At 42.8% G+C, this 67,500-nt stretch overlaps 1 protein-coding gene and 1 pseudogene across 2 annotated transcripts; one reads left to right on the top strand and one right to left on the bottom strand.

Annotated features, from left to right (window-relative positions):
- Positions 1 to 17,383: 17,383 nt before the first annotated feature.
- On the bottom strand, positions 17,384 to 41,944 carry LOC124021911 (growth hormone-inducible transmembrane protein-like). Of its 2 annotated transcripts, XM_046337043.1 has the most exons (10): positions 41,792 to 41,944; positions 39,683 to 39,795; positions 37,109 to 37,266; positions 29,517 to 29,619; positions 29,205 to 29,316; positions 27,366 to 27,507; positions 26,599 to 26,707; positions 26,011 to 26,199; positions 24,262 to 24,433; positions 17,384 to 18,139 (listed from the first exon to the last, which is right to left on the bottom strand). In XM_046337043.1, exons 3-10 carry the CDS (start codon positions 37,241 to 37,243, stop codon positions 18,058 to 18,060), a joined length of 1,044 nt encoding a protein of 347 aa, XP_046192999.1. In that variant the 5' UTR covers positions 37,244 to 37,266; positions 39,683 to 39,795; positions 41,792 to 41,944; the 3' UTR covers positions 17,384 to 18,057. The 2 variants fall into 2 exon arrangements, with proteins under 2 accessions (XP_046192999.1, XP_046193000.1); XM_046337044.1 differs by lacking the exon at positions 39,683 to 39,795 and having other exon boundaries at positions 41,792 to 41,900.
- Positions 41,945 to 61,563: 19,619 nt separating this feature from the next.
- On the top strand, positions 61,564 to 65,862 carry LOC124021913 (annotated as a pseudogene).
- The last annotated feature ends 1,638 nt before the right edge of the window (positions 65,863 to 67,500 follow it).

Raw genomic sequence — 67,500 nt, 5'->3', positions numbered from 1 at the left:
GCCTGGTCTGGCTGAGTGTGAAGTAGCAGCCTGGTCTGGCTGATTGTGAAGTAGCAGCCTGGTCTGGCTGATTGTGAAGTAGCAGCCTTGTCTGGCTGAGTGTGAAGTAGCAGCCTGGTCTGGCTGAGTGTGAAGTAGCAGCCTGGTCTGGCTGAGTGTGAAGTAGCAGATGTGGTCTGGCTGAGTGTGAAGTAGCGGCCTTGGTCTGGCTGATTTTGAAGTCACAGCCTGGTCTGGCTGATTGTGAAGTAGCGGCCTTGGTCCAGCTGAGTGTGAAGTAGCAGACTTAGTCTGACTGATTGTGAAAGTTAAGGCAGACTTGCTAGAACAGCATTAGCAGAAATCAAGCCGTAAAAGCACATTTGCTGCTGACCCTTAAGTACACCGGCCAAAGCAACTACTTATTTTTCAGCCAGGTCAACAGGCTCCCACGTTTGTTGATGTTTGTCTAAGGTTGTTGTAGATTTGTTTTCAATAGAGAAACTCAATTTGAGTGAAACGTGTGCTGTGATAACCTAGTGCTCTACTCCTATACCAAACAGACTGGCTAAATCATCTATTACCCAACCCTTCTCTCTGTCAGTACAGTGTAGCTAGCTGTATAGCTAGCCTAGCGCTCTTTTTTATTTTTATTTTATTTCACATTTATTTAACCAGGTAGGCTAGTTGAGAACACCTTTATTTAACCAGGTAGGCTAGTTGAGAACACCTTTATTTAACCAGGTAGGCTAGTTGAGAACAAGTTCTCATTTGCAACTGCGACCTGGCCAAGATAAAGCATAGCAGTGTGAACAGACAACACAGAGTTACACATGGAGTAAACAATTAACAAGTCAATAACACAGTAGAAAAAAAGGGGAGTCTATATACAATGTGTGCAAAAGGCATGAGGAGGTAGGGGAATAATTACAATATTGCAGATTAACACTGGAGTGATAAATGATCAGATGATCATGTACAGGTAGAGATATTGGTGTGCAAAAGAGCAGAAAAGTAAATAAATAAAAACTGTGGGGATGAGGTAGGTGAAAATGGGGGCTGATTATGTACAGCTGCAGCGATCGGTTAGCTGCTCAGATAGCTGATGTTTGAAGTTGGTGAGGGAGATAAAAGTCTCCAACTTCAGCGATTTTTGCAATTCGTTCCAGTCACAGGCAGCAGAGTACTGGAACGAAAGGCGGCCGAATGAGGTGTTGGCTTTAGGGATGATCAGTGAGATACACCTGCTGGAGCGCGTGCTACGGGTGGGTGTTGCCATCGTGACCAGTGAACTGAGATAAGGCGGAGCTTTACCTGGCATGGCCTTGTAGATGACCTGGAGCCAGTGGGTCTGGCGACGAATATGTAGCGAGGGCCAGCCGACTAGAGCATACAAGTCGCAGTGGTGGGTAGTATAAGGTGCTTTAGTGACAAAACGGATGGCACTGTGATAAACTGCATCCAGTTTGCTGAGTAGAGTATTGGAAGCGATTTTGTAGATGACATCGCCGAAGTCGAGGATCGGTAGGATAGTCAGTTTTACTAGGGTAAGCTTGGCAGCGTCAGTGAAGGAGGCTTTGTTGTGGAATAGAAAGCCGACTCTTGATTTGATTTTCGATTTGAGATGTTTGATATGGGTCTGGAAGGAGAGTTTGCAGTCTAGCCAGACACCTAGGTACTTATAGGTGTCCACATATTCAAGGTCGGAACCATCCAGTGTGGTGATGCTAGTCGGGCATGCGGGTGCAGGCAGCGATCGGTTGAAAAGCATGCATTTGGTTTTACTAGCGTTTAAGAGCAGTTGGAGGCCACAGAAGGAGTGTTGTATGGCATTGAAGCTCGTTTGGAGGTTAGATAGCACAGTGTCCAATGACGGGCCGAAAGTATATAGAATGGTGTCGTCTGCGTAGAGGTGGATCAGGGAATCGCCCGCAGCAAGACCAACATCATTGATATATACAGAGAAAAGAGTCGGCCCGAGAATTGAACCCTGTGGCACCCCCATAGAGACTTCCAGAGGACCGGACAGCATGCCCTCCGATTTGACACACTGAACTCTGTCTGCAAAGTAATTGGTGAACCAGGCAAGGCAGTCATCCGAAAAACCCGAGGCTACTGAGTCTGCCGATAAGAATCTGGTGATTGACAGAGTCGAAAGCCTTGGCAAGGTCGATGAAGACGGCTGCACAGTACTGTCTTGTAGCTTCCGGCGCCGACTGAGATGGCCGCCTCGCTTCGCGTTCCTAGGAAACTATGCAGTTTTTTGTTTTTTTACGTGTTATTTCTTACATTAGTACCCCAGGTCATCTTAGGTTTCATTACATACAGTCGAGAAGAACTACTGAATATAAGATCAGCGTCAACTCACCATCAGTACGACCAAGAATATGTTTTCCACGACGCGGATCCTGTGTTCTGCCTTACAAACAGGACAACGGAATGGATCGCATGCAGCGACCCAAGAAAACGACTCCGAAAAAGAGGGAAACGAGGCAGTCTTCTGGTCAGACTCCGAAAAAGGGCACATCGCGCACCACTTCCCAGCATTCTTCTTGCCAATGTCCAGTCTCTCGACAACAAGATTGACGAAATCCGAGCAAGGGTGTCATTCCAGAGGGACATCAGAGACTGCAACGTTCTCTGCTTCACGGAAACATGGCTTACTGGGAAGACGCTATCCAGGGCGGTGCAGCCAACGGGTTTCTCCACGCATCGCGCCGACAGAAACATACATCTCTCTGGTAAGAAGAGTGGCGGGGGCGTATGCCTCATGACTAACGGGACATGGTGTGATGAAGGAAACATACAGGAACTCAAATCCTTCTGTTCACCTGATTTAGAATTCCTCACAATCAAATGTAGACCGCATTATCTTCCAAGAGAATTCTCTTCGATTATAATCACAGCCGTATATATCCCCCCCAAGCAGACACATCGATGGCTCTGAACGAACTTTATTTAACTCTTTGCAAACTGGAAACCATTTATCCGGAGGCTGCATTCATTGTAGCTGGGGATTTTAACAAAGCTAATCTGAAAACAAGACTCCCTAAATTTTATCAGCATATCGATTGCGCAACCAGGGGTGGTAAAACCTTGGATCATTGTTACTCTAACTTCCGCGACGCATATAAGGCCCTGCCCCGCCCCCCTTTCGGGAAAGCTGACCACGACTCCATTTTGCTGATCCCTGCCTACAGGCAGAAGCTAAAACAAGAGGCCCCCACGCTGAGGTCTGTCCAACGCTGGTCAGACCAAGCTGACTCTACACTCCAAGACTGCTTCCATCACGTGGACTGGGATATGTTTCGTATTGCGTCAGATGGAAATATTGACGAATACGCTGATTCGGTGTGTGAGTTCATTAGAACGTGCGTCGAAGATGTCGTTCCCATAGCAACAATAAAAACATTCCCAAACCAGAAACCGTGGATTGATGGCAGCATTCGTGTGAAACTGAAAGCGCGAACCACTGCTTTTAATCAGGGCAAGGTGACTGGTAACATGTCCGAATATAAACAATGCAGCTATTCCCTCCGCAAGGCTATTAAACAAGCTAAGCCTCAGTACAGAGACAAAGTGGAATCTCAATTCAATGGCTCAGACACAAGAGGCATGTGGCAGGGTCTACAGTCAATCACGGACTACAAGAAGAAATCCAGCCCAGTCACGGACCAGGATGTCTTGCTCCCAGGCAGACTAAATAACTTTTTTGCCCGCTTTGAGGACAATACAGTGCCACTGACACGGCCTGCAACGAAAACATGCGGTCTCTCCTTCACTGCAGCCGAGGTGAGTAAGACATTTAAACGTGTTAACCCTCGCAAGGCTGCAGGCCCAGACGGCATCCCCAGCCGCGCCCTCAGAGCATGCGCAGACCAGCTGGCCGGTGTGTTTACGGACATATTCAATCAATCCCTATACCAGTCTGCTGTTCCCACATGCTTCAAGAGGGCCACCATTGTTCCTGTTCCCAAGAAAGTTAAGGTAACTGAGCTAAACGACTACCGCCCCGTAGCACTCACTTCCGTCATCATGAAGTGCTTTGAGAGACTAGACTAGTCAAGGACCATATCACCTCCACCCTACCTGACACCCTAGACCCACTCCAATTTGCTTACCGCCCAAATAGGTCCACAGACGATGCAATCTCAACCACACTGCACACTGCCCTAACCCACCTGGACAAGAGGAATACCTACGTGAGAATGCTGTTCATCGGCTACAGCTCGGCATTCAACACCATAGTACCCTCCGAGCTTGTCATCAAGCTCGAGACCCTGGGTCTCGACCCCGCCCTGTGCAACTGGGTACTGGACTTCCTGACGGGCCCCCCCCCAGGTGGTGAGGGTAGGCAACAACATCTCCTCCCCGCTGATCCTCAACACGGGGGCCCCACAAGGGTGCGTTCTGAGCCCTCTCCTGTACTCCCTGTTCACCCACGACTGCGTAGCCACGCACGCCTCCAACTCAATCATCAAGTTTGCGGACGACACAACAGTGGTAGGCTTGATTACCAACAACGACGAGACGGCCTACAGTGAGGAGGTGAGGGCCCTCGGAGTGTGGTGTCAGGAAAATGACCTCACACTCAACGTCAACAAAACTAAGGAGATGATTGTGGACTTCAGGAAACAGCAGAGGGAACACCCCCCCCTATCCACATCGATGGAACAGTAGTGGAGAGGGTAGCTAGTTTTAAGTTCCTCGGCATACACATCACAGACAAACTGAATTGGTCCACTCACACTGACAGCGTGGTGAAGAAGGCGCAGCAGCACCTCTTCAACCTCAGGAGGCTGAAGAAATTTGGCTTGTCACCAAAAGCACTCACAAACTTCTACAGATGCACAATCGAGAGCATCCTGGCGGGCTGTATCACCGCCTGGTACGGCAACTGCTCCGCCCTCAACCGTAAGGCTCTCCAGAGGGTAGTGAGGACTGCACAACGCATCACCGGGGGCAAACTACCTGCCCTCCAGGACACCTACACCACCCGATGTTACAGGAAGGCCATAAAGATCATCAAGGACATCAACCACCCAAACCACTGCCTGTTCACCCCGCTATCATCCAGAAGGCGAGGTCAGTACAGGTGCATCAAAGCTGGGACCGAGAGACTGAAAAACAGCTTCTATCTCAAGGCCATCAGACTGTTAAACAGCCACCACTAACATTGAGTGGCTGCTGCCAACACACTGTCATTGACACTGACCCAACTCCAGCCACTTTAATAATGGGAATTGATGGGAAATGATGTAAATATATCACTAGCCACTTTAAACAATGCTACCTTATATAATGTTACTTACCCTACATTATTCATCTCATATGCATATGTATATGAGGAGGAGGAGCTGCGGGGGGGCCGGAGCTGTTGGCCGAGGTAGGAGTGGCCAGGCATGAGGAAGTTACTCTTAAAGAATGACCAGGCATCCTCAACTGACGGGATGAGGTCAATGTCCTTCCAGGATACCCGGGCCAGGTCGATTAGAAAGGCCTGCTCACAGAAGTGTTTTAAGGAACGTTTGACAGTGATGAGGGGTGGTCGTTTGACTGCGGCACCGTAGCGGATACAGGCAATGAGGCAGTGGTCGCTGAGATCCTGGTTGAAGACAGCGGAGGTGTATTTGGAGGGCCAGTTGGTCAGGATGACGTCTATGAGGGTGCCCTTGCTTACAGAGTTAGGGTTGTATCTGGTGGGTTCCTTGATGATTTGTGTGAGATTGAGGGCATCTAGCTTAGATTGTAGGACTGCCGGGGTGTTAAGCATATCCCAGTTTAGGTCACCTAACAGAACAAACTCTGAAGCTAGATGGGGGGGCAATCAATTCACAAATGGTGTCCAGGGCACAGCTGGGAGCTGAGGGGGGGTCGGTAGCAGGCGGCAACAGTGAGAGACTTATTTCTGGAGAGAGTAATTTTCAGAATTAGTAGTTCGAACTGTTTGGGTATGGACCTGGAAAGTATGACATTACTTTGCAGGCTATCTCTGCAGTAGACTGCAACTCCTCCCCCTTTGGCAGTTCTATCTGGACGGAAGATGTTATAGTTGGGTATGGAAATCTGGTGGCCTTCCTGAGCCAGGATTCAGACACGGCAAGGACATCAGGGTTAGCAGAGTGTGCTAAAGCAGTGAGTAAAACAAACTTAGGGAGGAGGCTTCTGATGTTGACATGCATGAAACCAAGGCTTTTTCGATCACAGAAGTCAACAAATGAGGGTACCTGGGGACATGCAGGGCCTGGGTTTACCTCCACATCACCCGCAGAAGAGAGAAGGAGTAGTATGAGGGTGCGGCTAAAGGCTATCAAAACTGGTCGCCTAGAGCGTTGGGGGCAGAGAATAAGAGGAGCAGGTTTCTGGGCATGGTAGAATATATTCAGGGCATAATGCGCAGACAGGGGTATGGTGGGGTGCGGGTACGGCGGAGGTAAGCCCAGGCACTGGGTGATGATGAGAGAGGTTTTATCTCTGGACATGCTGGTTGTAATGGGTGAGGTCAACGCATATGTGGGAGGTGGGACAAAGGAGGTATCAGGGGTATGAGGAGTGGGACTAGGGGCTCCACTGTGAACTAAAACAATGATAACTAACCTGAGCAACAGTATACAAGGCATATTGACATTTGAGAGAGACATACAGCGAGGATACAGTAATCACAGGTGTTGCATTGGGAAAGCTAGCTAAAACAGTGGGTGAGACAACAGCTAGTCAGCTAGCATAACAACAGCAGGTAAAATGGCATTGACTAGGCAACGGGGCAACAGATAAATCAAACAAGCAGAATGGAGTACCGTGATTAATGGGCAGTCCAGCGTGCATCAGCTATGTAGCCAAGTGATCAGGGGTCCAGGGGCAGAGGTGGATGAGGCAGGGGCTGGACTAGCAGGGTGTTATCCAGGTTAAAAAATATAAAAAAACTAACAGTGACTAAGTAGCTTGTAGCTAGTTAGCTGATTCGCTTCTGGAGGTTCTTGAGTGTGTTCTAAAAATTAAAAATAATAGCGATTCCAATCTGCTCCTATACCAAACAGACTGGTTAAATAATATATTACCCAACCCTCCTCTCTGTCAGTACAGTGTAGCTAGCCGTATAGCTAGCCTAGCGCTCCACTCCTATACCAAACAGACTGGTTAAATAATATATTACCCAACCCTTCTCTCTGTCAGTACAGTGTAGCTAGCTGTATAGCTAGCCTAGCGCTCCACTCCTATACCAAACAGACTGGTTAAATAATATATTACCCAACCCTTCTCTCTGTCAGTACAGTATAGCTAGCTGTATAGCTAGCCTAGCACTCTGATCCTATACCAAACAGACTAGTTAAATAATATATTACCCAACCCTCCTCTCTGTCAGTACAGTGTAGCTAGCCGTATAGCTAGCCTAGCCCTCCACTCTATACCAAACAGACTGGTTAAATAATATATTACCCAACCCTTCTCTCTGTCAGTACAGTAGTAGCCGTATAGCTAGCCTAGCGCTCCACTCCTATACCAAACAGACTGGTTAAATAATATATTACCCAACCCTTCTCTCTGTCAGTACAGTGTAGCTAGCCGTATAGCTAGCTAGCCTAGCGCTCCACTCCTATACCAAACAGACTGGTTAAATAATATATTACCCAACCCTTCTAGTACAGTGTAGTTAGTATGCTAGTTGCGCTCCAATACCAAACAGACTGGTTAAATACAGACAGTCCAGTGTAGCTACCAAGGAACCCCTACAATCATCTCCTATACCAAACAGACTGGTTAAATAATATATTACCCAACCCTTCTCTCTGTCAGTACAGTATAGCTAGCTGTATAGCTAGCCTAGCGCTCTGCTCCTATACCAAACAGACTGGTTAAATCATCTATTACCTAACCCTTCATCTCTGTCAGTACAGTGTAGCTAGCCGTATAGCTAGCCTAGCACTCTGCTCCTATACCAAACAGACTGGTTAAATAAACACAGCAGAACCAGAGCGGAGCTTGTTACCTCATACCGTTTGACATGCAGTTTGTTTGTTTAAATGTGCTTCTACTGAAATGCCTGGTTAGTGACCTAATGCCTTCTACACTGAGCACATAGAGGAGTAGGAGGGATGGAGGAAGGAGGGACTTCAGAGGCAGAAAAATTACCTCCATATTTTTCCAATATGCTGGTATGACCGTAGGCCATATGAGCAGACTGGGGTATATCCCAAATGGATACCTATTTCTTATTGGTCCTCGTCAAATGTATACACTTCACAGGGAATAGGGTGATGTTTGATGTTCTGATCCTATTCCATTCGGATGAGGCGGACTGAAGGATGACATATTACTTTTTGAGTACTGATCAATGTATTCAGTGGAAAAGTAAGAGGTGAAGAAGGAAACTTAGCTCAACAAATGTCACCAGTAATCTGGGCGACAGACGGATGGTGATAGGAAAGTTCTGGAAAAGATTCTGATGTCATTCCTGGGGAACCAGCGTGTGATGTACATCACTACTTCCTGTTCTTGATTTAGAGTTCTGAAACTGATTTGTTGCTGAATGTATGTTCTATGATGTGAATTAAGACCAAGTCTACGTTCCAAATTGATGCCCTATTACCCATAGAGCTCTGTCAAAAGTAGTGCACTGATGTTCTGATGTTGTGAATAGGGTGTTCAGCCCTGGTCTAATAGTAGTGCACCATATGTAGGGAATAGGGTGCCAGCCCTGTCTAAAGTTGTGATGTATATATAGGGAATAGGGTGCCAGCCTTGGTCTAAAGTAGTGCACTGTATGTAGGGAATAGGGTGCCAGCCCTGGTCTAAAGTAGTGCACTATATATAGGGAATAGGGTGCCAGCCTTGGTCTAAAGTAGTGCACTATATGTAGGGAATAGGGTTCCATTTAGAATGCAATCAGAGACAAAGATCTCAACTACCCCAGAAGGAACTACAGAAGGAGAGAGCTATGTAGGATGCTACCAAATTAACTTCCAGGAAATTAGTACTGTACATCAATGGAGGCTTTAACAGTTGTTAGTTGAAGTTGACAGAAACAAGACGTATCCAATACAGACAGAGACAGTGATTACCAACCAGAACCCACACAATCATCTACTATCTAAACACGGTGACATGTCTGATCTGCATTGACATCACCAGCGTTGCCTAGAGACAGTTTTCAGAGTGGTTCATTACAGCAGGCCACGTAAACTACATGTTGATGTATAAAGACACATCAAAACTATCAATCCAGTTCATTATATATTATATAGTTGGCACTGGCAGAATATTAGGATGTTCTGATGTTGTGATGTTCTGATGTGTTGTGATGTTCTGATATTATGATGTTCTAATAATATGATGTTCTGATGTGATGTAATATCAGGATGTTGTGATGTTCTGATGTGATGTAATATCAGTATGTTTTGTGATGTGATATTATGATGTTTGATGTTCTGATATTACGATGTTCTAATAATATGATGTTCTGATGTTGTGATGTTTTGATGTTCTGATAATATGATGTTCTGATGTGATGTAATATCAGGATGTTGTGATGTGATATTATGATGTTGTGATGTTCTGATATTACGATGTTCTAATAATATGATGTTCTGGTGTTGTGATATTATGATGTTCTAATAATATGATGTTCTGATGTGATGTAATATCAGGATGTTGTGATGTTCTGATGTGATGTAATATCAGGATGTTGTGATGTGATATTATGATGTTGTGATGTTCTGATATTACGATGTTCTAATAATATGATGTTCTGGTGTTGTGATATTATGATGTTCTAATAATATGATGTTCTGATGTGATGTAATATCAGGATGTTGTGATGTTCTGATGTGATGTAATATCAGTATGTTGTGATGTGATATTATGATGTTGTGATGTTCTGATATTACGATGTTCTAATAATATGATGTTCTGATGTGATGTAATATCAGGATGTTGTGATGTTCTGATGTGATGTGATATTATGATGTTGTGATGTGATATTATGATGTTCTAACAATATGATGTTCTGATGTGATGTAATATCAGGATGTTGTGATGTTCTGATGTGATGTGATATTATGATGTTGTGATGTGATATTATGATGTTCTAACAATATGATGTTCTGATGTGATGTAATATTATGATGTTGTGATGTTCTGTTGTGATATTATGATGTTGTGATGTTGTGATATAATAATAATAATAATATATGCCATTTAGCAGACGCTTTTATCCAAAGCGACTTACAGTCATGTGTGCATACATTCTACGTATGGGTGGTCCCGGGGATCGAACCCACTACCTTGGCGTTACAAGCGCCATGCTCTACCAACTGAGCTACAGAAGGACCATGTTGTGATGTTCTGTTCTGATATTATGATGTTCTGATGTTGTGATATTATGATGTTCTGATGTGATGTGATATTATGATGTTGTGATAATATGATGTTCTGATGTGATGTAATATTAGGATGTTTTGATGTTCTGATGTAAGTGTATTTCCTGCTTTTCCTTCCATCTGATTGTATTCATGAAATCCAGACAGTAAAATTGATAAACTCCCATTTGTGCACAAAAAATGTGTGTGCATTACAAAACCTACAATGACTAATTAGTCAATTGCCCACCAGTAGTCCATAGTAATAAGGCTGTTCTTCCACCTATCCAGTCCTTTCAGATAGGAGGCCAAGGAAACGTGGTAGAGGCCAGCGAGCAACCAGCCCCTGGTGTTGCACCACCACCTCTAAGCTGAGTCTGGTTTTGACTGATGCATGCCCCGACCATGCTGTCCACGGCCTGCCGTGTGGTGTCCACGGCCTGGCGTGTGGTGTCCACGGCCTGCCGTGTGGTGTGGTGTGGTGTCCGCGGCCTGTCGTGTGGTGTGGTGTGGTGTCCACGGCCTGGCGTGTGGTGTGGTGTCCACAGCCTGGCGTGTGGTGTCCACGGTCTGGCGTGTGGTGTGGTGTCCATGGCCTGGCGTGTGGTGTGGTGTCCACAGCCTGGCGTGTGGTGTCCACATCCTGGCGTGTGGTGTCCACGGCCTGGCGTGTGGTGTCCACGGCCTGCCGTGTGGTGTGGTGTGGTGTCCGCGGCCTGTCGTGTGGTGTGGTGTGGTGTCCACGGCCTGGCGTGTGGTGTGGTGTCCACAGCCTGGCGTGTGGTGTCCACGGTCTGGCGTGTGGTGTGGTGTCCATGGCCTGGCGTGTGGTGTGGTGTCCACAGCCTGGCGTGTGGTGTCCATGGCCTGGCGTGTGGTGTCCACGGCCTGCCGTTTGGTGTCCATGGCCCGCCGTGTGGTGTTCACGGCCTGGCCTGGCGTGTGGTGTCCACGGCCTGGCGTGTAGTGTCCATGGCCTGGCGTGTGGTGTCCACGGCCTGCCGTTTGGTGTCCACGGCCCGCCATGTGGTGTTCACGGCCTGTCGTGTGGTGTCCACGGCCTGGCGTGTGGTGTCCACGGCCAGCAATTCACATTGTGGGATTTTTAATTAATTAATTTGCAAATTATGGTGGAAAATAGGTATTTGGTCAATAACAAAAGTTTATCTCAAAACTTTGTTATATACCCTTTGTTGGCAATGACAGAGGTCAAACATTTTCTGTAAGTCTTCACAAGGTTTTCACACACTGTTGCTGGTATTTTGGCCCATTCCTCCATGCAGATCTCCTCTAGAGCAGTGATGTTTTGGGGCTGTTGCTGGGCAACACAGACTTTCAACTCCCTCCAAAGATTTTCTATGGGGTTGAGATCTGGAGACTGGCTAGGCCACTCCAGGACCTTGAAATGCTTCTTACGAAGCCACTCCTACGTTGCCCGGGGCGGTGTGTTTGGGATCATTGTCATGCTGAAAGAACGAGCCACGTTTCATCTTCAATGCCCTTGCTGATGGAAGGAGGTTTTCACTCAAAATCTCACGATACATGGCCCCACTCATTTTTTCCTTTACACAGATCAGTCGTCCTGCTCCCTTTGCAGAAAAACAGCCCCAAAGCATGATGTTTCCACCCCCATGCTTCACAGTAGGTATGGTGTTCTTTGGATGCAACTCAGCATTCTTTGTCCTCCAAACACAACGAGTTGAGTTTTTACCAAAAAGTTGTATTTTGGTTTCATCTGATCATATGACATTCTCCCAATCTTCTTCTGGATCATCCACATGGATCATCGGGCCTGAACATGGACTGGCTTAAGCAGGGGGACACGTCTGGCACTGCAGGATTTGAGTCCCTGGTGGCGTAGTGTGTTACTGATGGCAGGCTTTGTTACTTTGGTCCCAGCTCTCTGCAGGTCATTCACTAGGTCCCCCAGTGTGGTTCTGGGATTTTTGCTCACCGTTCTTGTGATCATTTTGACCACACGGGGTGAGATCTTGCGTGGAGCCCCAGATCGAGGGAGATTATCAGTGGTCTTGTATGTCTTCCATTTCCTAATAATTGCTCCCACAGATGATTTCTTCAAACCAAGTTGCTTACCTATTGCAGATTCAGTCTTCCCAGCCTGGTGCAGGTCTACAATTTTGTTTCTGGTGTCCTTTGACAGCACTTTGGTCTTGGTCATAGTGGAGTTTGGAGTGTGACTGTTTGAGGTTGTGGACAGGTGTCTTTTATACAGATAACAAGTTCAAACAGGTGCCATTAATACAGGTAACGAGTGGAGGACAGAGGAGCCTCTTATAGAAGAAGTTACAGGTCTGTGAGAGCCAGAAATCTTGCTAGTTTGTAGGTGACCAAATACTTATTTTCCACCATAATTTGCAAATAAAGTCATTAAAAATCCTACAATATGATTTTCTGGATTTAAAAAAATAATTTTGTCTGTCATAGTTGAAGTGTACCTATGATGAACATTTCAGGCCTCTCTCATCTTTTTAAGTGGGAGAACTTGCACAATTGGTGGCTGACCAAATACTTTTTTGCCCCACTGTATCTACAACGAAACATACATTTACATTACATTACATTACATTTAAGTCATTTAGCAGACGCTCTTATCCAGAGCGACTTACAAATTGGTGCATTCACCTTATGACATCCATACGTGTACGTGTGTATGTTATCATGTGTGTGTGTGCATGTGCCTATGTTCGGGTTACTTACATTTACATTTAAGTCATTTAGCAGACGCTCTTATCCAGAGCGACTTACAAATTGGTGCATTCACCTTATGACATCCAGTGGAACAGTCACTTTACAATAGTGCATCTAAATCTTAAAGGGGGGGGGTGAGAAGGATTACTTATCCTATCCTAGGTATTCCTTAAAGAGGTGGGGTTTCAGGTGTCTCCTACTTCACAGTCCATAGGGTGTAGTGGTCCATAGGGTGTATTTTTACCTGCTTTTTAAATCTGATTCTACTATAATATATGATAACCCTACTACCCATCCCCTACCTGGAGGAAACGAATGGACAACAAGTCTACTTCCAGCTTGTACATACTATATACATACTATATACATACTATATACATTTTATGGACACAGTATATTTTATAATAGTTATCTGTTGATTGTTTTTAGTCCCATCCTTCAGCTCCCCTCAACCCTTCCCATCTATTTATTTATTTCACCTTTATTTAAACAGGTAGGCAAGTTGAGAACAAGCTCTCATTTACAATTGCGACCTAGCCAAGATAAAGCAAAGCAGTTCGACACATACAACGACACAGAGTTACACATGGAGTAAAACAAACATACAGTCAATAATACAGTATAAACAAGTCTATATACAATGTGAGCAAATGAGGTGAGAAGGGAGGTAAAGGCAAAAAAGGCCATGGTGGCAAAGTAAATACAATATAGCAAGTAAAACACTGGAATGGTAGTTTTGCAATGGAAGAATGTGCAAAGAAGAAATAAAAATAATGGGGTGCAAAGGAGCAAAATAAATAAATAAATTAAATACAGTTGGGAAAGAGGTAGTTGTTTGGGCTAAATTATAGGTGGGCTATGTACAGGTGCAGTAATCTGTAAGATGCTCTGACAGTTGGTGCTTAAAGCTAGTGAGGGAGATAAGTGTTTCCAGTTTCAGAGATTTTTGCAGTTCGTTCCAGTCACTGGCAGCAGAGAACTGGAAGGAGAGGCTGCCAAAGAAAGAATTGGTTTTGGGGGTGGCTAGAGAGATATACCTGCTGGAGCGTGTGCTACAGGTGGGAGATGCTATGGTGACCAGCGAGCTGAGATAAGGGGGACTTTATCTAGCAGGGTCTTGTAGATGACATGGAGCCAGTGGGTTTGGCGACGAGTATGAAGCGAGGGCCAGCCAACGAGAGCGTACAGGTCGCAATGGTGGGTAGTATATGGGGCTTTGGTGACAAAACGGATTGCACTGTGATAGACTGCATCCCATTTGTTGATAAGGGTATTGGAGGCTATTTTGTATATGACATCGCCAAAGTCGGGATTGGTAGGATGGTCAGTTTTACAAGGGTATGTTTGGCAGCATGAGTGAAGGATGCTTTGTTGCGAAATAGGAAGCCAATTCTAGATTTAACTTTGGATTGGAGATGTTTGATATGGGTCTGGAAGGAGAGTTTAGTCTAACCAGACACCTAAGTATTTGTAGTTGTCCACGTATTCTAAGTCGTCGCTCTGGATAAGAGCGTCTGCTAAATGACTTAAATGTAAATGTAAATGTAAGTCAGAGCCGTCCTGAGTAGTGATGTTGGACAGGCGGGTAGGTGCAGGTAGCGATCGGTTGAAGAGCATGCATTTAGTTTTACTTGTATTTAAGAGCAATTGGAGGCCACGGAAGGACAGTTGTATGGCATTGAAGCTTGTCTGGAGGGTTGTTAACACAGTGTCCAAAGAAGGGCCAGAAGTATACAGAATGGTGTCGTCTGCGTAGAGGTGGATCAGAGACTCACCAGCAGCAAGAGCGACCTCATTGATGTGTACAGAGAAGAGAGTCGGTCCAAGAATTGAACCCCCATAGAGACTGCCAGAGGTCCGGACAGCAGACCCTCCGATTTGGTGATAGACAGAGTCGAAAGCCTTGGCCAGATCAATGAATACGGCTGCACAGTAATGTTTCTTATCGATGGCAGTTAAGATATCGTTTAGGACCTTGAGCGTGGCTGAGGTGCACCCATGACCAGCTCTGAAACCAGATTGCATAGCAGAGAAGGTATGGTGAGATTCTAAATGGTCGGTAATCTGTTTGTTGACTTGGCTTTCGAAGACCTTAGAAAGGCATGGTAGGATAGATATAGGTCTGTAGCAGTTTGGGTCAAGAGTGTCCTCCCCTTTGAAGAGGGGGATGACCGCAGCTGCTTTCCAATCTTTGGGAATCTCAGACGACACGAAAGAGAGGTTGAACAGGCTAGTAATAGGGGTGGCAACAATTTCGGCAGATAATTTTAGAAAGAGAGGGTCCAGATTGTTTAGCCCGGCTGATTTGTAGGGGTCCAGATTTTGCAGCTCTTTCAGAACATCAGCTGAACGGATTTGGGAGAAGGAGAAATTGGGAAGGCTTGGGCGAGTTGCTGTTGGGGGTGCAGTGATGTTGACCGGGGTAGGAGTAGCCAGGTGGAAAGCATGGCCAACCGTAGAAAAATGCTTGTTGAAATTCTCAATTATGGTGGATTTATCAGTGGTGACAGTGTTTCCTATCTTCAGTGCAGTGGGCAGCTGGGAGGAGGTGTTCTTATTCTCCATGGACTTTACAGTGTCCCAGAACTTTTTTGAGTTAGTTATCTATCTCTGAACACCATCCAGTCCCTTCATTCAGCTCCCCTCAACCGCTCCCCTCAACCCCTCCCATCTATCTTTGAAGACCATCCAGTCCCATCCTTCAGCTCCACTCAACCCCTCCCATCTATCTCTGAACACCATCCAGTCCCATCCTTCAGCTCCACTCAACCCCTCCCATCTATCTCTGAACACCATCCAGTCCCATCCTTCAGCTCCCCTCAACCCCTCCCATCTATCTCTGAACACCATCCAATCCCATCCTTCAGCTCCCCTCAACCCCTCCCATCTATCTCTGAACACCATCCAGTCCCATCCTTCAGCTCCCCTCAACCCCTCCCATCTATCTCTGAACACCATCCAGTCCCATCCTTAAGCTCCACTCAAATCCTTCCCATCTATCTCTGAACACCATCCAGTCCCATCCTTCAGCTTTCCTCAACCCCTCCCATCTATCTCTGAACACCATTCAGTTTAGGTTCTCCTCCTCAGTGATCTTTATCCAGAAGGGCTTTCCTCCTATCAGTGATCTTTATCCAGATGGGCTTTCCTCCTATCAGTGATCTTTATCCAGAAGGGCTTTCCTCCTATCAGTGATCTTTATCCAGAAGGGCTTTCCTCCTATCAGTGATCTTTATCCAGAAGGGCTTTCCTCCTATCAGTGATCTTTATCCAGAAAGGTCAGGCTTTCCTCCTATCAGTGATCTCCTTTATCCAGACAGGTTAGGCTTTCCTCCTATCAGTGATCTTTATCCAGAAGGGCATTCCTCCTACCAGTGATCTTTATACAGAAGGGCTTTCCTCCTATCAATGATCTTTATCCATACAGGTCAAGCTTTCCTCCTATCAGTGATCTTTATCCAGAAGGGCTTTCCTCCTATCAATGATCTTTATCCATACAGGTCAAGCTTTCCTCCTATCAGTGATCTTTATCCAGAAGGGCTTTCCTCCTATCAGTGATCTTCATCCATACATGTTAGGCTTTCCTCCTATCAATGATCTTTATCCATACAGGTCAAGCTGTCCTCCTATCAATGATCTTTATCCAGACAGTTTAGGCTTTCCTCCTATCAGTGATCTTTATCCAGAAGGGCTTTCCTCCTATCAGTGATCTTTATCCAGAAGGGCTTTCCTCCTATCAGTGATCTTTATCCAGAAGGGCTTTCCTCCTATCAGTGATCTTTATCCAGAAGGGCTTTCCTCCTTTTAGTGATCTATATCCAAAAGGGCTTTCCTCCTATCAGTGATCTTTATCCAGAAGGGCTTTCCTCCTATCAGTGATCTTTATCCAGAAGGGCTTTCCTCCTATCAGTGATCTTTATCCAGAAGGGCTTTCCTCCTTTTAGTGATCTTTATCCAGAAGGGCTTTCCTCCTATCAGTGATCTTTATCCAGAAGGGCTTTCCTCCTTTTAGTGATCTATATCCAAAAGGGCTTTCCTCCTATCAGTGATTTTTATCCAGAAGGGCTTTCCTCCTAGTGATTTCTATCCAGAAGGGCTTTCCTCCTATCAGTGATTTTTATCCAGAAGGGCTTTCCTCCTGGTACATGTAAATGGGGAATAAAAGGTGATATTTTCCTCGTACTGTTACTTCATGGAGATTCTTCTGACCCAAGATGTTACTGAAAACAGTCCAGACGAGCCGACAGTATCACACAAATTATTCAGTGAATAACACTGATCAATATGCTCACAAAATGTCCATTTGTTTTCATGAAATAGCTCAACATAAATACACCAACTGCATTCTTTTTCACTTTTATTGAATGATACCAGAACAGCGTTGATCACATTCAATCACTTTCATTCTAACAGAAACATCATGTCAAAGCACCACCCATCCAAGGCTCGGCCCGATACAACACATCCAAGTTCAGTCTCTGTCAAGGAGTTAATCACATAGTCACACGTATTGTATGTGTGGAGGCTAGAAGAAGTACAAGGTTGAGGGATGATATAAATATGATGTTTGCCCAGCTTGGTCTTGCTTGTCAGGAATGGGAACACCCACCTCAAGTGAAAATAAATATATATAAAATATAAAGGAACAATTAAGAGGAGGAGACTGAGGGGCGATCTGTGATGTTGACAGATATCCCCATGAACAATCCTGACTTTAAATAAAAATATGCCTCCCTCAGAAGCAAGACAAAACATATTTTTAACATTGTGAATATGGAACAGAGCAAGACGTCTTCCTTACTTGGATGAGTGTCAATATGCTCTAGGAAATTACAATCCTCTTCTTCACACAAAAGCAACACATTTTTTATTGTGTCAGTTGAAAATGTGTTTTCAAACTAAAAAGTGGGTAACAGCTGGTGTATTGGTGCTAATAGTAGAACATATTGTTGTTGTTCAACTGTGTGGAAGGTTGAAAGGCTTAACGAAGATGTAAAGTCAGACTGGAACGTCTTCATTTCTTTCTGTTTCCTCCGGACAGAATCATCACCATCCTCATGAAGATGTTCAGAGTGTCCATGTAGATCCCCATGCACCTACAAGACAGGATAACACCACAGAGCACCAACCGTCATTATACAAGACAGGATAACACCACAGAGCACCTACAAGACAGGATAACACCACAGAGCACCAACCGTCATTATACAAGACAGGATAACACCACAGAGCACCTACAAGACAGGATAACACCACAGAGCACCTACAAGACAGGATAACACCACAGAGCACCTACAAGACAGGATAACACCACAGAGCACCAACCGTCATTATACAAGACAGGATAACAACACAGAGCACCAACTGTCAGCTTCATATATCACCATACAAGACAGGATAAACACCACTAGGCCAGTATTCTACTGTATAGTAGGCCAGAATTATACTGTATCAATGGTATTTAGTATAATATACTGTATCATAATGTATTTAGTATATTAGGACAGTATTATACTGCATCATAGTGGTACCGACAGTATTATACTGCATCATAGTGGTATTATACTGCATCATAGTGGTATTATACTGCATCATAGTGGTATTATACTGCATCATAGTGGTACTGACAGTATTATACTGCATCACAGTGGTACTGACAGTATTATACTGCATCATAATGGTACTGACAGTATTATACTGCATCATAGTGGTATTATACTGCATCATAGTGGTATTATACTGCATCACAGTGGTACTGACAGTATTATACTGCATCATAATGGTATTATACTGCATCATAGTGGTACTGACAGTATTATACTGCATCATAGTGGTACTGACAGTATTATACTGCATCATAGTGGTACCGACAGTATTATACTGCATCATAGTGGTATTATACAGTATTATACTGCATCACAGTGGTATTATACAGTATTATACTGCATCATAGTGGTATTATACAGTATTATACTGCATCATAGTGGTACTGACAGTATTATACTGCATCATAATGGTACTGACAGTATTATACTGCATCATAGTGGTACTGACAGTATTATACTGCATCATAGTGGTACTGACAGTATTATACTGCATCATAGTGGTATTATACAGTATTATACTGCATCACAGTGGTACTGACAGTATTATACTGCATCACAGTGGTACTGACAGTATTATACTGCATCACAGTGGTACTGACAGTATTATACTGCATCATAGTGGTATTATACAGTGTTATACTGCATCACAGTGGTACTGACAGTATTATACTGCATCACAGTGGTACTGACAGTATTATACTGCATCATAGTGGTACTGACAGTATTATACTGCATCATAGTGGTACTGACAGTATTATACTGCATCATAGTGGTACTGACAGTATTATACTGCATCATAGTGGTATTATACTGCATCATAGTGGTATTACACTGCATCACAGTGGTACTGACAGTATTATACTGCATCATAGTGGTACTGACAGTATTATACTGCATCATAGTGGTATTATACAGTATTATACTGCATCACAGTGGTACTGACAGTATTATACTGCATCATAATGGTATTATACTGCATCACAATGGTACTGACAGTATTATACTGCATCATAGTGGTACTGACAGTATTATACTGCATCATAGTGGTATTATACAGTATTATACTGCATCACAGTGGTACTGACAGTATTATACTGCATCATAATGGTATTATACTGCATCATAATGGTATTATACTGCATCATAATGGTATTATACTGCATCATAATGGTATTATACTGCATCATAATGGTATTATACTGCATCATAATGGTATTATACTGCATCATAATGGTATTATACTGCATCATAATGGTATTATACTGCATCATAATGGTATTATACTGCATCATAATGGTATTATACTGCATCATAATGGTATTATACTGCATCATAGTGGTACTGACAGTATTATACTGCATCATAGTGGTACTGACAGTATTATACTGCATCATAGTGGTACTGACAGTATTATACTGCATCATAGTGGTATTATACAGTATTATACTGCATCACAGTGGTACTGACAGTATTATACTGCATCATAATGGTATTATACTGCATCATAGTGGTATTATACAGTATTATACTGCATCACAGTGGTACTGACAGTATTATACTGCATCATAGTGGTATTATACTGCATCACAGTGGTACTGACAGTATTATACTGCATCATAATGGTATTATACTGCATCATAGTGGTACTGACAGTATTATACTGCATCATAGTGGTATTATACTGCATCATAGTGGTATTACACTGCATCACAGTGGTACTGACAGTATTATACTGCATCATAGTGGTACTGACAGTATTATACTGCATCATAGTGGTATTATACAGTATTATACTGCATCACAGTGGTACTGACAGTATTATACTGCATCATAATGGTATTATACTGCATCACAATGGTACTGACAGTATTATACTGCATCATAGTGGTACTGACAGTATTATACTGCATCATAGTGGTATTATACAGTATTATACTGCATCACAGTGGTACTGACAGTATTATACTGCATCATAATGGTACTGACAGTATTATACTGCATCATAATGGTATTATACTGCATCATAATGGTATTATACTGCATCATAATGGTATTATACTGCATCATAATGGTATTATACTGCATCATAATGGTATTATACTGCATCATAATGGTATTATACTGCATCATAATGGTATTATACTGCATCATAATGGTATTATACTGCATCATAATGGTATTATACTGCATCATAGTGGTACTGACAGTATTATACTGCATCATAGTGGTACTGACAGTATTATACTGCATCATAGTGGTACTGACAGTATTATACTGCATCATAGTGGTATTATACAGTATTATACTGCATCACAGTGGTACTGACAGTATTATACTGCATCATAATGGTATTATACTGCATCATAGTGGTATTATACAGTATTATACTGCATCACAGTGGTACTGACAGTATTATACTGCATCATAGTGGTATTATACTGCATCACAGTGGTACTGACAGTATTATACTGCATCATAATGGCATTATACTGCATCATAGTGGTACTGACAGTATTATACTGCATCATAGTGGTATTATACAGTATTATACTGCATCATAATGGTATTATACTGCATCATAATGGTATTATACTGCATCATAATGGTATTATACTGCATCATAATGGTATTATACTGCATCATAATGGTATTATACTGCATCATAATGGTATTATACTGCATCATAATGGTATTATACTGCATCATAATGGTATTATACTGCATCATAATGGTATTATACTGCATCATAATGGTATTATACTGCATCATAATGGTATTATACTGCATCATAATGGTATTATACTGCATCATAATGGTATTATACTGCATCATAATGGTATTATACTGCATCATAATGGTATTATACTGCATCATAATGGTATTATACTGCATCATAATGGTATTATACTGCATCATAATGGTATTATACTGCATCATAATGGTATTATACTGCATCATAATGGTATTATACTGCATCATAATGGTATTATACTGCATCATAATGGTATTATACTGCATCATAATGGTATTATACTGCATCATAGTGGTACTGACAGTATTATACTGCATCATAATGGTATTATACTGCATCATAGTGGTACTGACGGTATTATACTGCATCATAATGGTATTATACTGCATCATAGTGGTACTGACAGTATTATACTGCATCATAGTGGTATTCTACACTGATCAAAAATATAAAACACAACATGGAATAATTTCAAAGATTTTACTGAGTTACAGTTCATATAAGGAAAAGTTGTCAATTGAAATAAATTCATTAGGTCCTAATCTATGGATTTCACATGACTGGGAATACGGATATGCATCTGTAGGTCACAGTTAACTTTTTTTTAAAGGTAGGTGCGTGGATCATAAAACCAGTCAGTATCTGGGTGTGCCATTTGCCTCATGCAGCACGACACGTCTCCTTCGCATAGAGTTGATCAGGCTGTTGATTTGTGGGCTGTGGAATGTTGTCCCACTCCTCTTCAATGGCTGTGCAAAGTTGCTGGATATTGGCGGGAACTGGAACAAGCTGTCGTACACGTCGATCCAGAGCATTCCAAACATGCACAATGGTTGACATGTCTAGTGAGTATGCAGGCCATGGAAGAATGGGCATTTTCAGCTTCCAGGAATTGCGTCCAGATGTAACATGGGTCCATGCATTATCATGCTGAAACATGAGGTGATGGCGGCGGATGAATGGCACGACAATGTCAATGTGCCATCAATAAAACGCAATTGTGTTGGATGGTCCGTAGCTTATGCCAACACATACCACAACCACCATGGGGCACTCTGTTCACAACGTTGGCATCAGCAAACCGCTCACCCACTCGACACCATACATGCTGCCTGCCATCTGCCCGGGTGTTGAAACAGGGATTCATCTGTGAAGAGCACATTTCTCCAGCGTACCAGTGGCCACTGAAGTGAGCATTTTGCACTCTGAAGTCAGTTATGATGCCGAACTGCAGTCAGGTCAGGACCCTGGTGAGGAAGACGAGCACACAGATGAGCTACCCTGAGACGGTTTCTGACAGTTTGTGCAGAAATTCTTTGGTTGTGCAAACCCCCAGTTTCATCAACTGCCCGGGTGGCTGGTCTTAGACGATCCCACAGGTGAAGAAGCCAGATGTAGAGGTCCTGGGTTGGCGTGGTTACACGTGGTCTCCGGTTGGACGTACTGTCAACGACATTGGAGGTGGCTTATGGCAGAGAAATTAACATTCAATTATCTGGCAAAAGCTTGAATGTACATTACTCCAGTCACTATGCTAATTGCAAACTCAAAACTTGAGACATCTGTGACATTGTGTCGTGTGACAAAACTGCACATTTTAGAGTGGCTTTTTATTGTCCCCAGCACAAGGTTCTTGATATGCCACACCTGTCAGGTGGATGGATTATGTTGGAAAAGGAGAAATGCTCACTAACAGGGATGAAAACAAATTTGTACACAACATTTTAGAGAAATAAGCTTTTTGTACTTATGGAACATGTTGGGGCTCTTCTATTTCAGCTCATGAAACAAAGGACCAACACTTTACATGATGCGTTTATATTTCTGTTCAGTATATATATATATATATATATATATATATATATATATATATATATATATATATATATCAAAGCAGGACAAAGAAAATAAAACAATAACAGGATGAATGAACTAGTTGACTATCTGTTTAAACAGTAAGGAACAGACCTGGACTAGTTGACTGTCTGTTTAAACAGTAAGGAACAGACCTGGACTAGTTGACTATCTGTTTAAACAGTAAGGAACAGACCTGGACTAGTTGACTATCTGTTTAAACAGTAAGGATCAGACCTGGACTAGTTGACTATCTGTTTAAAAAGTAAGGAACAGACCTGGACTAGTTGACTATCTGTTTAAAAAGTAAGGAACAGACCTGGACTAGTTGACTATCTGTTTAAACAGTAAGGAACAGACCTGGACTAGTTGACTATCTGTTTAAAAAGTAAGGAACAGACCTGGACTAGTTGACTATCTGTTTAAACAGTAAGGAACATTTACATTTACATTTAAGTCATTTAGCAGACGCTCTTATCCAGAGCGAATTACAAATTGGTGCATTCACCTTATGACATCCAGTGGAACAGTCACTTTACAATAGTGCATCTAAACTTAAGGGGGGGGGGGGGGTGAGAGGGATTACTTATCCTATCCTAGGTATTCCTTAAAGGAACAGACCTGGACTAGTTGACCATCTGTTTAAACAGTAAGTAACAGACCTGGACTAGTTGACTATCTGTTTAAACAGTAAGGAACAGACTAGTTGACTATCTGTTTAAACAGTAAGTAACAGACTAGTTGACTATCTGTTTAAACAGTAAGTAACAGACTAGTTGACTATCTGTTTAAACAGTAAGGAACAGAACTGGACTAGTTGACTATCTGTTTAAACAGTAAGGAACAGACCTGGACTAGTTGACTATCTGTTTAAACAGTAAGGAACAGACCTGGACTAGTTGACTATCTGTTTAAACAGTAAGGAACAGACTAGTTGACTATCTGTTTAAACAGTAAGCAACAGAAATCCGACAGCAGGACTGATTACTCTGCAGACGTCACTTACGAGTTGATGGGGTCGTATTTCTGCATCCCGTACATGGGGTACGTCTCCGCCCTCTTGATGACCTTCTGGGTGTCGTAGAGCAGGAACATGCTGAAGAGGACCAGACCTCCGTAGATAGCGATGGAGTAGAGGCCTGCTCCCATCGCTGAGGTAGGGGGCAGGAACATTGAGCCTGGGGACAGAGAGAGGACATTACATTAACACCATGTCCTCAAGCTCAATTAATAACTGAGGGGAAATTGTGTCAAGGGTGTTTGTCACCAGAGAGACAGATCCTAAATAATGCTGTTTGAAAGAAGAAGAAACTCCAGCACACTGGTATCTTCAATACTCCACTAACAATGTACTGGGATTGATGAAACAAAAGGCTACGGTTCAACGGACTTCAACGATGTCCGTCTACCATGTTGTTCATTGATGTCTGTCTACCATGTTGTTGTTCATTGATGTCCGTCTACCATGTTGATGTCTGTCTACCATGTTGTTCTCTGTCTACCATGTTGATGTCTGTCTACCATGTTGATGTTCATTGATGTCTGTCTACCATGTTGATGTCTGTCTACCATGTTGATGTTCATTGATGTCTGTCTACCATGTTGTTGTTCATTGATGTCTGTCTACCATGTTGTTGTCTGTCTACCATGTTGTTGTTCATTGATGTCCATCTACCATGTTGTTGTCCGTCTACCATGTTGTTGTTCATTGATGTCTGTCTACCATGTTGTTGTCTGTCTACCATGTTGTTGTTCATTGATGTCAGTCTACCATGTTGTTGTTCATTGATGTCCGTCTACCATGTTGTTGTCCGTCTACCATGTTGTTGTTCATTGATGTCCGTCTACCATGTTGTTGTTCATTGATGTCTGTCTACCATGTTGTTGTCTGTCTACCATGTTGTTGTTCATTGATGTCTGTCTACCATGTTGTTGTCCGTCTACTATGTTGTTTCTCATTGATGTCTGTCTACCATGTTGTTGTTCATTGATGTCTGTCTACCATGTTGTTGTCCGTCTACCATGTTGTTTCTCATTGATGTCTGTCTACCATGTTGTTGTTCATTGATGTCTGTCTACCATGTTGTTGTCTGTCTACCATGTTGTTGTTCATTGATGCCTGTCTACCATGTTGTTGTCTGTCTACCATGTTGTTGTTTATTGATGTCTGTCTACCATGTTGTTGTTCATTGATGTCTGTCTACCATGTTGTTGTCAGTCTACCATGTTGTTTCTCATTGATGTCTGTCTACCATGTTATTGATCTAAAGATACTAACCAATAGAGACCACTGAAACCCACAGCTAGGGTTATTGATCTAAAGATACTAACCAATAGAGATCACTGAAACCCACTGCCAGGGTTATTGATCTAAAGATACTAACCAATAGAGACCACTGAAACCCACAGCCAGGGTTATTGATCTAAAGATACTAACCAATAGAGACCACTGAAACCCACTGCCAGGGTTATTGATCTAAAGATACTAACCAATAGAGACCACTGAAACCCACAGCCAGGGTTATTGATCTAAAGATACTAACCAATAGAGACCACTGAAACCCACAGCCAGGGTTATTGATCTAAAGATACTAACCAATAGAGACCACTGAAACCCACAGCCAGGGTTATTGATCTAAAGATACTAACCAATAGAGACCACTGAAACCCACTGCCAGGGTTATTGATCTAAAGATACTAACCAATAGAGACCACTGAAACCCACTGCCAGGGTTATTGATCTAAAGATACTAACCGATGGAGGAGGCGAAGACGACTCCGAAGCCCACCGCCAGGGGTCCTCCCATGTTGAGGAACTTCTCACTGGGGGCACACATGGCCACGGTGGACAGACCCCCCACTATGCCCGCTGTGTACCAGGCTGCCCTCATCATCAGGGGCCCACCTAGCAGAGTCATGGGGGCTATGACCGCTCCCATCACACCTGGAAACACAGGGACAAATGGATGGATTTATTTATTAGGTGTGTTTTTTTAAAGGGAGCATGTACGTACATCAAACATGAAAAAGCACCAGATTTTAGCTACACAGCTATTTATCATCTGAGGTCCAAATAAAGAGGTTATATATATATATAACAAGATATTCTACTTAAAGAAAACAGATCTGGTATTTAACAGTCTTCTCAGAACATTCTCACAGGCACAGAACCGGTGTCAGTAAGTACGAGAAAACCCTGTTCCATTCAAGTCGACTGCTGCTGCATAGTGAGGGTATTCTGAACCTTTATAGTACTGCCCTCTAGTGGCGAAAACAAGCAAGTGGGACGTTTCAATTGACAAATGCTTGGTAAAGTGGGAAGGTGAATGAGGCAGTCCAACACCTGCATGTAGCATCCAGGCTAGATGTTTGGGTCCTGGGCTCTGGTCATAAGAGATAGATCTGACCAGCATGCCTGCTCCAATCATGGCTGCAAAGGTAGCTCCAATAGCCTGGTGATAAAAATGACAAATGTCTGTATTATTTGAACAAAAAAAATACCCACAGTGGCTATTGAAAAGTGTCTCGAAATCATACACAATGGTTTGAAAATCAACACCGGTTTTGGTTCCTTGGCTACCCTGCTGTTTTGGGTCTCCTGGCTACCCTGCTGTTTTGGGTCTCCTGGCTACCCTGCTGTTCTGGGTCTCCTGGCTACCCTGCTGTTCTGGTCCCTTGGTTACCCTGCTGTTTTGGGTCTCCTGGCTACCCTGCTGTTTTGGGTCTCCTGGCTACCCTGCTGTTTTGGGTCTCCTGGCTACCCTGCTGTTTTGGGTCTCCTGGCTACCCTGCTGTTTTGGGTCTCCTGGCTACCCTGCTGTTTTGGGTCTCCTGGCTACCCTGCTGTTTTGGGTCTCCTGGCTACCCTGCTGTTTTGGGTCTCCTGGCTACCCTGCTGTTTTGGTCCCTTGGCTACCCTGCTGTTCTGGTCCCTTGGCTACCCTGCTGTAACAGCGTAAAGCTAAATCTATGCATTTGGCAGATCTTGCATCTCGCTCATCTCAATATCTGTGGTGCTGCTCATGACAAAGTCATTTAGCTGAATCTACCTTTTAAAAACAAGCTGTCTTGACTGGTTAAATCCAGGTGAAATAATAAAATGTGAATTACCAGCCAGGATCCTCTCATCATGACTCCCATGAGGGCTGGGGTCCTGCTGACGGCTACAGCCGACAGAGCTGTCATCCCCACACTGCCTGCAAAGTACATGTAGGTCGAGTGGATCCTGTCCTTCACGTACTGGGGCCAGATCCTGGGGCAGGAGACACAGGGGAAATAAACATTTACAGAGGACAGCACGTTGATATCAGAGGTCGACCGATTCATCCGAATGGCCGATTAATTAGGTCTGATTTCTAGTTTTCAGAACAATCGATAATCTGCGTTTTTGGACACCGATCACGGCCGTTTACATTGCACTCCACGAGGAGACTGCGTGGCAGGCTGACTACCTGTTATGTGAGTGCAACAAGGAGCCAAGGTAAGGTACTAGTTAGCATTAAACGTAACTTATAAAAAACAATCAATCTTAAACATAATCACTAGTTAACTACATTACTAGTTGATCTAGCTTGTCCTGCGTTGCATATAATCAATGCGGTGCCTGTTAATTTATTATTGAATCATAGCCTCCTTCGCCAAACGGGTGATTAAACTTCACTAGGGTAGGGGGCAGCATTTGGAATTTTGGATGAAAAGCGTGCCCAAATTAAACTGCCTGCTACTCAGGCCCAGAAGCTGGGATATAGAAAACACTAACGTTTCCAAAACTGTTAAAATAATGTCTGTGAGTATAACAGAACTGATATGGCAGGTGAAAAACTAAGGAAGTACTATTATTTTCAAAATCTGTTTTTCCATTGAAAGCCTATCCACCATACAAAGACTTAGGACCCAGTTCACAATCTCTATGGCTTCTTCTACATCTGGCCAGTCTTTAGGCACTGTTTCAGGATTTTACTCTGAAAAAGGAGGGAGATACAGCACTTTCAATGAGAGGCCAGTGGACATTTCCAGACATGAGCCAAGCGTGTGATCGGGAGCGCGCCTTTCTTGTTTCTCCTTTTCTATTGACGAAGCTTTTGTCCAGTTGAAATATTATTTATGACAAAAACAAGCTGAGGATTGATTTTAAACATCGTTTGACATGTTTCTACCAAGTTTTATTGTATTTTTTAAACTTTTTGTCTCGATGTTGAGAGCGCGCATTGTGCCTTTGGATTACTGAACTAAACGCACCTACAAAACTGAGGTTTTTGGGCATAAAGAGGGACATTATTGAACATTTATTGTCCTAACATAATCGCGTCGTGTGCTTTCGCCATAAAGCTTTTTTGAAATCTGACAGAGGTAGCATTAAGGAGAATTTTATCTTTATTCGTATGTTTAACACTTGTATCTTTCATCAATGTTTATGATGAGTATTTCTGTAATTTGACGTGGCTCTCTGCATTTTCACCGGATGTTTGTTTGAGACAGTGTACAAAACGCGCCAATTTCAACTGAGGTTTTTGGACATAAAGATGAAAAAAAGATGAAAAAAAACACACATGAACATGCAGGGTACCAGACAGGTTAACAAGCGCATTCGTGAAAAAAAGCACTGTCGTTGCACCAGTGTGTACCTATCCATAAACATCAACGCCTTTCTTAAAAATCAATACACAAGTATATATTTTTAAACCTGCATATGTAGTTAATATTGCCTGCTAACATGAATCAGGGTATATGCAGCAGTTTGGGCCGCCTGGCTCATTGCGAACTGTGCGAAGACTATTTCTACCTAACAAAGACAGCAAACTTCGCCAAAGGGGGAATTATTTAACAAAAGCGCATTGTGAAAAAGCACAATCGTACCTAAGTATAAAGTCAATAACACCAGTACAACACACACTACCATGGGACAACACTAGTACAACACACACTACCAATGGAAGCATTAGCACTCACACTGCCCTCTCGATGGCTCCAATCTCATTGGACATGCCTAGTCCGTAGTAGCACAGAGCTCCCAGGCCTACAGCAGCCCCTCCAGCCAGGAACATCCTGCCCATGTTATCCACTGCAAGGGAATACAGAGCACATTTACACCAGTTAAAACCTGCTGCTGACCGGCACAAGGCACTGACTTCATGATGTAACTGTGAGGGGTGTGAGACGGGCCTGTGTTTACATGACAGGTCCATCCTGCCCCCCCTAGCAAGCAGACGTTTGTGTTACGAGGTGACATTTTTAAATGGTTTAGTAAGTCAATATATTCACTTCTGATGGCCGTATCAGTTGCTGGTTGGAAAGCTGCCTGTTGGAGCTGGTCCTTGGCTGTTTTCCCACGACGGAAACCAAATCTGGATTTGGTGGAATAGCCCTGATGAAAGAGGAAAGTAAAAGGTTAATATTACACAGAATCAGTGAAATGTTGCTTCAATATATCCACAATTTTCCTTCAAGATGCCATCTATTTTGTGAAGTGCACCAGACCCTCCTACAGCAAAGCACCCCAACAACATGATGCTGCCACCCCCGTGCCTCACGGTTTGGATGGTGTTCTTCGGCTTGCAAAGCTCCCCCTTTTTCCTCCAAACATAACGATGATCATTATGGCCAAACAGTTCCATTATTGTTTCATCAGACCAGACCACATTTCTCCCAAAAGTACAACATTTGTCCCAATGTCTAACTGCAAACCGTAGTCTGGCTTTTTTATGGCGGTTTTGGAGCAGTGGCTTCTTCCTTGCTGAGCTGCCTTTCAGGTTATGTCGATGTAGGACTCAATTTACTGTGAATATATATATTATTATTTTTATTTTTTAACTAGGCAAGTCAGTTAAGAACAAATTATTATTTTCAATGACGGCCTAGGAACAGTGGGTTAACTGCCTGTTCAGGGGCAGAACGACAGATTTGCACCTTGTCAGCTCGGGGGTTTGAACTTGCAACCTTCCGGTTACTAGTCCAACGCTCTAACCACTAGGCTACCCTGTAATACTTTGGTACCCGTTTCCTCCAGCATCTTCACAAGGTCCTTTGCTGTTGTTCTGGGACTGATTTGCACTTTTCGCACCAAAGTATGGTTCATCTCTCGGAGACAGAATGAGTCTCCTTCCTGAGCGGTATGACGGCTGCGTGGTCCCATGGTGTTTATACTTGCTTACTATTGTTGGTACAGATGAATGTGGTACCTTCAGGCATTTGGAAATTGCTCCCAATGATGAACCAGACTTGTGGAGGTCCACAATATTTTCTGAGGTCTTGGCTGATTTCTTTGGATTTTTCCATGATGTCAAGCAAAGAGGCACTGTGTTTGAAGGCAGGCCTTGAAAAAATACATCCACAGGTACACCTCCAATTGACGTCAATTAGCAGCTTCTAAAGCCATGACATCATTATCTGGAATTTTCCAAGCTGTTTAAAGGCACAGTCAACTTAGTGTATGTAAACTTCTGACCCACTGGAATTGTGATACAGTGAATTAGAAGTGAAATAATCTGTCTGAAAACAATTGTTGGAAAAACGACTTCTGTCATGCACAAAGTAGATGTCCTAACCGACTTGCTAAAACTATAGTTTGTTAACAAGACATTTGTGGAGTGGTTGAAAAACAAGTTGTTTTGATGACTTCAACCTACAGTGGGGAGAACAATTATTTGATAGAGCTGTAATACATTGCTGCTATCTAGGAGTGGGTCACTAATCTAGGATTGGGACACTAATCTAGGAGTGGGACACTAATGCTTATAAGAAATTCCAGCACAACCTCAGACGAGCCGTCAAACAGGCAAAGCTTCAACACAGGACTAAGATCGAATCCTACTACGCCGGCTCTGATGCTCGTCGGCTGTGGCAGAGTTAGCAATCTATCACAGATGACTAAAGGAAACCCAGCGGCGAGCTGCCCATTGACGCAAGCCTACCGGACAAGCTAAAAACCTTTATGCTTGCTTCGAGGCAAGCAACACTGAATCATGCATGAGAGTACATGCGTGTTCGGACTGTGTGATCATGCTCAACGTAGCTGATGTGAGACCCTCTTAAGCATTAGGCCTACTTTTTCAAACATTTTGTTAAAAATCGCGCAACATTTCAACGTCCTGCTACTCATGCCAGGAATATAGTATATGCATATGATTAGTATGTGTGGATAGAAAACACTCTGAAGTTTCGAAAACTGGTTAAATCACGGCTGTGACTATAACAGAACGTGTGTTTCGTGAAAAAGCCCAAGGAAAACGGATCACCAAAAAAAAATATATATATATATCAATGCGCCAGTTGCCTGTATTGTCTATGGCAAGGCAAAATAGATAGCTCCCAGTTTATACAAGTCCTACAGCTTCCACACGATGTCACCAGTCTTGGCAATTGCCTTGAGGTTGTTCCTTGGTCAAATGAAGAAGAGACACCCCATGTCATCCGGTGCACGACAGGATGTTTTGGAAGAGAGATTTTCGACCATCATTTGTAGACGTGGAGCTATTGAATACACATCGCCCCGTGATCAATTTGATAGATTATTACCGTATACTAATACCTAAAGTTGGATTACAAAAGTCGTTTGAAGTGTTTTGTCAAAGTTTATAGGCAACTTTTTTAATTTTAAAAAATTACGTTGCGTTTTGAAACAGTGTTTTTTCCTGGATCACACAGTCTTCATAAATGGACATTTTGGGTATATATGGACCGATTCAGTCGAGAAAAAAAAGACCCAAGTGATGTTTATGGGACATATAGGAGTGCCAACAAAGAAGCTCATCAAAGGTAATGAATGTTATATATTTTATTTCTGCGTTTTGTGTAGCGCCGGCTATGCTAATTCTTTTGTTTACGTCCCCTTCAGGTATTTCCGGGTGTTGCATGCTATCAGATAATAGCTTCTCTTGCTTTCGCCGAAAAGCATTCTAAAAATCTGACTTGTTGGCTAGATTCACAACGAGTGTAGCTTAAATTCAGTACCTTGCATGTGTGTTTTAATGAAAGTTTGAGTTTTAGCGAGTGCTATTAGCATTTGGCGTTGCGCATTTCCATTTCCTGTTGGCTAGTTGGGACGCAGACGTCTCACTTATCACTAAGAGGTTAAACAGGTTAACATTCAGATTACCAGGGCTCATACTCAGAGCATGCGCTGACCAGCTGGCAAGTGTCTTCACTGACATTTTCAACCTCTCCCTGACCCAGTCTGCAATACCAACATGTTTCAAGCAGACCACCAAAGTCCCTGTGCCCAAGAACGCCAAGGTAACCTGTCTAAATGACAATCATCCTGTAGCCATGAAATACTTTGAAAGGTTGGTCATGGTTCACATCAACACCATTATTCCAGACACCCTGGACCCACTTCAATTTGCATACCACTCCAACAAAACCACAGCTGACACAATCTCTATTGCACTTCATACTGGCCTCTTCCAAATGGACAAAAGGAACAACTATGTGAGAATACTGTTCATTGACTATAGCCAAGCTTTCAACACCATAGTACCCGCCATGCTCATCACTAAACTAAGGACCCTGGGACTGAACACCTTCCTCTGCAACTGGGTCCTGGACTTCCTAACGGGCCGCCCTCAGGTGGAGAGGGTAGGCAACAACACATCCCCCAAACTGATACTCAAGATGGGGGCTCCTCAGGGCCGCGTGCTAAGTCCGCCTCCTGTACTCCCTGTTCACCCACGACTGCGTGGCTACGCATAGCTCCAACACCATCATTAAGTTTGTTCAGCCTCCCGAGGGGGAGCTGAGAATACTTGGCATGGGGCCCTCAGATTCTCAAGACGTTCTACAGCTGCACCATTGAGAGCATATTGACTGGCTGCATCTCCGCTTGGTATGGCAACTGCTTGGCATCCAACCACAAGGTTCTACATAGGGAAGTTTGTACAGCCCAGTACATCACTGGGGCCGAGATCCATACCATCCGGGACCTCTATACCAGGCGGTGTCAGAGGAAGGAGCTAAAAATTGTCAAAGACTCCAGCCACCCAAGTCATACTGTTCTCTCTGCTACCACACAGCAAGCGGTACCAGCATACGAAGTCTGTAACCAATAGGATCCTAAACCGTTTATATTCCCAAGCCATAAGACTGGTAAATAATTAACCAATAGCTACCAGGACCACCTGCATTGACCCTTTCTGCACAAACTCTTTTGACTCATCACATTAGCTGATGTTACTGTTTATTATCTATCCTGCTGCCTAGTCACTTTATCCCTACTTATATGTACATATCTACCCCGTAACCCTGTACGTGGACTCGGTACTGGTAACACGTGTATAAAGACAAGTTATCAATCCTAGTATTACTATTTTTATTTTCCTCTCTGCATTGTTGGGAAGGGCCCATAAGTAATTGGGAGTCTACACAAAGCATGTGATAAATTACATTTGATTTAAAGACCCCGAGACATGTCAGCTGAAACATGACATGCTAAAGACATGTCAGCTGAAACATGACATGCTAAAGACATGTCAGCTGAAACATGACATGCTAAAGACATGTCAGCTGAAACATGACATGCTAAAGACATGTCAGCTGAAACATGACATGCTAAAGACCCTGAAACATGACATGAGACATGTCAGCTGAAACATGACATGCTAAAGACCCCGAGACATGTCAGCTGAAACATGACATGCTAAAGACCCGAGACATGTCAGCTGAAACATGACATGCTAAAGACCGAGACATGTCAGCTGAAACATGACATGCTAAAGACCCCGAGACATGTCAGCTGAAACATGACATGCTAAAGACCCCGAGACATGTCAGCTGAAACATGACATGCTAAAGACCCCGAGACATGTCAGCTGAAACATGACATGCTAAAGACCCCGAGACATGCCAGCTGAAACATGACATGCTAAAGACCCGAGACATGCCAGCTGAAACATGACATGCTAAAGACCCCGAGACATGCCAGCTGAAACATGACATGCTAAAGACCCTGAGACATGCCAGCTGAAACATGACATGCTAAAGACCCTGAGACAAAGAAGGGGGCATTGGAGGGTGCCAACACGTGACAGGGACAATACCAGAGAAAATATATATATATATTTTTTATACACACACACCTCCAAAACAAGCTACACATATCCAAATATTTGCCGCCTTAGGGGACTTACATATGCAAATATTTGCAGTCTTAGGAGAGATTCAAGCTCTCATTGAGCCTGTGCCAGCAATGTGACTGCATGGGAATGTATGTGAAGTAGCTATAGAAACCTTCACGCTTTGGGGCCAAAACATTTGGACTTGGAGAAGTCGGTAACCAAGGAGTAAATCAGCAGCATAACAAACCAGGACAGGGAGCCACCAGCTACAGAGAGACTGGTCTCTCTTCATCTCCCCCGCTCAGAGAAAACTCAACAGATATATAGCAACTACATACAGACAAGAGTTGTTCTGTATGGCTCAATCAATTCCAACCGTGTGTCTTCATGTAGTGTAATTAATTAATCTAGTGTTGATTATTAACTTTGTTATCTTATCACTTATTTCTCTATTTTATGTCTATCTGTATTACTGGTAAGGACAAAACAGAAGAAAACCAAGCCAAGCATCCCACAGTTCTTCTCCCTAAATTCCCTTTCCCCTCGGTGTCTCACTCCACTGTGTTTCCAACCACTCCCTGTAAACACAAGCTCCCGTTAGACCTACAGAAATAAACGCCTTCTGGTCCTTCTGTAGCTCAGTTGGTAGAGCATGGTGCTTGTAACGCCAGGGTAGTGGGTTCGATCCCCGGGACCACCCATACATAGAATGTATGCACACATGATTGTAAGTCGCTTTGGATAAAAGCGTCTGCTAAATGGCATATATTATTATTATTATTATTATAAAACTAGTCTAACTGATTCTGCATCTGCATTGCTTGCTGTTTGGGGTTTTAGGCTGGGTTTCTGTAAATGCCAACATCATTATCACAAACTCAAACTGGACTTGTTGACTGAAGTTGGGGAATATGTGTTCCAACAACGACCTGCAGGTTGGTAATAACTGAGTCCAGTCTATTTTCCTCTTAGGCTACTTTGCGGTTGTCACTAGTTACCACAGCCAAAGTAAAAATTGGCTATAGAGTAAAAATTCATGGGGGAAAAAAGTGCTTTTGGTCTTCTTTAGGTTAGGGTTAGCAGTGCGGTTATGGTCTATGGTTAGGTTTAAAATCTGATTTTAAATCAGACCAAATTGTAGAAATAGGCAGGGTTTATGACTTTGTGGCTGTGGTAACTAGTGATGACCCCTACTTTGTGAACTGCTAGTCCCTCTTTTGCTTTACGTTTTGGATTTAACTGACCTGGAAGACCTTGTGTATTTCATTTAGGGAATAACTGAACTGAACAATTGATTGGGAGTCCAATAGGGCGGCACACAATCGGCCCAGCGTTGTCCGGGTTTGGCCGTCATTGTAAATAAGAATTTGTTCTTAACTGACTTTCTAGTTAAATAAAGGTTAAACAAAATCTATAAAAAGGTGTGGTGCCTAGTTGGAATAAAATCCCACAGTGCAGGTAACAGGATTAACAGGATTGATTAGCAGGCTTATAGCCTAGGCCAGTGGTAAACATAGACAGGTTTCACACTGAAAATATGTTAAAACATTACATTCATAAAAAGCGTATTTTAAATCAGAATCATTAAGCGTAGGCCTACTCTCCAAACAGATGCCGTAGCCGTAATTCATCCCCATGCAGCGCTCAATGTGGAATTGCTAATCCACTTAGAAAATTCCAAAGAGCAGGCAGAATAAACTACATTGAACAGCTGTATATTGAAAATAATCAATTGTGTTTTGTAACCCTTATATTTTTAATCTACTTACCAAATTGAGCCGCGTTTCAAATTCTCTTCTATTTTATTCTGTAATATTACAATGTTTGTTTTTTTACAATAAAATAGGTGTCTTGACTGATAAGGCCTCGGGAAATAAGAGCTTATTGTCTGCTAAATTAACAAAACAAGGCTATTCCATTGCATAGGCTTCTACAAGCAAGCGCCACTTATGACATCACTGCCTTATTGAATATGGTGTTCCACAATACAATTTAATCAAATCAAATGTACTTGTCACATACACATGGTTAGCAGATGTTAATGTGAGTGTAGCGAAATGCTTGTGCTTCTAGTTCCGACAATGCAGTGATAACCAACGAGTAATCTAACCTAACAATTCCAAAACTACTACCTTATACACACACAAGTGGAAAGGGATAAAGAATATGTACATTTAACATTTACATTTAAGTCATTTAGCAGACGCTCTTATCCAGAGCGACTTACAAATGTACATAAAGATATGAATGAGTGATGGTACAGAACGGCATAGGCAAGATGCAGTAGATGGTATCGAGTACAGTATATACATATGAGATGAATAATGTAGGGTATGTAAACATTATATTAAGTAGCATTGTTAAAAGTGAATAGTGATATATTTTACATCAATTCCCATTATTAAAGTGGCTGGAGTTGAGTCAGTGTGTTGGCAGCAGCCACTCAATGTTAGTGGTGGCTGTTTAACAGTCTGATGGCCTTGAGATAGAAGCTGTTTTTCAGTCTCTCGGTAGAGAGCTTTGATGCACCTGAATGTCAACCAGTTGATATTACGGTTTCAATAAATTAAACAAAAAGGTACTTGTCTTTTATTGTTTAAGTATGAGGCAATTGAACAATTAGGATGTTATCTGTACTGGTTATGATCATTAAAGGCATTTTTACAAACTGTTGGCATATAGATAAAATGTGCACATATTTTTCCCCCCAGTGGAAGCATTGTGTTCTATAAATGTCTTAGTTTATTGTAGTAATAATGTGAGTGTTGGAACAGTCCAACAATGTGAAAAGCCCTGATGTGTTACCTGGTGGACCTTGAGGAGGGGCGGGCAGCTCTTCAGGGTGGAGGTCCTCAGGGCTGGAGAGCCCTGGGTCAACACAGGACGCAGCCCGGACACAGGGAGACTGCGCAGGCATGCTAGCCTCACCAACATGGTCATGATGAAGCTCTGGAATTACAGCTCTGAAAACAGGCCCGATTTATATCAACTGAAGCATGAGGTAAGCAGAGAGGAAATGGGTCTACAACAGATACACGTTATGAAACGTTCCTTTAGATATTTTATCTCAAATTCCCCGTCATAATGACCAACTGCCCATCGGCACAGTAAGTCGATTGAATTGTATTTAAGATTCTGGCTTCCCACTGACTATTTTGGTGCCACCCAATAGGGAGCAACACTTGTCTATGTAAATACAACCGTGTGACTATAATCAGCTAACTTTAGCACACGAACCTGAAAACCAAATGTTGAATTGCATTGATTTCTACGTCGGGCATTAATGAGCGTTTGGATCAGGAAAGTTTCTTCTCATGACCTCAGCCAGAATGTCAAATACATCATATATTATAACTGTCCTTTTTTATGAATGTGATACAATATCTCTACAGGAAAGTATAATTAAAGTCAACTATTCAAAGCGCTGGTAGTGAGTTAACATTTCTATCACCTGAAGCATGAGTGCAAGATGAAAATACAGGCAGGAGAAGCATGGATACTTAAATACAGGCAGGAGAAGCATGGATACTTAAATACAGGCAGGAGAAGCATGGATACTTAAATACAGGCAGGAGAAGCATGGATACTTAAATACAGGCAGGAGAAGCATGGATACTTAAATACAGGCAGGAGAAGCATGGATACTTAAATACAGGCAGGAGAAGCATGGATACTTAAATACAGGCAGGAGAAGCATGGATACTTAAATACAGACAGGAGAAGCATGGATACTTAAATACAGACAGGAGAAGCATGGATACTTAAATACAGGCAGGAGAAGCATGGATACTTAAATACAGGCAGGAGAAGCATGGATACTTAAATACAGGCAGGAGAAGCATGGATACTTAAATACAGGCAGGAGAAGCATGGATACTTAAATACAGGCAGGAGAAGCATGGATACTTAAATACAGGCAGGTGAAGCATGGATACTTAAATACAGGCAGGTGAAGCATGGATACTTAAATACAGGCAGGTGAAGCATGGATACTTAAATACAGGCAGGAGAAGCATGGATACTTAAATACAGGCAGGAGAAGCATGGATACTTAAATACAGGCAGGAGAAGCATGGATACTTAAATACAGGCAGGTGAAGCATGGATACTTAAATACAGGCAGGTGAAGCATGGATACTTAAATACAGGCAGGAGAAGCATGGATACTTAAATACAGGCAGGAGAAGCATGGATACTTAAATACAGGCAGGAGAAGCATGGATACTTAAATACAGGCAGGAGAAGCATGGATACTTAAATACAGACAGGAGAAGCATGGATACTTAAATACAGACAGGAGAAGCATGGATACTTAAATACAGGCAGGAGAAGCATGGATACTTAAATACAGGCAGGTGAAGCATGGATACTTAAATACAGGCAGGAGAAGCATGGATACTTAAATACAGGCAGGTGAAGCATGGATACTTAAATACAGGCAGGAGAAGCATGGATACTTGTAACTAGGAGCAGGAGGAGCATGGATACTTAAATACAGGCAGGAGAAGCATGGATACTTAAATACAGGCAGGAGAAGCATGGATACTTAAATACAGGCAGGTGAAGCATGGATACTTAAATACAGGCAGGAGAAGCATGGATACTTAAATACAGGCAGGAGAAGCATGGATACTTAAATACAGGAAGGAGAAGCATGGATACTTAAATACAGGAAGGAGAAGCATGGATACTTGTAACTAGGAGCAGGAGGAGCATGGATACTTAAATACAGGCAGGAGAAGCATGGATACTTAAATACAGGCAGGAGAAGCATGGATACTTAAATACAGGCAGGTGAAGCATGGATACTTAAATACAGGCAGGAGAAGCATGGATACTTAAATACAGGCAGGAGAAGCATGGATACTTAAATACAGGAAGGAGAAGCATGGATACTTGTAACTAGGAGCAGGAGGAGCATGGATACTTGTAAATAGGAGCAGGAGGAGCATGGCTACTTAAATACAGGCAGGAGAAGCATGGATACTTGTAACTAGGAGCAGGAGGAGCATGGATACTTAAATACAGGCAGGAGAAGCATGGATACTTGTAACTAGGAGCAGGAGGAGCATGGATACTTGTAACTAGGAGCAGGAGGAGCATGGATACTTAAATACAGGCAGGAGAAGCATGGATACTTAAATACAGGCAGGAGAAGCATGGATACTTAAATACAGGCAGGAGAAGCATGGATACTTGTAACTAGGAGCAGGAGGAGCATGGATACTTGTAACTAGGAGCAGGAGGAGCATGGATACTTAAATACAGGCAGGAGAAGCATGGATACTTAAATTACAGGCAGGTGAAGCACGGATACTTAAATACACGCAGGAGAAGCATGGATACTTAAATACAGGCAGGAGAAGCATGGATACTTACATGGATACAACGTTGAAAGACTTCCGGGAACACTTGCGAAACAGACCAGGTTGGGGTTTGAGAAGTCAACGAGAGAAGTGAACAATTCTTCCTTAGTTGTTGACTTTCTCAATCTAAAAAGGCACAATGTCTTCAGTAGTTGAACATGTCATTACTTCAACCTTGTGACAAACTGACACATTTTCATTTTCTTCTAAATCAACTTTAAAAATCGAAGGAGTGCCTTTGATTTGACGGCCTACACATCTGCAGTTTGGCGCGAGCCGATGACGTTTCTGTGTATGAGCTAATCAACGTCGCCACGATCTGGGATTTCTATTGGAGAAGCAGTCTCTGCCTGTCTCTATACTGTAGGTCTTTGCTTGCAGAGTTCGTCCATGTGAATACATGTTTCTGCCCATACTTCAGGTGATAGAAATATTAACTCCATACCAGCGCTCTGAAAAGTTTGTAATTAAATATATTGTCTAACATCCCAACCTGCAAAAGGAGAAACTGAACAGACAACTGGTAAAGTAAGTTAAAATATAATTGTATTCAACATTCTGGTTTGTAGTAGAGCTTGTGAGAAGACATTTTCCAGACAAATATATACCAATAATCTCAGACTGTGAACCAGAGGATTCACCACAGATAGAAGAACAATGAGCCAGATATTTTAAAGGATGTATAAATATGAAGCATCCAGTTGGCGTTTCCACTCACTACCAAATATGGTGATGAGGATGCCCAGTGGCCGGAATTTTCTCATCAATTAAATATTTTATCTCCATACAGTTCATTTCCAAAACTATGATTCATTTGCTCCCATTGGAAACGACATGTTCTGGTCTATCTTGGGTTAGTTATAAAAATAAATAAAAATTGCTATCACAGTCATTGTCAGGCAACTTGCTCGTTTTCTATAGTGACCCAAATGTAAACAACATGTAAAGGGTTGCTCCCATGTTTCATGAGCTGAAATGTTTCAGAAACACAAGATGCTTATTTCTATCAAATTTGTTTACATCCCTGTAAGTAAGCAATTCTTCAATTGTTTGGCATATCAAGAAGTTGATTAAACAGCATGACCATTACACAGGTGCACCTTGTGCTGAGGACAAAAGGCCTCTATAAAATGTGCAGTTTTGTCACACAACACAATGCCACAGATGTCTCAAGTTGAGGGAGCGCGCAATTGGCATGCTGACTGCAGGAATGTCCACAAGATCTGTTGCCAGAGAATGTAATGTTCATTTCTCTACCATAAGTCGCATCCAAAATCATTTTACAGAATTTGGCAGTAGTCCAACCGGCCTCAAAATGACTACATGTAACCACACCAGCCCAGGACCTCCACAGCCGGCTTCTTCACCTGCATGATCATCTGAGACCAGCCACCCGAACAGCTGAAGAAACTGAGGAGTATTTCTGTCTGTAATAATGCCCTTTTTTTGTGGAAAAACTCGTTCTGATTGGTTGGGCCTGGTATGCCCACCAATGGCTGTGCCCCTGCTAGAAACATGAACTCATTAGATTAGGGCATAATGAATGTATTTCAATTGACTGATTTCCTTATAAGAACTGTAACTCAGTCAAATCTTTTAATTGTTGCTTTTATATTTTTGTTCAGTATAAACATAGCTCGCTTACAAGCTGATCATTCTGGTTTTCATAACACAGAATGATTAGCAGCTTGAGCATGGCTTGTAACGCCAGGGTAGTGGGTTCAATCCCCGTTTTTGTATAACACAGTATCGTTAAAAGCTAACATATATTATTATATATTAACTACAGAATCCCAAAGCTTGGAAAAGTTCAATTAAATAACGAGGATCATGAACACAAAAGTACCATAACTATCTATCATAGTCACAAAAAAATATACATTTAATTTGGCAGAGAATGTTCCTTGCTTTGTAACCATTGCGTAAGTCATTTAACTTAGCAGCTTGCTCGCTATAGTAGCTAGTCGCTGTTGTGAATCATATCGAGTTGACAAGTTAGCAACGCATTCAAGGAGGAAACGAGAAAACAAATATATACATTGATAGAGCATGTCAACAATAAAACACAGTAATCCTACTTACAATGTTTAAAAGACAAGTCAAATCGCTATATATTACATACCAAGCGTGTAGCTAGATTTCTGTTCACCTTCCTGGAGATAAGTGCGCACTTCACCGACGTAATATGACGCAATTTCTTGAACGTTCTGACAGATGTCGTCATAATCAAGGGACGAATTTCATCGAAATTGTAGTTCTTAGGTCAATTTTGTCTTCTTCTAGAGATTCTAAAGACGTGTAAAATTAATTCCAACAGGTGGCGGCACATCTTCATCCACCAAAAAGTGCTGCAACCTTTGCAAGTCAACTTTTTAGGATAGCATATCTGTCAGTTTCAGCTCGCTTATGACTCTTTGGAAATCTTTTTCTGATTTTTTAACGGGCCTTTGCACATTTACGTTGACAAAGAAATACATATGTTTACTATGAGTGTAATGTTTACTGTCATTTCTGATTGTTTATTTAACTTTGATCTATTTCACTTGCTTTGGCAATGTAAACATATTTTTATCATGCCAATAAAGCCCTCTGAATTTAATTGAATCGAGAGAGGGAAAGATGGAGTGAGGGAGGCGAAAGCGAGCGAGACAAAGAGTGGCCCTCTATATTCGGCTATGTAAAAACAGCGATGGGTGAGGGGCCAACCTCTCCACATGTGACTACAGTGTCCATTTTTAGAGGAAGAGCGGCACACTCAGTCACGGTGTGTTCTTGCCCTTTCGTTGGGATTAGAGATGTAAAATAATAATAATAATTCAACCGTTAATGATTTTTGTTTGTTTGTTTCATATATCTTCACAAGTGTATTTCATCTCATTATTGATCCGATTTTTCCCTCTTTTTTTTCGTGTGGACATTTTGAGAAAAATACTTTTTTGTATTTCTAAACTTTTCTTTCTAAAATGTCAAAGTTTGCTCGCGTGTTTTTGTAGTCCACCTTCGTCTATGGAATCATCTTGGGGATATTAGAAATAGCCTAACGGACATGGAGGAGTTTATCAACTTTTCCCACACAAGGTGCCTTTTGTTCGTGAATAAGGCAGCGTGCTTTTGGAAGACTAGACCATGAGGGAACCTATCGAGCGCACAACTGTCGATTAGGCGACTGGTTGCTTGAGAGCGTCAAAATAAAATGGTAAGGAATGCTCCGTTTTAAACCAATTTCTTTTTTATAAATGTTTTCATTTTTTTTAAGTTGTTGCTTTAGGGTTTTCATTATTTTTTTTAAGTATTTGCTACTTTTCATTATTTGAGAACAAATAACATGGCATTGATGATTTATTGATGACATATTCCTACTTTATTACTAGCCTATTAACTTATTACTGTATAAGGACTTCCTGCTGTATAAATGATGTACTGTATCCAGTGTGGATGACTACACAGGGTTTGTGTTGTTTCTTACCTGATAGCCCTTGGCTTGATTTCTAAAGACCAAACACTATATTTTACTGTCTGGATATACCTGCATGAGCTGGAAGCACCACCAATGGATGAGGACTTGTAGGGTATCAAACAACCCACAGTGATATGAGACCAGCGCTGCCCTCTGTCAATGTGCCAGCCTGTCAAGATCCAATACAGCCTGGTGCGGCAGGTAGCCTAGAGTGGTTAGAAGCGGGCCAGTGGCCGCAAGGTTGCTGGTTTGAAACCCGGGTCTGATAGGACAAATCTTTCTGGAAGTGAGCTGGCAACCTGGATGGTTGCTGGTGTCAAGTCCTAGAGGCATTACCTGCTGTTGTGCTCTTGACCAAGGCACTTAACCCCTCTCAACAACAGCTCCCGAACACCCAGTGTGACAGTGCTGCTCCAAAACCTGTACATGTCTGTGTTTCCTTCGGAGGGGTTGGTTAAAGGCAGAAGTGACATGTCGGTTGGACCTTGTGTGCAATTCACCAATAAAGTCATCTTGATCTTAATCTTAGCCTGGTCCCAGATCTGTTTGTACATTCTTGGCCATAGGGTTTGGTAAGACAGCACAAACCTATCTGAGTCCAGGCTAGATCCATTATAGAGTACCACTGAACTGCTCTCTGTAAATATGATGCAACCTGCCATAGGGGCATGGGGCACAGCCTTTACTTTATCATGCTTTAAATAGCCCTGTGTAATTACACTATGCTAAGCTAAACGTCTGTTGATAGGGGTAAGGCAAAATCACCCCAAGTGAAGTCATGTTGCTATATGTCTGTGGTGCCTATGGTCGCCTAATGTACCTGCAATGGTAAACTGTTAATTACTTTGTCAAGGTAGGGTAAAAAAAAAACTCAAATAAAACAGCTGATAGTTTCTATTCTGAAATGATTCAAGATTTCACTTGATACACTGCTTTGCACCACCAGAACAGGTGAAAATTAAACCATATGCTCTTCAAGCTTCACTGAGTGCATTAATTGAAATTTCACACAGAGAAATGGTTACAAATGTGATTGTCATGCTGGCTCTTCTATCTTCAGTCCCCTTTCATTTAAAAAATAAATAAATAAAAAAAATCCTATTTGAGCCTTAAGAAGGAGGCATCCATTAAAAGCATTTGTAACATGCTGATAAATGAGGAGATGGTGGTTCCTTCATGAGCTGATCATCAAATGTGTCATACGCCTCGGTGGGTTGTGAATGTTTCCATGGCAGCTCTATAAAGATGAGTTCTGACACCACGCTTCTACGGGATAATAAGCTCAGATAATTGGTGTGTACTGGCTTACATTATAAATCATGAAACCATTTGAAAGAAAATACTATTTTTGTAGATGTTCTTTTGATGGTTTGCACAGTAATCTATGATCCCTAGTGGCGCAAGCGGTCTAAGGCACTGCATCTCAGTGCAAGAGGTGTCACTACAGTCCCAGAGGTGTCACTACAGTCCCTGGTTCAAATCCAGGCGGTATCACATCCGGCTAGGATTGGGAGTCCCATAGGGCGGCTCACAATTGTTCTGGGTTTGTCCAGGGGTAGGCTGTCATTGAAAATAAGAACTTGTTTTTAACTGACTTGCCGAGTTAAATAAAGGTAAAAAAAAAAAAAAATGCTATTCCATTCTATAGCTCATGCTATGGGACTTAGCGACAATGTTGTACATGTAGTGTAGTAGAGATTTATACAAATACAACATGTTAGAGAACAACCGTTGGACCCAACACAGTCACGTGGTGTTATTAAACTATGCCAAAAACCACCCGTATGACAAATAACAAATGAAGCAATCTTCATCCAGCTATGGGCAATTATTGAGCAATCGTCAGGAAGCTCTCAATGCATTTCCCTTCTCATTTCCCCTGGCATGTCTCCCATTGGCTGAGGTCTGTGGCTATATGATGATGGCATGTCTCCCATTGACTGAGGTCTGTGGCTATATGATGATGGCATGTCTCCCATTGGCTGTGGTCTGTGGCTATATGATGATGGCATGTCTCCCATTGGCTGAGGTCTGTGGCTATATGATGATGGCATGTCTCCCATTGGCTGAGGTCTGTGGCTATATGATGATGGCCTGTCTCCCATTGGTTGTGGTCTGTGGCTATATGATGATGGCATGTCTCCCATTGGCTGAGGTCTGTGGCTATATGATGATGGCATGTCTCCCATTGGCTGAGGTCTGTGGCTATATGATGATGGCATGTCTCCCATTGGCTGTGGTCTGTGGCTATATGATGATGGCATGTCTCCCATTGGCTGTGGTCTGTGGCTATATGATGATGGCCTGTCTCCCATTGGTTGTGGTCTGTGGCTACATGATGATGGCATGTCTCCCATTGGCTGAGGTCTGTGGCTATATGATGATGGCATGTCTCCCATTGGCTGAGGTCTGTGGCTACATGATGATGGCATGTCTCCCATTGGCTGTGGTCTGTGGCTATATGATGATGGCATGTCTCCCATTGGCTGAGGTCTGTGGCTATATGATGATGGCATGTCTCCCATTGGTTGTGGTCTGTGGCTACATGATGATGGCATGTCTCCTATTGGCTGTGGTCGGTAGCTATATGAGGATGGCATGTCTCCTATTGGCTGTGGTCGGTAGCTATATGAGGATGGCATGTTTCCCATTGGCTGTGGTCTGTGGCTATATGATGATGGCATGTCTCCCATTGGCTGAGGTCTGTGGCTATATGATGATGGCATGTCTCCCATTGGCTGAGGTCTGTGGCTATATGATGATGGCATGTCTCCCATTGGCTGAGGTCTGTGGCTATATGATGATGGCATGTCTCCCATTGGTTGTGGTATGTGGCTACATGATGATGGCATGTCCCCCATTGATTGTGGTCTGTGGCTACATGATGATGGCATGTCTCCTATTGGCTGTGGTCGGTAGCTATATGAGGATGGCATGTCTCCTATTGGCTGTGGTCGGTAGCTATATGAGGATGGCATGTCTCCTATTGGCTGTGGTCGGTAGCTATATGAGGATGGCATGTCTCCTATTGGCTGTGGTCGGTAGCTATATGAGGATGGCATGTCTCCTATTGGCTGTGGTCGGTAGCTATATGAGGATGGCATGTCTCCTATTGGCTGTGGTCGGTAGCTATATGAGGATGGCATGTCTCCTATTGGCTGTGGTCTGTGGCTATATGAGGATGGCATGTCTCCCATTGGCTGTGGTCGGTAGCTATATGAGGATGGCATGTCTCCCATTGGTTGTGGTCTGTGGCTACATGATGATGGCATGTCCCCCATTGGTTGTGGTCTGTGGCTACATGATGATGGCATGTCTCCTATTGGCTGTGGTCGGTAGCTATATGAGGATGGCATGTCTCCCATTGGCTGTGGTCTGTGGCTATATGATGATGGCATGTCTCCCATTGGCTGAGGTCTGTGGCTACATGATGATGGCATGTCTCCCATTGGCTGTGGTCTGTGGCTATATGAGGATGGCCTGTCTCCCATTGGCTGAGGTCTGTGGCTATATGATGATGGCATGTCTCCCATTGGTTGTGGTATGTGGCTACATGATGATGGCATGTCCCCCATTGGTTGTGGTCTGTGGCTACATGATGATGGCATGTCTCCTATTGGCTGTGGTCGGTAGCTATATGAGGATGGCATGTTTCCCATTGGCTGTGGTCTGTGGCTATATGAATATATGCCATTTAGCAGACGCTTTTATCCAAAGCGACTTACAGTCATGCGTGCATACATTGGTCCCGGGGATCGAACCCACTACCCTGGCGTTACAAGCGCCATGCTCTACCAACTGAGCTACAGAATGGGATGCTGAGTACCTCTCATGCATGCACTCAAATGTCCTCCTCGATTAGTCTTTCCACGATTCCTGGCGTCCTCTTCCTTCTGAAACAGCGTTGGAGGAAAAGATCCAAGGTCCATCCCTTCTGACCTTATCCTCCAATGTGTTTTGAGGAGAAAGGACGCAGGGAATGGAGAAAGGATGAAATGGGAAAGAGTCACAGAGTGAACTTAAAAAAGGCCTGAGTTGGGATCTTTAGTGACTGACCAGTTGAGGGACACTGGGCCCTCTCTGTGCGGACAAACTGTATTGTGACTGACTGGTTTTACGCACCAACAACCCTTTGGGAGAGTGCAATGGTTTTCCAATGAGTAACATGTTACACCTTAGGCCTTGGCATGGCAGGGATCCAAACAGGCCAGGAGGGTTGTCAGTCTCTGACCAGCTGACGTGCAGGTGACTCTAGGGCTGGTCAGCATTTATTGAGATGATTCATGTATTGGAGGCAGCTCTACAGAGTGGTCACTAGCTGACACAGCCACAAAGTCATACAATCTGATTTTAACCCTAACCTTTACCACTCTGCTAACCCTACTTCCTAACCCTAACCACTCTGCTAACCCTACTTCCTAACCCTAACCTTTACCACTCTGCTAACCCTACTTCCTAACCCTAACCTTAACCACTCTGCTAACCCTACTTCCTAACCTTTACCACTCTGCTAACCCTACTTCCTAACCCTAACCTTTACCACTCTGCTAACCCTACTTCCTAACCCTAACCTTTACCACTCTGCTAACCCTACTTCCTAAACCTAACCACTCTGCTAACCCTACTTCCTAACCCTAACCACTCTGCTAACCCTACTTCCTAACCCTAACCTTAACCACTCTGCTAACCCTACTTCCTAACCCTAACCTTAACCATTCTGCTAACCCTACTTCCTAACCCTAACCTTAACCACTCTGCTAACCCTACTTCCTAACCTTTACCACTCTGCTAACCCTACTTCCTAACCCTAACCTTGACAATATAGATCATTTTGACTTTGCAGCTGGCCAATCTAGCGGAAGCGTCTATTGACAATAAACATATACATTTAACTAGACAGGTTAGTTAAGAACCCACCCACAAGCCTATACCCCCCCCCCCATGGCTGTGCCCCTGCTTAGTGGCTTGAAATCCATTGTTTTTCTTACCTTTATTTAACTAGGCAAGTTAGTTAAGAACAAATTCTTATTTACAATGACGGCCAAACCCAGACAACGCTGGGCCAATAGTGCGCTGCCCTATGGGACTCCCGATCACAGCCAGATGTGATACAGCCTGGATTCAAACCAGGGACTGTAGTGATGCCTCTTGCACTCGGGAGCTGAAAAAGATCACAATGCTGTGATCTCAGGCCAGAAGTTTGTTTTACAGTCTGAACTCTGTGAGACACGTTTGTGTCTGTGTCATGTGGGCAGACGGTGTAAGATGGAGATGGTCAGAGGGAGATTTCCTCTCTGGAGAAAACACAGACTCAGTGTACTCTGTGTAAGTCCAACTTGTGATTACCAACTAGTCCACGTCAACAGTGAGTGCTGGGTCTAGTTCCAATTCAAAACTTTTACTCTACGTCCTATAACTCATTCACTTATTGAGAGTGTTTCACAGGATTTGTCTAATCATTTTGGGAGTTAAGATTCGCAGTCTTTTGGACAGGCTACTGTAGCAGCCTGAGGCAGACAGAGGTTGCAACAGGGTGTTGGAACTCAGCCTTCATAGCACCAAAGAAATAGATAGGAAATCTGAGGCATCATGGGAATTCAGAAGACAGAAAGGGGGGAACATCAGGTATACTGCGATTTTGGATGAATACATGGATACCATTTTTATGCCTCTGCATCCAGAATAAAATAAGTTGGCACAAAGGAAGTTAGAGGTAGTTTCGCAAGCCAATCCTAACTAGCGATGGCACAAAGGAAGTTAGAGGTGGTTTCTCAAGCTAATGCTAACTAGCGATGGCACAAAGGAAGTTAGAGGTGGTTTCTCAAGCTAATGCTAACTAGCGATGGCACAAAGGAAGTTAGAGGTGGTTTCTCAAGCTAATGCTAACTAGCGATGGCACAATGGAAGTTAGAGGTAGTTTATCAAGCTAATGCTAACTAGCGATGGCACAAAGGAAGTTAGAGGTAGTTTCTCAAGCTAATGCTAACTAGCGATGGCACAAAGGAAGTTAGAGGTGGTTTCTCAAGCTAATGCTAACTAGCGATGGCACAATGGAAGTTAGAGGTAGTTTTGCAAGCTAATGCTAACTAGCGATGGCACAAAGGAAGTTATAGATAGTTTCGCAAGCTAATGCTAACTAGCGATGGCACAAAGGAAGTTAGAGGTAGTTTATCAAGCTAATGCTAACTAGCGATGGCACAAAGGAAGTTAGAGGTAGTTTCGCAAGCTAATGCTAACTAGCGATGGCACAAAGGAAGTTAGAGGTAGTTTCGTAAGCTAATGCTAACTAGCGATGGCACAAAGGAAGTTAGAGGTAGTTTCGCAAGCTAATGCTAACTAGCGATGGCACAAAGGAAGTTAGAGGTAGTTTTGCAAGCTAATGCTAACTAGCGATGGCACAAAGGAAGTTAGAGGTAGTTTCGCAAGCCAATGCTAACTAGCGATGGCACAAAGGAAGTTAGAGGTAGTTTCTCAAGCGAATGCTAACTAGCGATGACACAAAGGAAGTTAGAGGTAGTTTCGCAAGCTAATGCTAACTAGCGATGGCACAAAGGAAGTTAGAGGTAGTTTCGTAAGCTAATGCTAACTAGCGATGGCACAAAGGAAGTTAGAGGTAGTTTTGCAAGCTAATGCTAACTAGCGATGGCACAAAGGAAGTTAGAGGTAGTTTCGCAAGCCAATGCTAACTAGCGATGGCACAAAGGAAGTTAGAGGTAGTTTCTCAAGCGAATGCTAACTAGCGATGACACAAAGGAAGTTAGAGGTAGTTTCGCAAGCTAATGCTAACTAGCGATGGCACAAAGGAAGTTAGAGGTAGTTTCGTAAGCTAATGCTAACTAGCGATGGCACAAAGGAAGTTAGAGGTAATTTCGCAAGCTAATGCTAACTAGCGATGGCACAAAGGAAGTTAGAGGTAGTTTCGCAAGCTAATGCTAACTAGCGATGGCACCATGACTGGAAGTCTGTTATGACAAAGCACAAACCTAATGTCAAAGACTATAGTGTCAGAGTGAAAATGTCTAAAATACACCAAGGCTGCAGTGTATTTGGGTCGGGAGTTACAACAAGAGCTTCATCCTCAGCTTTAATGGCAGCTGGCGTATCTCTGGGTTGTGTCCCAAATGGCTCATATTGCCAGGATAGTGCACTGCTTTCAAACATAGGCTCTGATCTGATCTGAAAAAATACCAATTGTTGGAAAAAAGATCAGAATTTGGCTGCCTGTTTAAACGCAGCCAGGAGCAAGTGAATACGAGTCAGTTGTTGTGTTTGCAGCAGTTTGTATGAATCTGAGTGGTTACATACAGTACATGTTAAATGGTTACGAGACAGAGGTAATGAGACTCTTGCTGTAATCGAAGGGAAGGTACCACTGAAGGCCTCCGTATTCAGGCAGGCAGCTTGAAACAGAAGTGTGTCACCATCCAGGCCCTGAAGAAGGCACAGTTATACCGAAACATTGGTGATTTACCTAATCAATTACATAGAGTTTATATATACAGTCAGGTTGAGAATGACACAAATATTAATTTCCACAAAGTTTGCTGCTTCAGTGTCTTTAGATATTTTGTTTGTCAGATGCTACTATGGAATACTGAAGTATAATTACAAGCATTTCATAAGTGTCAAAGGCTTTTATTGACAATTACATGAAGTTGATGCAAAGAGTCAATATTTGCAGTGTTGACCCTTATTTTTCAAGACCTCTGCAAATCATCCTGGCATGCTGTCAATTAACTTCTGGGCCACATCCTGACTGATGGCAGCCCATTCTTGCACAATCAATGCTTGGAGTTTGTGGGTTTTTGTTTGTCCACCCGCCTCTTGAGGATTGACCACAAGTTCCCAATGGGATTAAAGTCTGGGGAGTTTCCTGGCCATGGACCCAAAATATCGAAATGTTGTTACCCTAGCAACTTAGTTATCACTTTTGCCTTATGGCAAGGTGCTCCATCGTGCTGGAAAAGGCATTGTTCTGGATGGTTGGGAGAAGTTGCTTTCGGAGGATGTGCTGGTACCATTCTTTATTCATGGCTGTGTTCTTAGGTAAAATTGTCAGTGAGCCCACTCCCTTGGCTGAGAAGCAACCCCACACATGAATGGTCTCAGGATGCTTTACTGTTGGCATGACACAGGACCGATGGTAGCGCTCAACTTGTCTTCTCCGGACAAGCTTTTTTCCGGATGCCCAAAACAATCGGAAAGGGGATTCATCAGAGAAAATTACTTTACATTTACATTACATTTAAGTCATTTAGCAGACGCTCTTATCCAGAGCGACTTACAAATACCCAGTCCTCAGCAGTCTAATCCCTGTACCTTTTGCAAAATATCAGTCTGTCCCTGATGTTTTTCCTGGAGAGAAGTGGCTTCTTTGCTGCCCTTCTTGGCACCAGGCCATCCTCCAAAAGTCTTTGCCTCACTGTGTGTGCAGATGCACTCACACCTGCCTGCTGCCATTCCTGAGCAAGCTCTGTACTGGTGGTGCCCCGATCCCGCAGCTGAATCAACTTTAGCAGATGGTCCTGGTGCTTGCTGGACTTTCTTGGGTGCCCTGAAGCCTTCTTCACAACAATTGAACCGCTCTTCTTGAATGCATATTGCCATCATACAAACTGAGGCAGCAGACTGTGAAAATTAATATTTGTGTCATTCTCAAAACATTTGGCCATGACTGTAGAAGGTGACTGTCTTTATTTCCATAGCTCAGGGAACTGATTTCTCAGGAGCAGTGGTGTAAAGTACTTAAGTAAAAATACTTGAAAGTACTACTTAAGCTATTTTGTTGGGTATCTGCACTTTACTTTACTATTTATATTTTTGACAACTTTTATTTTTAATGTAGCCTTCCGGCGCCGACAGAGATGGCCGCCTCGCTTCGCGTTCCTAGGAAACTATGCAGTTTTTTGTTTTTTTTACGTGTTATTTCTTACATTAGTACCCCAGGTCATCTTAGGTTTCATTACATACAGTCGAGAAGAACTACTGAATATAAGATCAGCGTCAACTCACCATCAGTACGATCAAGAATATGTTTTCCGCGACGCGGATCCTGTGTTCTGTTCTGCCTTACAAACAGGACAACGGAATGTACTCCCAACTCCAGCCATTTTAATAATGGGAATTGATGGGAAATGATGTAAATATATCACTAGACACTTTAAACAATGCTACCTTATATAATGTTACTTACCCTACATTATTCATCTCATATGCATACGTATATACTGTACTCTACATCATCGACTGCATCCTTATGTAATACATGTATCACTAGCCACTTTAACTATGCCACTTTGTTTACTTTGTCTACACACTCATCTCATATGTATATACTGTACTCGATACCATCTACTGTATGCTGCTCTGTACCATCACTCATTCATATATCCTTATGTACATATTCCTTATCCCCTTACACTGTGTATAAGACAGTAGTTTTGGAATTGTTAGTTAGATTACTTGTTGGTTATCACTGCATTGTCGGAACTAGAAGCACAAGCATTTCGCTACACTCGCATTAACATCTGCTAACCATGTGTATGTGACAAATAAAATTTGATTTGATTTGCCCCTGGCTCTCCTGAAATATATATATATATATATATATTTTTTTTTATAAAATGATGCCACCTGGTTTGCTTAATATTAAGAAATTATTTATACTTTTACTTTGACTTTTACTTTGATACTTAAATACTTAAATATATTTTGATACTTAAGTATATTTAAAACCAACTACTTTTAGATTTTTACTGAAGTCATTTTCTATTAAGGTGTCTTTACTTTTACTCAAGTCATTTTCTATTAAGGTATCTTTACTTTTACTCTATGAATAAATTGGGGACTTTTTCCACCACTGGTCTGGAGTAAAAGGTCCTGTCCTCAGAGCTGCACAAATCAAAACATATTTTACTGGTCTGGAGTAAAAGGTCCTGTCCTAAGAGCTGCACAAATCAAAACATATTTTACTGGTCTGGAGTAAAAGGTCCTGTCCTCAGAGCTGCTCAAATCAAAACATATTTTACTGGTCTGGAGTAAAAGGTCCTGTCCTCAGAGCTGCACAAATCAAAACATATTTTACTGGTCTGGAGTAAAACGTCCTCAGAGCTGCACAAATCAAAACATATTTTACTGGTCTGGAGTAAAAGGTCCTGTCCTAAGAGCTGCACAAATCAAAACATATTTTACTGGTCTGGAGTAAAAGGTCCTGTCCTCAGAGCTGCACAAATCAAAACATATTTTACTGGTCTGGAGTAAAAGGTCCTGTCCTCAGAGCTGCACAAATCAAAACATATTTTACTGGTCTGGAGTAAAAGGTCCTGTCCTAAGAGCTGCACAAATCAAAACATATTTTACTGGTCTGGAGTAAAAGGTCCTGTCCTAAGAGCTGCACAAATCAAAACATATTTTACTGGTCTGGAGTAAAACGTCCTCAGAGCTGCTCACATCAAAACATCTTTTACCTGTGCAAGTCTCTTTATACAAGCTTATTACTGCTGTTTTTATTATTATTTATTAGATATTTTTCTTAAAACTACGTTGTTGGTTAATTAAGGGCCTGTAAGTAATCATTTCACTGTAAGGTCTACTACACCTGTTGTATTCAGTGCATGTGACAAATACAATTTGATTTGGTTTTTATCTCTTGGTAACGTGACAACATTGAGAGAACCCCAGAGCGCACGCAGATTCAAAGACAAATACAATTTGATTTGGTGTTAATCTCTTGGTAACGTGACAACATTGAGAGAACCCCAGAGCGCATGCAGATTCAATGTCTGCAAGTGTATTTTTGGATTCACAGCAGAATATTCGTACTCTTTAAATGGATTTGTAATAATTCTGAAAATGTCAAGTCACAAGTTTTCGGCCGTTGTTAAATATTTAACACATCGTGATACAACTTTAAAAAATTCAATTACACATTTGCTTATTGTACTTGCAAACACGAATATCAACGTGCCACAAGCGTCAGAATACAAGCTGGTGTAGTTCTGTCATCAGTATAATCCCATACTTAGGAGGTTCTACTCAAAAGTAGTGTACTATATGGGGTGCCATTTGATCCATATGGAGGTGTCAGCCAGGCCTTGGATCTTTCACGGTCTCAGGATACTTTTATTGTCACGCCCTGACCTTAGATATCTCTGTTTTTCTATATATTTTGGTTAGGTCAGGGTGTGACTAGGGTGGGTACTCAAGCTGGTGTAGTTCTGTCATCAGTATAATCCCATACTTAGGAGGTTCTACTCAAAAGTAGTGTACTATATGGGGTGCCATTTGATCCATATGGAGGAGTCAGCCAGGCCTTGGATCTTTCACGGTCTCAGGATACTTTTATTGTCAAGCCCTGACCTTAGATATCTCTGTTTTTCTATATATTTTGGTTAGGTTCAGGGTGTGACTAGGGTGGGTACTCTAGTTTGGTATGTCTAGGGTTTTTGTATGTCTATGTTGGCATGATATGGTTCCCAATCAGAGACAGCTGTTTATCGTTGTCTCTGATTGGGGATCATATTTAGGCAGCTATTTTCCTCATTTGGGGTGTGGGATCTATGTGTATTTGCCTGTCAGCACTAGTTTGTATAGTGTCACGGTTCGGTTGTTATTTTGTTTGTTTGTTCGGTGTTTATTCAGTTAATAAAGAGAATGTACGTTTACCACTCCGCCTTGGTCCGGTCCTTACAACCAACATGTCATTTATATTTATTTAACCTTTATTGAACTAGGCTAGTCAGTTAAGAACAAATTCTTATTTACAATGACGGCCTACCCTGGCCAAACCCTGGACGACACTGGGCCAATTGTGTGCCACCCTATGGGACTCCCAATCACGACCGGTTGCGATACAGCCTGGAATCAAACCAGGGTCTATAATGACACCTCTAGGACTGAGATGCAGTGCCGTAGACCCCTTCGCCACTCAGGAGCCCCTACTTAATGATCACAGCCTTTTACTGTAGCTACTGCCCGGGGGACCTCATAAACTGACGTTTTCACATTATGTGGCCCTAATTGCTCCTTGTTCCCCTTATAGGGCACCTGTACACTATGTAGCGATTTTGGGTGACATTTAGGACACAGTATTAATGATCACGGGTTACTATAGCAACCATTAGAGGGACCTAATGAACTGACCTTTTCACACACACACAGATGTGCCTTTTGAAACATACAGTTTACAAGTTTTAGCCAGCTATACGATTCAAATCAGATGGTTTACACGTTTTAGCCAGCTATACGATTCAAATCAGATGGTTTACACATTTTAGCCAGCTATACGATTCAAATCAGATGGTTTACACGTTTTAGCCAGCTATACGATTCAAATCAGATGTTTTACACGTTTTAGCCAGCTATACGATTCAAATCAGATTCAAATCAGATGGTTTACAAGTTTTAGCCAGCTATACGATTCAAATCAGATGGTTTACACGTTTTAGCCAGCTAAATCAGATGGTTTACAAGATTCAAATCAGATGGTTTACACGTTTTAGCCAGCTATACGATTCAAATCAGATGGTTTACACGTTTTAGCCAGCTATACGATTCAAATCAGATGGTTTTACAAATTTTAAATCAGATGGTTTTACAGCTATAGCGATTCAAATCAGATGGTTTACACGTTTTAGCCAGCTATTCAAATCAGATTCAAATCAGATGGTTTACAAATTTTAGCCAGCTATACGATTCAAATCAGATGGTTTACAAGTTTTAAATCAGCCAGCTTTAGCCAGCTACGATTCAAATCAGATGGTTTACACGTTTTAGCCAGCTATACGATTCAAATCAGATGGTTTACACGTTTTAGCCAGCTATACGATTCAAATCAGATGGTTTACACGTTTTAGCCAGCTATACGATTCAAATCAGATGGTTTACACGTTTTAGCCAGCTATACGATTCAAATCAGATGGTTTACACGTTTAGCCAGCTATACGATTCAAATCAGATGGTTTGCACGTTTTCAGATGGTTTTACAGCTATACGATTCAAATCAGATGGTTTACACGTTTTAGCCAGCTATACGATTCAAATCAGATGGTTTTACAAGTTCTGCCTCATGTTTATACACTTTTCCCGATATCGATATTAGATAGACATTTGAATAGAAAGAGACCATAGTGCTGTCGGCCTACAGCTGGTTTGTCACAAAACCATGGTAGTTATGGTGGCAGACACATAGACAACGGGTTAACCTGTCTCTGTTCATTGAATGGGCCATTATATCAAACCGGTTCAATAATGATGTACATGTTCACCTCAATCATCACCTCAATCTATGTAGTAATTGTTACTGTGGGTGAATAGCCACAGTCTCTCGGCATGTAACATACCCTTTCTAATGGCAGGCAGTGATTTTAAAGGGACAATCTGGAATTGGTACATTTTTCTGAATGATATAATAGCCATTGATACTTGAAGAATATAACTTAATTTAAGAGTGGTTACATTTCTCCAGCCACATCCTTCAGTTGTTTACAACAACAAAAACCACAGTGGTGTGTTGACCGCTTTTGGTTTAGTTTAAAACCCAGATCGCCCGTTTCATCTTGGATCATTAGTCAGGGATTACAGCCAAGCTAACATTATCCCAGCAGTAACATTATAGTAACCCTTCAGCAGAATTGTCCTTCTGTAGCTCAGTTGGTAGAGCATGGCGCTTGTAACGCCAGGGTAGTGGGTTCAATCCCCGGGACCACCCATACGTAGAATGTATGCACACATGACTGTAAGTCGCTTTGGATAAAAGCGTCTGCTAAATAGCATATATTATTATTATTATTATTAATGGGCACGATATTCCTAAATAGGCCTCATTACATCCGTCTTTGTCTTCAATGGATAGACTCTACTCACTCTGCAAGCCAGGTACAGCTAGGGATGCATCCCAAATGGGACCCTATTCCCTACAATGGGCCCTGGTCAAAAGTATTGCACTTTAAAGGGAATAGGGGTCAAAAGTAGTGCACTATATAGGGAATAGTGGTCAAAAGTAGTGCACCATAAAGGGAATAGTGGACAAAAGTAGTGCAGTATAAAGGGAATAGTGGACAAAAATAGTGCATAGGGGGAATAGGGGTTCATTTTGGACCGATACCAGGTTTTATATCCTGCTGCAGTTCTGCTTGCTCACACTCTCACAGTCTCATAATGTTTACAATTTATGGCCCCCCTGACCAGCAGGTTTTCCCCCTTACATTTCTGTTTACTTTCTGCCTCTGTGCTGTTTCGCATATATCCCCCGTTCAAAGGTAACTGTTTTACTGCAGTGTTAGGTCACTGTTTAGGTGCTCAGTCTGGGAGCTCTCTGTTGGAATAATTGAAGCCCTTCTTCGCTATTCATAGCCCCTCCGTCACTCGGTCCCGTCAAGAACATTCTCAAGCCGCCCTCTGCCGGCGGCACCACAGTGGTGCCTTATTGGTGTCCCATCCTCGGGACGGTTGAGCTAATGTGCGCTAATGTGATTAGCATGAGGATGTAAGTAACAAGAACATTTCCCAGGACATAGACATATCTGATATTGGCAGAAAGCTTACATTCTTGTTAATCTAACTGCACTGTCCAATTTACAGTAGCTGTTACAGTGAAATAATACCATGCTATTGTTTGAGGAGAATGCACAGTTATGAACTTGAAAAGTTATCAGTAAACCAATTGGGCACATTTGGGCAGTCTTGATATCACATTTTGAGCAGAAATACAATGGTTCATTGGATCAGTCTAAAACTTTGCACATGCACTGCTGCCATCTAGTGGCCAAAATCTAAATTGTGCTTAGCCTGGAATAATACATTATGGCCTTTCTCTTGCATTTCAAAGACGATGGTACAAAAAAAAACAGTTGGCTTTTACTTTGTACCATCTTTTACCAGATCTGTTATATTCTCTCCTACATTCAGTTCACATTCCTTTCAAATGGTACCAAGAATATGCGTATCCTTGCTTCAGGTCCTGAACTACAGGCACGTAGATTTGGGTATGTCATTTTAAAGCAAAAATTTAAAAAAGGGGGCAGATCCTTTTAAAGTGGTGATAAGACCAGTCATTCTGGACGGAGGCTAAATTTACACTACAGTGCCTGGAAATGCGATGAAATTGCTAAAGTAGTCAAATATTTAGTAGGAAATATCTTTGCTAGCATTATCATCTAGTCAAATTGACTTTAGACAGATGTCAATGTTGTCATTAGCTAGTTCTTAAAGAATAGCTGGCAATACTGACGCTACCTAGCTAGAATCCGGTGGCCTCCCCTCAATCTTAGCTAGCTAGTTAACGTTATACTGCATCTAAAGTCAATCTGGTGGCCTCCCTCAATCTTAGCTAGCTAGTTAATGTTATACTGCATCTAAAGTCAATCTGGTGGCCTCCCCTCAATTTTAGCTAGCTAGTTAACTTTATACTGCATCTAAAGTCAATCTGGTGGCCTCCCCTCAATTTTAGCTAGCTAGTTAACTTTATACTGCATCTAAAGTCAATCTGGTGGCCTCCCCTCAATTTTAGCTAGCTAGTTAACTTTATACTGCATCTAAAGTCAATCTGGTGATGTCAAAATGATGACAAAAGGTTTCCCCACTAATTATTTGCCTCCTTTTGAATGCCATGGCATTTACAAGCCACTGTAATGGACTTTTGACGAAATCTACATCGGTGCTCATTGACGATACATTGAGTAGAATGCTCAGTCCATAACAAACGTTCAAAACAATATTGTGAAGGAAACCAACAAACCATGAATAGCCTGGTCCCAGATCTGTTTGTATTAACTTGTGAACTCCTATCTCCATCATTGAATAAATAATTAGGAGTTGGTAAGACAGCAACAACATATCTGAGACCAGGCTACAGTACGTCTTCACCAGACAGTGGTTTGTTCTAGTAGCCTGCTGGACATGTCACTGAGTGCTCTTGAGTCTTCTCTTAAAATACCTCATTGAGTGCTGACATAAAGGAGCAGCTGGTGGATTGGGTACCTTGGTGACATACATTACATGGACAACAGTGTGTGGATTAAGTTATTTCAGCCACAACCGTTGCTGACAGGTGTATATACTCGAGCACACAACCATGCAATCTCCATAGGGAAACATTGTCCGTAGAATGGCCCATGCTGAAGAGCTCAGTGACTTTCTGCCCTGCTAGAGCTGCCCCTGCTAGAGCTGCCCCTGCTAGAGCTGCCCCATGCTAGAGCTGCCCCTGCTAGAGCTGCCCCCTGCTAGAGCTGCCCCATGCTAGAGCTGCCCCCTGCTAGAGCTGCCCCTGCTAGAGCTGCCCCTGCTAGAGCTGCCCCTGCTAGAACTGCCCCTGCTAGAGCTGCCCTGCTAGAGCTGCCCCTGCTAGAGCTGCCCCTGCTAGAGCTGCCCCTGCTAGAGCTGCCCCTGCTAGAGATTGAGAGACAGAGAGACTGAGAGAGAGAGAGATTGAGAGACAGAGAGACTGAGAGACAGAGAGATTGAGAGACAGAGAGATTGAGAGACAGAGAGATTGAGAGACAGAGAGATTGAGAGACAGAGAGATTGAGAGACAGAGAGATTGAGAGACAGAGAGAGAGACAGAGAGATTGAGAGACAGAGAGATTGAGAGACAGAGAGACAGAGAGATTGAGAGACAGAGAGACAGAGAGACAGAGAGACAGAGAGACAGAGAGATTGAGAGACAGAGAGACTGAGAGACAGAGAGACTGAGAGATTGAGAGACAGAGAGAGGCTCAGTCCGAGCAGACATTGTTTTATCTCTAGAGGGACACCAGCTTTCAACACTAGCATTGTGGGTGGGTTCTTGAAATCTCCCTGTAGCCCTAAAGAAAATCTCCCTGTAGTCCTAAAGAAAACACAGACAGACCCAAGGGATGTAGCAGATTAAATTCAGAGAACCACTCTGACGCTTTCTATTCTTACACCACTGTGGTATGAAATGATATTATCGTCTCTGAAAATGGGTCCGACACCAATTGACGGGAAGCTGGCATGACCCATAAACACAGCTATTAAACTCCCACCTCAAACCACCAACATGCTGACTAAGCGACGAGGCACTGATACATTTACATCAAGCTATACTATAGCATACTATATGTAGAACCTGGGATACTTTCTCCTCCATTTGACTGGTTATCAAACAGATTCGTTTTCAGAAGATTTAGTCTAACACAACTATACTATAATAATTTATGTAAACTTTACTATAACAATTTAAGCCATCTGTACTATTACAATTTAAGTAATTTATACTATAACAATTTAAGTCATCTATACTATAACAATTTAAGTCCTCTATACTGTAACAGTTGAAGTCCTCTATACTATAACAGTTGAAGTCCTCTATACTGTAACAGTTGAAGTCCTCTATACTGTAACAGTTGAAGTCCTCTATACTGTAACAGCTGATCCTAACTATAACAGTTCCCTCTCAAACTGTAACAGTTGAAGTCCTCTATACTGTAACAGCTCTATACTATAACAGTTGAAGTCCTCTATACTATAACAGTTGAAGTCCTCTATACTATAACAGTTGAAGTCCTCTATACTGTAACAGTTGAAGTCCTCTATACTGTAACAGTTGAAGTCCTATACTGTAACAGTTGAAGTCCTCTATACTGTAACAGTTGAAGTCCTCTATACTGTAACAGTTGAAGTCCTCTATACTATAACAGTTAAAGTCCTCTATACTATAACAGTTGAAGTCCTCTATACTGTAACTATTACAAGTTTAAGTAACAGCTCTATACTATAACAGTTGAAGTCCTCTATACTATAACAGTTGAAGTCCTCTATACTATAACAGTTGAAGTCCTCTATACTGTAACAGTTGAAGTCCTCTATACTGTAACAGTTGAAGTCATCTATACTGTAACAGTTGAAGTCCTCTATACTATAACAGTTGAAGTCCTCTCTGTAACAGTTGACTACTGTAACAGTTGAAGTCATCTATACTGTAACAGTTGAAGTCCTCTATACTATAACAGTTGAAGTCCTCTATACTGTAACAGTTGAAGTCCTCTATACTATAACAGTTGAAGTCCTCTATACTGTAACAGTTGAAGTCCTCTATACTGTAACAGTTGAAGTCCTCTATACTGTAACAGTTGAAGTCCTCTATACTGTAACAGTTGAAGTCCTCTATACTATAACAGTTGAAGTCCTCTATACTGTAACAGTTGAAGTCCTCTATACTGTAACAGTTGAAGTCCTCTATACTGTAACAGTTGAAGTCCTCTATAATGTAACAGTTGAAGTCCTCTATACTGTAACAGTTGAAGTCCTCTATACTGTAACAGTTGAAGTCCTCTATACTATAACAGTTGAAGACGTTTAAGTTTGTGTTCTTGTTTACAGTACTGTAGCGTGTTCATTTCATTTGCAGAACGATGCAGCCGTGTATACGATGTAAAACAACGATCAACCGGAGGACTGTTTGAATAGGCAGAGGAGTCTGGAGAAGAGAAGGAGATTGGCAGAAGCTATTAAAGAAGACATTCCGTGACAGCAGCAGATCCCGACACAGCTACATCACAGAATGAGGATGAAATACACAATCTCCCTTGTCTTCATTGTGGCACTGGTCATCATTGAGAAGGAAAACAACATTATCTCACGGTAAACCTAAGCCCATCTCCATGATCAACACAGAGAGGGGAGAGAGAGAGAGAGAGAGACAGAGAGAGAGAGAGAGAGACAGAGTGTGTGTGTGAGTGTGTGTGTGTGTGTGTGTGTGTGTGTGTGTGTGTGTGTGTGTGTGTGTGTGTGTGTGTGTGTGTGTGTGTGTGTGTGTGTGTGTGTGTGTGTGTGTTAATGTGTGTGCTGTGTGTGTGTCTGTGTGTCTGTGTCTGTGTCTGTGTCTGTGTGTGTCTGTGTCTGTGTGTGTGTGTGTGTGTGTGTGTGTGTGTGTGTGTGTGTGTGTGTGTGTGTGTGTGTGTGTGTGTGTGTGTGTGTGTGTGTGTGTGTGTGTGTGTGTGTGTGTGTGTGTGTGTGTGTATGAGTTAGGCCTGTCTGTTATACTGATCTCCCTCAGATTGGAACAGGCTCACCTTTATTCATAGCGGTGTGTTTGAGACATTCGTTTCAGCTACTCGGCCTCAAGTGTCATGCCGTGTTTTCCAAGTCATCTGATTAGATGAAGTAGTCATGTTTCAATTGCATAGATTGTTTACTTACCTTTAATTGATTTCACTGTCTGTGGATAAGATGGTCTTGTAAAACTATAAAACATGTTGTTTAACACTGCCAACCCTGTCTTGTAGGGTTTCAGACAAGCTCACCCCAAAGCAGACCCCCCAGACACCCCTTCAGCCCAGTAACTCTGCCTCAGCCTCAGCCCTGGGTCTCCTGAAGTACAATGGCTCCTCCTTCTCTACCCTGAGCAAGCTGGACCCCGTCTTCGCCCTCATGAAGAGACGCCTGGAGAACTACACCGAGCAGAGGTCTGTGTGTGTAGCATGTTATACTATTTATCATACAGTAAGACAAACAGTCTGGCCTTAATGGCTACATGTACTCCTAAATCTACACCTGTACACCAGGAAGGGACTGTACACCCCCAGGAGAGGGACTGGCCACCCCTCAGAGCCCGGCTCCTCTCTACCCTGTACAGCCAGGAGAGGACTGGCCACCCCTCAGAGCCCGGCTCTTCTCTACCCTGTACAGCCAGGAGAGGACTGGCCACCCCTCAGAGCCCGGCTCCTCTCTACCCTGTACAGCCAGGAGAGGACTGGCCACCCCTCAGAGCCCGGCTCCTCTCTACCCTGTACAGCCAGGAGAGGACTGGCCACCCCTCAGAGCCCGGCTCCTCTCTACCCTGTACAGCCAGGAGAGGACTGGCCACCCCTCAGAGCCCGGCTCCACCCCTCTCTACCCTGTACAGCCAGGAGAGGACTGGCCACCCCTCAGAGCCCGGCTCCTCTCTACCCTGTACAGCCAGGAGAGGACTGGCCACCCCTCAGAGCCCGGCTCTTCTCTAGATTTCATTCTATGTTCCTGCCTTCCAGGGAGTTGTTGTACACACTGTGCTTCTGCCTCTGCATTGCTTCATCTCTGGGGTTTTAGGATGGGTGTCTGTAAAGCACTTAGTGACAACCGCTGATACAAAAAAGGCATTTATAAAATATATGTGATTGATTGACACTACAGTACCTAACATATCATGTTTGATCTCAGTAAAGACCTTCCTGAAGCCAGCATAGTGGTGTCCCTACTCCTGATCAGTATTTGTATGTGTGATGTCCAAGTGGTTGGGAATAATGTTGTTTTTTAAAATATCCGATCCGATTGACATTGGACAATAAAGTTTTGTATTTTGTATTGTATTGTAGGTCAGAGGTCATAGGGTCAGCTGGAAACAGAAAGCACATCCTCCTATTGGCCACCACGCGGACAGGCTCCTCCTTCGTGGGCGAGTTCTTCAACCAGCAGGAGACAACATGTTCTACCTGTTCGAGCCGCTGTGGCACGTGGAGAGGTCGCTGACATTAGAGAGTGGTGGGACCAACGCCACGGCCGCCGCCCGGGCCTACCGGGAAGTCCTCCAGGGGCTCTTCCTGTGTGACTTCACCCCTCTGGAGAGCTTTATTGACCCACTTCCTGTAGACCACGTCACCTCAGCCCTGTTCAGGAGAGAATCTAGCAGCTCTCTCTGTGAGGAGTCCGTCTGTAGCCCGTTCGTTAAGAAAGTCTTTGAACGCTACCATTGCCGGACCAGGAAGTGTGGTCCCCTCAACCTGACCATGGCGTCCGAGTCCTGCCAGCAGAAGGAGCACAGGACCATTAAATCCGTCCGGGTGCGCCAGCTGGAGACCCTGAGACCCCTCGCCGAGGACCCTCGTCTGGACATCAAGTTCATCCAGCTGGTGAGGGACCCCAGGGCGGTTCTGGCCTCCCGCATGGTGGCCTTCTCCGCCAAGTACAACAACTGGAAGAAGTGGGCGGTGGACGGAGACGTGCCCGTTGACGACGACGAGGTGAGGAAGCTGAAAGGCAACTGCGACAACATCAGGATGTCTGCGGAGGTCGGCCTGAGGCAGCCGTCTTGGCTGAGGCGGAGGTACATGCTAGTACGGTACGAGGATATTGCTAGATTCCCTATGAGGAAGGCAGCGGAGATGTACAAGTTCACCGGGATCCCGTTCACTCCTCAGGTGAAAGACTGGGTGTTAAAGAACACCCAGGCTTCCAATGAAGCTAGTGGAGTCTATTCAACACAGAAGAACTCCTCTGAGCAAGTGGAGAAATGGAGGTTCAGCATACCGTACAAACTAGCCCAGGTGGTGCAGAGGGTTTGTGGACCAACGATGAAACTGTTTGGGTACAAGTTTGTGAACAGCGAGGCGATGCTGACGGACAAGTCTATCAGTTTGATCGAAGAAAAGATTTTCATACAAAACTTTTCATAGACATTTTACGGTGACTCTGAACTCTGCTCATCAGACAAAGTGGACCAACAGATATGATTATGAAGTGATAGTTGTGAGGATATTTATTGGGGACTGTACTAGTATACAACAATGTATAAGACACTTTATAGATACATATTAAATTATAACCTGTTACACTCCAGGGTGGAGAAGGAAATACACATGTTTGTGTGTAATAAAAAGGAACGAATACAAAAACGAGTACTACCTTTTAACGTTTTACAGGGACATTTAACAAAAGAAAACCCTTGTTACATGAGTACTACATGGTAGAAAACACTTGTTATATGAGTACTACACGGTAGAAAACACTTGTTTTATGAGTACTACATGGTAGAAATCCCTTGTTATATGAGTACTACATGGTAGAAAACCCCTTGTTTTATGAGTACTACATGGTAGAAAACCCCTTGTTACATTAGTACTACATGGTAGAAATCCCTTGTTATATGAGTAGTACATGGTAGAAAACACTTGTTTTATGAGTACTACATGGTAGAAATCCCTTGTTACATGAGTACTACATGGTAGAAATCCCTTGTTATATGAGTAGTACATGGTAGAAAACACTTGTTTTATGAGTACTACATGGTAGAAATCCCTTGTTACATGAGTACTACATGGTAGAAAACACTTGTTTTTTGAGTACTACATGGTAGAAAACACTTGTTTTTTGAGTACTACATGGTAGAAACCCCTTGTTACTACATGAGTACTACATGGTACGAAACCCTTGTTATATGAGTACTACATGGTAGAAAACCCTTGTTATATGAGTACTACATGGTAGAAACCCCTTGTTACATGAGTACTACATGGTACGAAACCCTTGTTATATGAGTACTACATGGTAGAAGACACTTGTTATATGAGTACTACATGGTAGAAAACACTTGTTTTATGAGTACTACATGGTAGAAAACACTTGTTTTATGAGTACTACATGGTATAAAACACTTGTTTTATGAGTACTACATGGTAGAAAAGTTGTTTGTTATGCACCTTTGCCAAGTAGTTTAAGCTTTTTCAATCTGGTTTTAGGGTGACCAAGCTTGAGTCCTTGAACAGTTTCCCTGTTGAAGTGTATTTTTTCTCTGTTCAAGCCACGGGTTAATAACAGTAGCTGATTTTGAACCGAGCTGTAGAGAAGGGAGTTAAATGACTGGCTTTGCTCTGTGTGTGTGGAAAGCAAGACAGTGGCAGGACATTCCAATGTTTTGGTCTTGTATGTTCTATAGCTTTTTCCTATAAAGAAGGGATGTTTCTTTTTCATGTTAATTTAATATATTATTTTATTTGTATTGAGATTGAGAGATTATGGCCATGGCTTTTTGCACATGCTACATAGATGGATAGTCTTCTCCCGCTAACTGATGGGACCCCTTACTTCCAGACCTGGGTTCAAATAGTAGTCTAAATCTTTCATACGGTTTCAGCATTTGCTTTAGCCTGCCAGGAGTGCCATATGGGTGGGGTTTGCTGTTTTGAGATTATTCTATTGGTTAATAACACCAGCTAAAGTTTTTGAAATGATTTTGAATACTATTTGAACCCAGGTCTGCTTCGTGAACACATCGGCTAGGTGAGTGAGTATCTGTACATGCATGTTGCTTTTAGTTTTAATTGGCTGTTAGTGTTTCACGTCGTGGAAGTCGCCGGTGAGCGTAGCGACTCATTCTGTAAAAACAGATGTCTTCGGTGGTCCTGTATGTACAGACACATGTGTGTCCCAAAAGGCACCCTGTTCCCCATAATGCACCATAGGGAATAGACACATACATTCCTCCTGCAGCCGGTTTGCAGAATTGTGTGAGGTTTATCAGCAGCTTTCTGTCCTTTGACACAAGTCTCCTGGCTGGTGATGATGGACGAGAAGAGGACCAGGGGACTAAAAGACTGGGTGTACGTTCCAAATGGCACCCTATTCCGTATATGGTGCACTATTTTTGAACACTGCCCCATTGGGATCTGCTGGTCATAGGTAATGCACTATGTGGGAATAGGTTGCCCTTTGGGAGGCGTTATGGTTTTTGTCTATATGTATGCCTATGCCCTTTCTCATTCTGGTGTTAAAGTTAAGTTTGCTTTTCATTTCAGTGGAATTTACTATTGTTGTATGTGGTTGTTTGGCCTTTTACTGTACAAGTAAATTGAATACTGACAAGTCTACTTTTGTTGTTTCCTTGTTTTGCTGTCAGATGTATTTTAAACTGTTAGGTGACATTTCTTCAAATATATGTTCTATGTGTAGTGCTTATTCATATGGAGAAATCTCAAACCGATTTGACGCATACTAGCTACGAACATTGGAGACATTCATTAAGCCCAGAGCAGGACTCTCCAACCCTGTTCCTGACCAGAGCAGGACTCTCCAACCCTGTTCCTGACCAGAGCAGGACTCTCCAACCCTGTTCCTGACCAGAGCAGGACTCTCCAACCCTGTTCCTGACCAGAGCAGGACTCTCCAACCCTGTTCCTGACCAGAGCAGGACTCTCCAACCCTGTTCCTCGCCAGAGCAGGACTCTCCAACCCTGTTCATCGTCAGAGCAGGACTCTCCAACCCTGTTCCTCGCCAGAGCAGGACTCTCCAACCCTGTTCATCGCCAGAGCAGGACTCTCCAACCCTGTTCATCACCAGAGCAGGACTCTCCAACCCTGTTCCTGGAGAGCTACCGTCCTGTAGGTTTTCACTCCAACCCTGTTCCTGGATAGCTACCGTCCTGTAGGTTTGCCCTCCAACCCTGTTCCTGGAGAGCTACCGTCCTGTAGGTTTTAACTCCAACCCTGTTCCTAGAGATCTACCATCCTGTAGGTTTTGACTCCAACCCTGTTCCCGGAGAGCTACTGTCCTGTAGGTTTTCTCTCCAACCCTATTCCTGGAGAGCTACCGTCCTGTAGGTTTTAACTCCAACCCTGTTCCTGGAGAGCTACCGTCCTGTAGGTTCTCACTCCAACCTTGTTCC

Source organism: Oncorhynchus gorbuscha, unplaced genomic scaffold (genome assembly GCF_021184085.1).
Source record: "Oncorhynchus gorbuscha isolate QuinsamMale2020 ecotype Even-year unplaced genomic scaffold, OgorEven_v1.0 Un_scaffold_1251, whole genome shotgun sequence".
In the NCBI taxonomy this organism is placed as follows: domain Eukaryota; kingdom Metazoa; phylum Chordata; class Actinopteri; order Salmoniformes; family Salmonidae; genus Oncorhynchus; species Oncorhynchus gorbuscha.
The sequence above is the reverse complement of the archived record's forward strand: the minus strand, read 5'-3'. Positions and strand labels throughout refer to the sequence as shown.

Excerpts from the sequence above, each read along its gene's own strand:
- LOC124021911 (XM_046337043.1), bottom strand. The coding sequence starts at position 37,243 with ATGACCATGTTGGTGAGGCTAGCATGCCTGCGCAGTCTCCCTGTGTCC. Across the intron at positions 29,620-37,108 it reads CCCTCCTCAAGGTCCACCAG|GGCTATTCCACCAAATCCAG; the intron begins GTAACACATCAG and ends CTCTTTCATCAG. Across the intron at positions 27,508-29,204 it reads GGAGCCATCGAGAGGGCAGT|GATCTGGCCCCAGTACGTGA; the intron begins GTGAGTGCTAAT and ends CTCCTGCCCCAG.